Source organism: Numida meleagris, chromosome Z (genome assembly GCF_002078875.1).
Source record: "Numida meleagris isolate 19003 breed g44 Domestic line chromosome Z, NumMel1.0, whole genome shotgun sequence".
In the NCBI taxonomy this organism is placed as follows: Eukaryota; Metazoa; Chordata; class Aves; order Galliformes; family Numididae; genus Numida; species Numida meleagris.
This window is the reverse complement of record NC_034438.1, coordinates 45470157-45536742: the sequence shown is the minus strand read 5'-3', so window position 1 is coordinate 45536742 and position 66586 is coordinate 45470157. Positions and strand designations below refer to the sequence as shown.

Below are 66586 nucleotides of genomic sequence, written 5' to 3'. Positions count from 1 at the left end.
GGACAATATGCCTGTTTTCAAGGACATGAAAAAGTGTCCTTCTGTCCCATATGCTGTCTCAAGGGATAGGATGGCAATGATATCAAGAATCAAGAATAGGAAAAGCGATAGGGCCCTAGACTTTGCATTTCCTAGGGGAAAAATAGCATATTGTTTGCCCTTCAGTATTGTTTGCCTTCTTTTCTTTCTTTTAGCAAGTAGATTAGATGCCAGCACATGCACTGAAGAATGTTACAACAAAATGTGCTATTCGCCATGGATATGTAAATTACTGAACTGGCACTGGAGTTAGGCTGAATAATAGTGATGTTTATGTAAAACACTGGGAAGGCCCTTCCTTTTAGAATGAGAAAGTTGAGATATTTCAACCAACCTGTTCATTTCCTGTCCTCATGCTCAGGTCAACACGTGGAATTGACTGAAGGCCTGAGTGTTGCTGCAAAATTATACACAACTTTTTTCCTAGGAAGTCTGATATTTTGTGCTGGCGCTAAAGGAGCAGCTGGATGACACGGTGTGGGTGGACAGCTGCAATGCTGGCCTCAGATATTAAAAAAAGAAAAGAAGGAGACTAAAATAAACACAAGTAATTACTTTTGAGCTTTAGAGTATTGTATCTTGAAGTTTACCTTTCCAAGTGGGGATGTTCGATGGTAAAGGAAATTTATTTTAAAAATTTAAAACCTCAAATCAGAATTGTCATTTAGGGAGTGTAAAATTTTATGAGGGTCAGCACATACCCACTCTCTTGTCCTTGAGGACTTGGTACAGTTAATACAACTACAGTCTGAGCTAGTTTCACAAGCCCTTCTCAGGATCTCCAGGGAAAGGCAAATAAATGAAAAGTTACAAGCAAATCATGGCCTGAATTTTATTCCCTCATAAACACAAATAAATAGAGTTTTTCAAGAGAGGGAGAAATGTCTAAACTGCCCATCTGAAGAGGGTTAGCCTTGTCATGTCTCCAGGTTCCCAACACACTGTTCTGGTACTCTCCGTCAGCAGGACAGGGAAAAAACACAGTGAAAAATGATCACAGAATCATAGAAGCATAGAATGTCCTGGAAGGGACCCGCAAGGATCACAGAACCATAGAATGGCTTGGGTTGGAAGGGACCTCAAGGATCATCAAGCTCCAACTCCCCTGCTGCAGCAGGGCCGCCAACCTCCACATCTAATACTAGACCAGGCTGCCCAGGGCCCCATCCAACCCGGCCTTGAACACCTCCAGAGACAGGGCATCCACAACCTCTCTGGGCAGCCTCTTCCAGCACCTCACCACTGTCATAGTAAAGAACTTCCCCCTGATATCCAACCTAAATCTTCCCTCATTCAACTTAAAACCATTTCCCCTTGTCCTGCCATTATCTACCCTTGTAAAGAGTTGACTCTACTCCTGTTTGTAGGCTCCCTTTTAAGTACTGGAAGGCTGCAATGAGGTCACCCCACAGCCTTCTCTTCTCCAGGCTGAACAAGCCCAGCTCCCTCAGCCTGTCTTTACAGGGGAGGTGTTCCAGCCCTCTGATCATCTTAGTGGCCCTCCTCTGGACCCTCTACAACAGCTCCCTGTCTTTCTTTTATTGGGGGCCCCAGACCTGGATGCAGTACTCCAGATAGGGCCTCACAAGGACAGAGTAGAGAGAGACAATCACCTTCCTGTCCCTGCTGGCCACCCTTCTTCTGATGGAGCCCAGGATACCATTTGCTTTCAGAGCTGCAAGAGCACACTGCTGGCTCATGTTCAGTTTTTCATCCACCAGGACCCCCAGGTCCTTCTCTGCAGGGCTGCTCTCAAGGATTGCTCCTCCCAGTCTGTATGCCTGGAATTCCTCTGGCCCAGCTGCAAAACCTTGCACTTTGCTGTGTTGAACCTCATCAGATTCACCTGGGGCCACCTTTCAAGTCTGTTGAGGTCCCTCTGAATGGCATCCCTTCCTTCCATTGTGTCAACTGCACCACTCAGCTTGGTGTCATCAGCAAACTTGCTGAGGATGCACTCAATTGCATCATCAATGTCATTGATAAAGATGTTGAAGAGCATCTGTCCCAAGACAGACCCCTAGGGGACACTCCTCATTCCTGGGCTCCACCTGGACATAGAACCATTGATCACCACCCTTTGTCTGCGGTCTTTCAACCAATTCCTTATCCACTGGGTGGTCCACCCATCAAATCCACATCTCTCCAATTTGGAGATAAGGATGTGGTAGGGGACCACGTCAAAGGCCTTGCACAAGTCCAGGTAAATGACATCAGTCACCTTCCTTTGTCCACCAATGCCGTCACTCCAAGATAGAAGGCCACTAGATTGGTTAGGCATGACCTTCCCCTGGTTAAGCCGTGCTGGCTGTCTCGGTTCACACACTCATTCCTCATGTGATCTAGCATGTCATCCAGGAAGATCTGTTCCACAGTCTTCCCAGGCACAGAGGTGAGATTCACCAGCCTGTAGTTCCCCGGGTTCTCCTTGCTCCCTTTCTTACAAATGGGAGCGATGTGACCCTTTTTCCAATCACCTGGGATGTCACCTGCCAGCTACAACTTTTCAAATGATGGAGAGCAGCTTGGCAACCAGCCCAGCCAGCTCCTTCAGAACCCAGCCCCATAGAAATCTATGCATTCAGTCCCATGAGGCGGTCTTGGACTTGCTCTGCCCTTACAGTGGAGGGGGAATTTATACCCCCAATCTCCACCTAGAGGTTTAGGGATGCAGGGTTCAGGGACATGAGAAATATTAGAATCCTGGCTGCCAGTGAAGACCGAGGCAAAGAATTCATTCAGTACCTCAGCCTTCTCCACATCTGCTGAAGCCAGCTCTCCTTTTACATTTACCAAAGGAGGTACGCTTGCTTTGGCCTTTCTCTTCTGGCCAATGTACCTGTAGAATGTCTTCTTATTGTTTTTAACATCCCTCGCCAAGTTCAGATCTGCCTGTGCCTTGGCTTTCCTGATCCCACCTCTGCAAGTCCGGACAGCATCCCTGTATGCTTCCCAGGTGACACGCCCTTGTTTCCAAAGCTTGGGTGTACCTTTCTTTGCCCTCAGTTTGCTCAGCAGGTCCTTGCTAAGCCATGCTGGTTTCCTGACTCCTCTGCCCGCTTTCTTATTCAGAGGGATGGAGAGCTCTTGTGCTTTCACAAAGGCATCCCTGAAGAGTAGCCAGCTTTCCTCAACATCTTTGTCTCTAAGGACGGAGACTCCTCCTGTGGCTTTGGCCACAGGTCACTTTTGGAGCTGGCTGGAACTGACAGTGTCTCCTCACAGAGGCCGCGCCAGCACCCGTCTGCTGCCAAAACTTTGCCAGATAAGCCCAGTACTCTTTCACATGCCCATCAACATGTCTGTGTCTCTAATACCCCACAGAAAGTATTTCAACTGCTCTACAAATTCCCTACAAATGATAGATAGGAAGAGTCTTCTACTGCTGTTTTTTTTTTTCCGAACACAAAAGAGGTGTTATAACGTCATAGAATCATAGACCCATCAGCCAGTTGTTCACCCACTACATTATGATTTTGTCTTGCTTATATGCTGGACATAATGTCTAGAGGGACACTGAGAGAAAGTGTGTTGAAAGCTTGGCTGAAATTCAAAAACAACTGTCTTCCCTTGGTCAACTAGGGGGGTAACCTTGTTATAGAATGAGATTAAATTTTTTAAATAGGACTTTCTTTTCATGAATCAGGATTTTGACTGTGGTTGACTGTGACCAGTGGCTGCATTGTCTATCAAGTGTTTTTCAGTAATTCCTGGAGTAACCTCCATCATTTTGCCAGCTACTGAAGTGAGACTGGCAAGATTGTAATTATCAGTATTGTTTCTTGCTCTTCTTAAAAACCGGGACGATGTTTGACAGCTTCCAGTTGACTGAGACCTGTCCACTGAAAAATAATTGAGAGAAGTCTTGTGACGATATGAGCCAGCTTTTTGAGTGCCCTGGGATGAATCCCATTGGGCCCCATAGACTTTTGTGCATCTAGGTGAGGCAGCAAAACCCACACAGGCTCTAGGTTGGCTGGGATTTTATCATGACTGCAGTCATGATCCTCCATCTCAGGGCTCCAGGAGTCTCAGGCCCATAATCGGCGTCAACGATTTACAGGCGTTCGGCCCATGACAATCGGTTTGAACCCAGGCAAAGGAGGCCTTATATGCCTCTGCTAGGTCAGTATCCCCATTTGTGAGGTGACCCTCCTCATCAAGTAATAGACCAGTGTTATCTCTGGACTTCTATTTGCTGTCGACATACATATAGCAGACCTTTCTGTTTCCCTCTGCATTACTAGTCAATTCTAATTGAGCTTTCTCTCTACAATAGCAGATAGCATCACTGTAGTCCTCCCATGTCATCCACCCTCCCTTCCAGTGTCCATACACTTTCTTTTTTCACCTAAGCTCTAGAAGATGATCCAACCTTCTGCCCCACATGTGCTCTCAAGAAGTGGTACAGACTCAACATGATCATGTTGGCCAAGACAGCCACTGATCAACACTTCAGTCCCTCTCTGTTTACAAGCAGCAAATCTAATGAAAGAATCTATCCTAGTCAGGTCCCTTAGTACCTGTACCAGGAAGTTTTAATTCAGGTACTTGAAGAATCTCCTGGACCTGTAGTGTAGCGATCAGAACGCAATAGTGAAGCGATCAGAAGGACTAACGCGATGGAAATAACATTACAAAAAGATGGAAGGAAAATACAGCGCATACCCAGATCGGAAGATTTAGGGCTCACAGGGAAAGGCTCCCACCAAGGAGGGATCTCCAGGAAGAGATCCTTCCTTGGGGCAGTCAGCCCTTAAATGAGGCCTAAGAGCCAGGCTCCACCCCTTCTGGTTGCACAGGTGAATTGCCTTCACCTGTGCTCCCAGGGCTGACTGGGTCTTTCCTCCAGGTGCTCAATCAGTGGATCAGGCCGTGACTCAGCAGTTCCCATACATGTAGGTAACAGCTGTGTGGGATTCTCAGTTAACATCTGAGAAGTTGAAGTAACTCCTAAGGACAAGAGTGGCTGATCTAGAGGTATCTCTTAGTTAATTAAAGAATAATTCATTGCTGCCATTATCCTGGCTGAGTGGCCTACAGCAGACTCCCACAATGTTTACTTTATTTATTGTCCTTACCCAGAGGCTTCTAATGTTGTTATCACCAACTACGAGCTCTGTACAGCCCAGCACCTCCCTCAAATGTGGCCATGCGCTTGCCTCACTTGTCTAGCCTTTCCCTGCTGGAGGGCCTGAACCCATGTCCACAGTGACACAGTAGTCACAGGGCTCTTCCCACCAGGTTTCACTTACGTCAGTGTCGTAGGTCTGGGAGTGAGCTAAGGCTTCTAGCTCTTCCTGCTTGTTCCTCACACTGCGTGCACTGGTGTAGAAACATTTCAAATGTAATTCATTATACCCCACATCTTCTAGAGCAGACTAAAGGATCTCACTGGCACTCTGTCCCTCAAATTTTGGCCCGCTGTCCCATAGCTTATCACTGGTGAGTTTGATTTTGTCCCTTTTCCTCTTGAATCTATTTTAAAGCTCTTATCAATCAGCCCTGCTAACTCCTGCAAAAAATCTTTATCCCCCTCTGACAAAGGTGCAGCACATCAGCCATCAGCAGGCCTGGTACTGACCATCTTCTGAGGGAGAAACCCAACATTCTGCTGGTGATAGCAGCCTCAGTCATGTGGGCGTGCCTGTTCCTTTCAATTGTTCCTTTCATTGTTCCCTGCTACTGCAAGGAAAGAGGTAAACACTACCTGTGTCCCAATCGTATAATTAATTGCTCCAAGGCCTGGAAGTCCATTTTGATTGCTCTTGGACTTCTCTTCACTACTTCATCACTGCTGATGCAAAAACCCAATAACAGATTAAAATCAGAGGGCTGTACCAGGATAGTGAGTTTTCTAGTAATGTCTGTTATTCAGGCATATTGGGCCCTCTCTTTCCCTGAGAAGGCAGTCATCTGTGTCAACAAGCCCTCTTTTTTTCTCAATGGAGGTGACTGTGTTGCTGAGGTCAGGCTGACTAGCCCTACACGACCACTACAACCTGGATGGATCTTTGACCACATCATCATTTGTCTGTCCACCAAGTTCCAGAATCTCATACCTGTTGAATACGAGCACCCAGGAGGGTGAGGTAGGCAGGGAGGGTAAAAACCTGATGAGCTGCTCTTTGTGGTGGTTCTGGGTTTAGAACCCAACTAACTGGTTTAGTTCACATTGAAAAACAAAACAAAACAAAAAACAAAAAAAGCCCACAAAAAAACAAAAACAAAAATGTGAATTAAATTCTGAGTACAGTTAACTATTTGAAGTGTATTTTGCAAGAAAGGAGTGAATGCCTTAATGAAGACTCCTGACTAATTATGTCTTTTCATTTAGCGCAACCTGCTGAGTATGCATAGTTTTCAGACATCTACTTTCAAGTTGGTCACATGAGGCTGTGGTATAGGCAGAATGGCAGCAACTGTAGACTGTTTTCCAATTCCCTATCATTGCAGTGAAATTTAATACTTCTAGATCATAATTTTCTTTCAGTTCTAAGTAAGTGAACACCATGTGTGTATCTGAAGAAAACACCTCTCAAACATCTTTGTTAGCTGCATTTCTTTCTGCAAACTTTTGATATGTTTCCTACACTTTTAAAAATAAAGTTGTTGAAGAAATTGTCAGTTGGCAGTAAGCACTGTATACCCCAAATTAACCTCTGCAGTTTAGAGAATGGAAGGTGATTAAGTTGGCCACACAGAGTGAAGTACATGGAGGAAAGAGAATGTTTTTAACTCATTATTGTTTTTTCATGAAGACTAGCACTTACTCCTGGCTCTGTAAAATTACATGAGAAATCAGACAGATTTCTCAGCCTGTGAAATTTTTTTTTATTTAAATAGCAACAGAATAAAAACATCAAATATGAAAGTTTAAACTGTAGTCAAGATTTGTAACTGAATTCTTATCTCTGTATTAATTCAAATCAAAATCTTGGATACAAAGAGACTGTCATTTTGGAACAATCAGAACTATGTTCTAACTGTGTAACACATTTTGAAGTCCTAGTACAAGGAACCCTTCCTCTTAAACTACCTTTGCCATCTTTTTATGTAGTTTTAATGTACCTATATCCAAATGGATATCTGGATATCCATTTTATACACATATATAAAAGAGATCCAAGCTCCTGTTTCATTTGATGCCACTATGCTTACTTAGGAGCAAATGCTGCTTGCCTTCAAAGCTAAATGGCTGAAGGAAAACAAGTTGCTACAGGCATTATTTTAGTGCCTAGCTCAAGAACTCAGATGCTTAGTGGAATTCACAGGTATCACACAAAATAAGATCTCCTTTATTAAAAGTAAGGGCAGAGCTATACGCCTGTGAACAGGATAAAAAAAAACCCTCATCTCAAAAAGCATGAGCTGCCTAAATTGAGTAGTGGGGAACAGTGAGAAGAGTTTTATGTAGTAAGTCCTTCTCCTGGAAACATTTAGGAATCTAATTCTGGTTTGCTGTGTGCACAGAGATAATTGAATACTCCCCTGGAATTACACAAAAAAATACCTCTTTTTCAAATGCTTGTAATTCTACAGTTTGTCAGCAAGAAGATGGCCATATGTATTCAATCTTAGTCTCTACCCAAACATTTCACTGGAATTAAAAACTGTAAGTAAGAGAGGAAATTATTTATTGATGGTACATATAAGCTCTATAATCAGTCATACATCATTGCAGTAATGAAGCCATTTCTGTAGTAATATGAGGAAAACCACTTTTGGAATATAAGCAATGTGACTCCATTTCCATTCTGCTGGCCAAATCCAATTTTTGTGAAGAGAAGCTTACATCTACCCATATACCAGTAATCTGCCATTAACAGACTGGTTTTATTGGGAAATTCCAGTGTTTAAAACAACAGTATGACTCACCATTGTCTTGGTACATTTTAGTACTGGCACATCTCTGTTACTATAAGGAGTCCCTATGCCATCTGTCATGAATGTTCCAAGGTAGTAAGTTTTCTCCAAATATACAGGTTGTTTTAAAGACCTTCTGGTTTCCTTCTGTGCTATATTAAAATTCTTTAGAGAAATGTGTCATAAAAGGAAGCAAAATATGGTCAAAACGATAGCCTAAAATCTCTCAATGTGTTGATCTCTCTTGTAACATTAAATGAAAAAAAAACCTTCCCTAACCAAAATGTTGATCCTATGCTCTGTATTTTTCTTGAATTTCTCTTCATGATGTTCAATAAATATATTGCTATTCTTAAAGAACAAGAGACCTTGCATATGGTCATTCCACTCTGAAGTGCCACCCAAGGACTACTAGAAAAAAAGATTTCAGCTGCTGGAATTCTTAGTAACGCTGTCAATGCCATTTAGCTGAATTCACTGAAAACACAGAGGGAGTAATTTTGGCTTCATATATTCAAGTACATCATACCTTATTTATAAAATCCTGTTCATATTACTGATTTTTAGCTCTAGTTGTCAAAAGGTATTCATTTTACAACTCATAGTTGAACAAGTAGCCACACAAACTCTACTCCTAGTAGTAGAAATCCCTCCAAATAAGTTTCAGAAGAAGGAAAAGTGTGGGTTTTTTTGCTTCACGTTTTTTCATCTTTTGCCTTTCATTCAAAGCTACAGCACTAAAACCCACTTCAAGAAAATGTGTTTATACTTACTAAATGTCTCAGGCATACTTACATATTTATTTGCAAAAATGGGTCAATTGCCACTAAGTCTGCTATTATAAATATAGTCTATTAATTGTGCAGTTTCTGTCAGACCCAGAGTGACTATAAGACTACGCATTCTGTTCTCTGAAAGATACTGACAATAGATTATATCTAAAAATATCTCTGCGCTGGACGTCTTTTTTTCACCTATATTCTGTTTCTCCATTAAAAAGTCAATTTTACAGAAAAAGGAAGCAAGGGTTAATTCTTTATTTAACGTAAAAACCCATGGATTAAGGATTCTTGGAACCTAAGAATCTCCCGAGGAATGAAACCACATTTCATTCAATGGCTGCAAATGCAGAAGCTTATTAGGCAGATGTTCCAAATGACAGTAATCAAGTTAGAAAGCTTCTGAAAGAGCTCTTCAGTTAGTATATTGCATCTGCAAAATAAATATTTAGAACTGGGAAACTGAGGGCTATGGTGATTTTAAAATGTATACAATAAGATGAATGCAGATATTGAAAGAGCAGACAGAAGGTGCTTGTCTTCTTAAAAACCTCTGTCAGTTTCCTCTGTGTTTAGTTTTCTGATATATCTTTTAAGGAGGAACTGCACCTACCACTGTAGGTCTGAAAGCTTGCCAAAAATAAAAGCATATCCAAAGAAAATGCAAGGGCAAAATCTGACAGCAAAACCTTCTTTGTTCAGGTAGTCATTTACATGGAGAAAGGAGCAAAGAGAGCCAGAATTTCGTTGTATTTAAACAAACACTGCAGAGTTTAGCTCAGAACGACCTATTAATACTTTCCAAAGCTGGAGGTTAACCTGCACGTGTCCCTCTATCTGCCTACTTCGTGGTGCAAGACTACAAGCCTTGTGTTGAGATCCTGCGTGCACCAACAGGATCAGCCAGCTCTTGTACCTCAGGGACTGGTGGGCCAAGATGAAGTAATCACCAGGCCCTGGGCTGCTGTTGAGCTGCTTAGCTTGTCGGCTCTGACCAGTGCAGGATTCCATCCTTGCTGGTGTTGTCAGTGTTGTCTTGCTTTTCCTAGTGAATCAGCCTTCTTCTAAAGAGCAAACCTTTTCCACACATTCAGTTATTTCTAGGGTTGCAAGACAGACAGCTCAGAGGGTTTTGCAGCCCATAAAGGCAGATGCATTAGAGAAAAGCAATACAAGTTACTACTGTTCCTTAAGGCTTCTTTTAATTCACTAGGCTTAGTGTCGTCAAGTAGTTAAGATGTATATAAAACTGGAGAGAAAAGTGACAGTTCCTGCAAGCTCAGTTTGGTCGTCAGAATATAACCACAGGAATGACTTTGACTTATCTCTCATAGTTGAAGTGTTCCCTTGTCCTGACTACTGAAATGCATCAAACCCTTTCCTTTTTTATCAGTAAATGTAACCTACTGCTGTAGTTACTATAAAAAGGTCATGCAGAAAATAAAACCAAATGAATTGGCTTCTGAACACATGACAGCAGAGGAAGAGTTTGGCTGAACTAGAAATTACACAATCCAGTGAAGGATTTGCATAGAGAATCATTTCAAGAGTAACTTCCAAGTAATGCTCATTTGATCAAGAAATGTGCAAGCCACCAAGAAAATGAAAATAAGCAAAGCAAAAGACACAGTACAGACAATACTCAAAACCATTTTCATTATGTCAAATGGTGTTCCATACTGTCAAGGTTTTATGATTTTTGTTGTCAGTATTCCACATCACTGCATCATGTAGTACACTGGGAGTTAAAGAGTTAATAGCCAGTTCCATGGATTATTGATAGTTACAGGTACCTGGTTCTCAGAAGGGAAGAAGAACTAACTACATCTCCCAGAAGACTTTCACTGCTCTGTTTGCGTTTTCCATTTAGTGGAAAAGATAAAACTGTTTGCAAGTCATGAGATGTCCCTTTTTCTTTTACTGCTCATCTCTGCATGTGTGCTCCTTCGCTGTCTTGCCTTCAGCATTAGAGTAAGGCCTTCAGTTTTGGACACTCTCTCTCTCATTTTATTTGATTTACTAGCTTCATTCCCAATTATATTGTATTATATTGTGTTATCTTGCATTCCAATATCTTATCTATCTTTTTTAGTAAATTAACTTTCCCCCTCAGATCGTTGCTGCTGTTTTGTTTTTAGGCCCATCTCCCTACCCTTTCCTCTTTTCCCTCTTTCCCCTTTCCCAGGGTGTGGGTCCATGGGTCCCCCCACCCCATTAGTCATGGAGCGGGGCCAAACTGGCCCATGAATCATTGACAGTATGACCAAAGATCATTAACTCAAAGTAAAAATTAAGTGGAACTCAAAACTCCAGACCACAAAAACTAAAGCATATAGGGTTCATAAAGGAAATGTTCAGTCAGCAAAATTCATCCTATCAAGTATAACTTTATATCTCTGCATCTGGCATTAGCCAGCTTGAATGTAGGGATAAATAAAGTCCTCTCCCATTTGGTGAGATGAAATCTGTCTGACCGGCAATGCATATAAGGATTGTACACTTACTTCTTTCTTTCTTTATTTTTTTTTTTTGACAATTAACAAATCTCAGAATGAAAGTTAGTTGAAATTTTGGACCAGCAGCTGATGTAATTCTCTGACCTTAAAATAAATGGCCTCAATAATTTATCTTGAAGAAACAATTCCTAAACGTTGACAACTTTTTCTCTTGAATTTGTAGTTCAGAGGAAGAGAAAAGATAATCAGAACATTAGGAATGTGCTGTGGCATATTTAACAGCAGTGATAAAGACAGATATAATTATTCATGCAGACAGAAATGTGAGGGCTATTATTACCATATCTGAAAAAGGTCTAGTGTTTTTTTATATAACGCAGTGAAAACCATAAAACTATTTTGTGAATAAATGCTTTAAAAAATTATATTTATGTATTTTACCAACATGGTTACTATTGTCACATTTACTATCCTGTTCCAACTGCCATTATGCATGAAATTTAGAATATGAAAACATAGCCTAAATGACACGGTATTGAAGTAACAGAGCTTTAAAACACCTATGAAGCTGCAAAACAGGTGAACAGTTCTTTACTCTTCTGGGAAGATCTGGGAGCTCTGTGCCAGTCACAACTCTTTCCATCTAAAAGCCACTTGAACAACACAGTTACAAGCCGGTTAGGTCACTTATTAGCAAACAAAGTTTACCTCTATTCTACACCTGAGCTATCTGATTTTGGCACCCAGGATGCACAATGATGCAATGACTCCAGACAAAAATTACCTTTATAGGTAATTGCAGCAGCAATATAGACATCTCTTAGAAAGGATTTTGCTTGATATTAATACAGTGTTCCTTCTGTGGCTGTGCTGGGTATGGGCTGCTGAGGCAAGTCCACATTGCAGTTGGTACAACTTTGCAGTGCAAAGTACACACCTACACCATCCCCCCTCCAGCAGTATCAGCAGAATTGCCACACAGCCAATGCAAGGGACACTATCTCAGGTAAGCAGCACGGACAGCAACTAAATCTGGCTGTAAGCCTAGCTTCAAGGGTACTTTTAAAATACAGTACAGATCTAGCCAGACAACTGAAGTCAGCAGAGAGTTCAGTTGGGACTGCAAGGACAGGACTGCAGTACTTTGACATTGCTTCATTCCATGTAAGATGAACATATAATACACTTTCAAGAAGAGTTAAATAAAATAAATAAATAAAATACTTCTGAAACTTCACATTGAGAAAGAGATAAACCCACATCCAACAGTTAGAATTCCATATTTGTTCTGTCCTATAAAAACATGGATGTTTTTACTTACTAAGAAGGTTATACTTTAATGCCCTGAACTCCAACCTTCATTCTGAAAACAAACATGCAGTTGCATTTTGAAAATGAACACAGTGTGAGCTACCATCTTTCTCACCATCCCCATCCTGGCTTCTGATGGAAATGCTCCTTCACTGCCGAAAGTGAAACAAAAAAATGCCTTCCAGATCCTCAGATCAGATGATCTTGTGCGGTCCTGCTGCAGGAAAGGAAAGTCCTCTGTGGTGGCCATGGTCTGAATCTGAGCGGAATGCCAACACAACTGTCAGCAGGAAGACTGGAAATTATAGACATTAATGTTTCAGAATCAAGCTAAGAAAACTTGGCCTTCAATTAAAATTCTTCACAGCATCTAGGTACTCCCAAGGAGGAACACTTAGAATCACAGAATCATTCAGGCTGGAAGAGACACTCAGGATCATCAGTCCAACTGCTACCCCGACCTGCTGAGTCCCATCACTGAACCATGTCTCTTGCTGCCACTGAGCGGTCCTGCCTTAGCTCCTCTTTGCAAATGTTGGCAAACAAGGGCCAAGGCTTGGTGTCCCTTGGTAGTGATGTAGGTTGTGTGGCAAGGAAGGCAGCTGCCAGCTTTTCCCTCCACACGTGCAGGAAGGGATCTGTCAGCTGTGCTCCTTCACCTGCCATACCCAGAGCAGGTAGGGATGCAGGGAGGCACTGGTGAGGCCACACCTCAAGCACAGTGCTCAGTTTTGGGCCCCTCACTGCAAGAAAGACATTGAAGCCCTGGAGCATGTCCAGAGAAGCACAATGAAGCTGGTGAGGGGTCTGGAGCACAGGCCTTATGAGGAGCAGCTGAGGGAACTGGGGTTGTTCAGTCTGGAGAAGACGAGGATCAGGGGAGACTTATTGCTCTCTACAACTGCCTGAAGGGAGGTTGTGGTGAGATGGGGGTTGGCCTCTTTGCTCGTGTGACTAGCGATAGGACTAGAGCGAATGGCATTAGATTGTGTGAGGAGAGGTTCGGGTTGGATGTTAGGAAAATCTCTGAAAGAGTGGTCAGGAACTGGAATGGGCTGCCCAGGGAGGTGGTAGAGTCACCATCCTTGGAGGTGTTCCAGAAATGTATAGATGTGGCACTGAGGGACATGATTTAGTGGGCATGGTGGGGATGGGTTGGTGGTTGGACCACATGATCTTAGTGGTCTTCTCCAACCTGAATGATTCTGTGAGTCTATGAGGAGCAGCCCTGCAGCTCCCTGCCTACTCCTGGGCTGCAGAGAGCTGCAGCAGAGCCCCTCCTCAGGCAGATTTCAGGTGAGTCTGAGCACTCTTTCCTCACTTTTACATAAACCCAACTCTGTCAGTAGAAAGTTTTCTGCTATTTAAATACGCTTGAATCTTGCCAACATAGCAATATATCAGTTATGTATTCTGCATAATAACTGAGTAATTTCTATTCAAATATATTCCTTGCAGACAGCAACTGTAACAAGGTAAGAATTTGCTATGGCAATTTTTCTTAATACAGGGAGTCCCATTCTGCTATAATGGAAAAAGGAAGCAGGTTTAAGACATCGTTAATCAAGAAAGCCACTGCCTATGCTACATTTCAAAAATATATTGGATTTTAGAAATGCACTCAATTAAAACAAAGTATGAATTAAGAACTGGAAACCAAGTTAAGTCACATAAAATAAAGAGAATTCACTGAGTATGGAATTTGTCACCTCTTCATTTGGAAAACTGGAACTTATTCAAGTTTCCTAACAATGGGGCCATAAAATTACTCACCCTGTATGCCTTGACGATAATAGCATTAAGTGCCCGGCTGTACCACTAATGGGCAGAGCAGTTAGCATGGACCAATAATTAAAGTAAGTCCTAAACCCTGGCTGATGGATATTCTTACAGCCAGCAGATGGAGCATAAAATACTCCGAGCTGTACGCAGACTTCTGGCAGCATATACATCACAGAAGGCTCTAATATGTATATTTCCAAAGCTGAAAACTGCTCTTTTTCAGCTAAATATTATCACGCACTGGATCAAATGTTTAAACAGAGCCCAGACATACTGGCTTTCCTGCATCCCCATCATATAAAAACATGATTTATTAAAGAGATGTATTAAGTTTGACTGAATGCACCTAGAACAACACTTTCTACTTTGAAATAAGATGTAGACTCTGTAAAAATCTTCTGAATTCACTGTCTGTAAAAGAAGAAAAATCAATGTACATTTTAGATTTGCTATGGAATCCTCTTAAAGTCTTACTTTGTACAATTTCTGCCCAAACACAGTATGGTTTGCATGTTTTCCCTGTGAAGTGCATAAGCCATTGCACATTTGCTTTTTGGACAGTGTGTGAAATAACCACCCAGGCTGCTTCAGAGCCTGCTCAGGTTAGGAACGCTCAGGCATGTGAACATAGTTCTGAAAGCCTCCTGATGCTCGCAATCTTGTAATCATATAATCAATGTATTTTCTAAAAAATTAAAACAATCTAGTGAACGCAGAATTGGCATTTGGTGCAACAGCTCCAGGTTTCTGACACCGGCACTATGTAAGAGCAATGCTGAGGTTAAGACAGTCAGTATTTGGCTGGGCAGACAGTCATTAAATTGATGGAGGTGCCACTGCATTGGGTGTTGCATATAAAGCATCCACTTCGTGCTAACAGAGTGTTTTCTTTCTGTGAGGTAACACATACGCTACTCAGATACCTCTCCTCCAGGGCACCGAGTGCAACAGGTCTGTAGCTGTGGCAAAACGATGGGAAACGTCTACCGTGGCTGAGCATCGCTCGCAAAAGTGAGAGAGGAAAATAAGGTGAATTCATTCGAGATTGGAGAAGGCAACATGTGACGAAGTGCTCCGTTCCCCTCAAACCGCCCTGCCGGTGGCTCTAACTGCACACACAGATCCTTGGGCACTCAGAACCAGCGCATGTGGTGGAAACCCCGCTTTCTGCCCCGTGCGGGCTGCTGCCACAGGAGCCACGCGCGCTGCGGCCGCACCGACACGTTTTCCACCCGCTTCCGCGCTGCGGGCCGCGCCGGCAGCACGCCCCGCCTGGGGACGAGGCAGCTGGCCCAGTCCCACCTCGGGCCCACGGTGCCGAGCTCACCCCCTCCGGGGGGGGGGGGGGCAGTGCAGGGCCACCCGTTCCCTCCCGGTCCGCCCAAAGCGAAGCACCCTACCGTCCACAATGCCCCCTACGTCCCGAGGCCGCCGGGGCAGGTCCGGCCCCACGGTGAGGAGGGCGGAGCCGCCGCCCGGATTGGGGGCCACGGGCACCGCCCGCCCTGCCGAGGGGAGGAGGCGGCAGGAGGAGGAGCGGCGGTGCGGACCGCATTGAGCTGGCTTGGCAGCCCCTGAAGATGGCGGCGGCAGCCGCGCCTCCGGGCGGTGGCTGTTCGTCTGCGGGTGGCTGCTCCGTGCCCGTCCTCTTTTGCTTCTCCGTCTTCGCGCGGCCATCGTCTGTGCCCCACGGCGCTGGCTACGAGCTGCTAATCCAGAAGTTCCTCAGCCTCTACGGGGATCAGATAGATATGCACCGCAAGTTCGTGGTGCAGCTGTTCGCCGAGGAGTGGAGCCAATACATCGACCTGCCCAAGGGGTTCGTGGTCAGCGAGCGCTGTAAGGTGCGCCTGGTGCCGCTGCAGATCCAGGTGAGAGCCTCGCCCGCCCCGACGGCTGCCACAGGTGTGGGCGGGCGGCACCGTCCCGTCCCGTCGCCTCCCTCCCCGGACGCGCGTAGCTTCCGCCGGGTCCGACCCCAGCCGCTCGGGCGCTGGTAACTGGTGCTGGTAGCCGCCGGCGAAGCGGGGATGGGGCAGCAAAACCGGGACCGCGCCGAGCAGTGGCTAAAAGCGGGGCGAGTGCTGCCGCGGTGCTGCCGGAGCCGTCCGACAGCCGCAGCCCCCGGGCCACGGTGGGGCCGAGAGCCGCGCCCCGGGGGTAGCGCAGCGGGCGCTGCTGGCGTTCCTCTCTGCAGAAAGTTTTGTTACTGAGCAGTGGGGCGGGCGCACTGTGCCACGAGCGTTGATAGCCCGGTTTTGTATTCCGTGAGTGAAAACTTGTTTTACACAGTGATTGGCAGAGCTGTACGGTGGCTGAAATAATAAATGCTTCTCCTTTAAAAGAGACATCTGGTGTGCCCAGCTTCGGGTAGTGGCAACGCTATTAGGTGGAAACTCAAAGGTTGTTCTGTTAGAGCTCGGGTTCATGGCTTGCAGGTCCATGGGATTTCCTGTATTCCTTCTTGCTGAAAAATCCCTTTACAGGTTCATAACTCACTAGTTCTGCAGTCACGAACCAGGCATGCCAGAGACATCCCATAAGTGTGTTTTATACTGAGTATTTCATACTATGTGTGCATTGGAGATTCATGCCAGTCATGCTGTAATAGTTGTGCTGAGAGCAACATTTCTTTTTTCCTTCAACATTAAAAAAATTGACTTTTTAAAAAGTAACATAGTTTTAATTCAGACCGTGCTTCTTCATTTGTAGTTCGGAACTTCTATCTTTGACAAGCCCAAATTACTAATAAGTTGAAAAAAAAATGATGTCATAAACCCTGAGCCATGGCTTGTCTTCTCCCTGCTTCCAGAAACAATCCATCTCACAGTGCTTGCAAACTCTGCTTAATCATAGTGTCTTGAGCTTGTAAACTTCCACGGTGGCCTACTCGCTTAGGCTGTGTCAAGGATGCCCTTGAAGTCATTTTTCCTTTCTTTAACCCTGTGTATGGAAATACAAGTAAGAACTGAACTCATTTAAAAACTTATTTTGTTATTTATTATTCACTTTTTTGCTTGTCGTTCATTGTATTTAGCTTAAAACCTTTCTTCTTCATGTGTTGGAGACAGAATGAGGAGGTGCTCCAGGCAAAGAAACAGCTGCAGATTGTCTCCCCAACTTGCACAAAGAATTGGTAGAGGTAGTGTTAAGTCAATCGGGGATTTTAAAAACAGAACGTGTGTAATCTCAGGCTGTAACAGCAGTGCAGGGTCAGAGTTCTTTTTCTTACTTCTGTGTACAGATTGTCACTTTGCAGAGACCTTCTTGCAGACGTCTGGCTGTATTGAAGCTGTAAATGCAGCCAGGCATTCATAGCTGTATGTAGAAGGTCGTTGTAAAAATCTCAGTGTAAAAAGTCAGTACCAGGACATGTTGGAGTACATCATTGCCAGAGTGCAGCAGCAAGGTAGCTTTAACTGAATGCAGGGATCCAAGATGAACCACAGTGTAAACACTGTCTAATTGATTAACTGCTTTCACTGATGCTGTTAGAATTCTGTGACAGTAGCAACTGTTGATATGAGAAGAGTGTTACTAGAATGTTGTTTCCTTGATGTGCTTCAGCAGCTGGGAATGAGATGGAGACATTAGCAATGTCAGTCAGCTCATGCTAAGCCCCCAGCAGGTGCTTGGAGATGATGGCTCTTTTCAGGGAGCACTCGGTCTGATGCACAGAGCTGTGCTTTTTTCAGACCTTCAGGTTCTGCATGATGTATAAGATGGAGAGATGAGAAAGTTATACTGTATTTCCTTACACTGTTTATACGTTGCTGCTATTATTTGCTTTTTTTTTTTCTGATGTTTTTTCAGCAGTTACATGTGACATAGGTTTGTCAACATGCATGTTACACAGCGGGTCAAAGTACCATTTTGAGCGTGTCTTCTGAGAGGGACATTCTTTGATTACTGATGTGCTGTGACTTGCACTGTTAGAAATATATTTGTTTTAAAATTATATTCATAGATCCATATTTCTAGATGTTAATTTCCTTATTTTTACAAGAACGTTTATAAATACATGCATGCGCTCAGTTGTGAAAGCAGGTATTTTCATTAACCCCTAGGGTGGTTGTGTTCCTGTTTGGAATGCTTATTTTCTGTTGTGGAAAGATACCTTTGTGCAATTATCTCAAGAAATACCAGCACTGAATGATGCCTGACTGGCCTATTCCAATTTCCTGCCTCTGCGGATGAGGGAGGGAGTAATCTTGCTGAGAAATTACCATATGCTCTTCTCTGAGAGCCACTCTATGCAGTTCAGTTTGAGGCTTGATCCGTATGGGGATGTTTTTTTACTGATGTTTTTTTCTCCAGTCTCATTTGTGCCTTTGTACTGTGCTCATATTATTGATACGTTTGTTCTATTTAGTTGTACTGGCACAGAACATGCACTTGAACTTCCAATTTCCATCCAGTGTTGTGGAGGAGGTTACAATAAAGCTGGCTGTTCAGCTTGGTTATTTGTCTTGAAGCTTCTCAGCTGTATGCGTGCAGCATTGAGGAATTTTGACTTGTTCCAGCTGGTAGGGAGGGTATTTGCTTAGAACTTGAGAGACCAATGAAAGGGAATTTACATGTTTTAAAGCATTGAATGGAGTGATATTTGTGCGCAGGGTGGAGGAGCCTTGCTGTAAAAGTTGTAACCTTCTTTGGAGAAGTGGAGCAGCAAAGAGAAACTAGAGATACCAGAAGAGAAAAGAGGGATGCTCATTATGGCCAGGTGATAGAAGAGTTTGGGCAGTGTTCAGATATATTCCCGAGAGTTCATTGTTGCTGTCAGAACTTCAGGGTGACTTCTTGTCAGTAATACTTGTGTACAATGCTTACAACCCTGTAAAAGGGTAAGATTATTGAAATAATTGTGTAAAGCACCTCCACTTCAGGCTCTTTTGAAAGATATGCTGGTGACTCGTGTATCTTTCTTGTCTGGAAAGGCTGCTAGGAGAATGGTATTTCACTGTTACTGAAACATAAAGTAAATACATTTGGATATAAATAGTTGTATGCTTTTTTTTTTTTTGGTACACAACTACTATTCAGATACATTGGAATTAACCTTAAATCTGGAGCCTGAGTCCATTTTTTCAATGCCAGGAAGAGCCTGGTGAGAGCACAAGAGTGCAGTATGCGAGTCTGATGAGAGAAATTGTGGTTTTTTCCAATTTTTTTTAAAGGTGCAGTTTTAAATTTTGATACTGCTGCAGTTAAATAGAGTGTTTCTAAATTGGAGAAGGGGATGGAGGAAGAGAGAAGGAGCACTTGGAAACTTAGGAGAAAAGTAGTAAGATAGGTTTCTTCCAATCTAGACTGTTTGTGTATTCTTAATCCATGGCAAGCATTTTGATCATTTCAGATTTTGTTGAAGAATTTCATGCTGCCTTAATTATATGAATGTGATGTGCTGATGTAACTTAATCTGTACTTTTAGGTGCTGTATTGCACATATAATGCTGCAGTTCAGCTTAACATAAAATAAATAAATGTCTTCCTAACATGAGATACGTACAGCCAATTTTTCCATTGAACTACATGAAACTGAATTTCTTCAGTTTGTTTTCACTTTGAAAGATAAACAGCAAAGTAAATCTGATTTTTTTTTTCTGTTTAAAATAAGTGAAATTCTTTTCATTGTTGTCTTTTAATGTAATTTTTGAAACGCTGTGGCTGCGGGGTCCTCCATTCTGCCCTACTAGTGGGCAACCATGGCAAGAGATTTGCAAGTGATGCCATGTGGGACTCTCTGCTTCAGTTCTCATTCATTACATGTGCTGGGGTAAAATTGCATTTTTTTTTACGTGTAACTGTTCCCTTAATTTCAAATAGGGAAAGTACATATAAAGAGCCAGTATATGTTAACATTTTTGTGGTTTGTTCTGTAATTACAATCCTTCATCATAGTCTCACTTCATACGATTAATAATTATCTGTAGAGATAAATAGATGTGTAAAAACACCTGTCCTTTCCCACCTGGCCCTTTTCTAGAGTAGGATTTAAAGCTGTGTGTAACCCCTGGCAGCATATCTTTAAATCCTGGTCTGGATATGGTCCTAGGGATGACTTCTCTAGCTGGGTAAAAGAACTGCATCAGGTTATGTTGCCATCTGACGTAGTAATTCTTATTTTGTGGAGGATAACTTCAGGTGGAAGGAAGAAGGCCCTGTTAACTAAGAGAGGTGTATTGAAACAAATACAAGAGCTTCCATACAGCTTGTGGGAACTTCAGGTGATAACCATTACCTCTCTCTATGCCCCCTTTCCTTCTTCCCTTCCACCCCCCCCCCCCCCCAAAAAAAAAACAAAAAAAAAACCACTTAGTGGCATTGTGTTTGAGCAGATATTTTGCTTGGGGTGGATTTTGATAGTGTGTGGCTGCAGTGGAGCATTATCCCTGCTTGCTAGCCTAATTTTTGCTGTACTCTTGTCTTTTCAAATCTCGTGTTCTGAGGAAAACCAGCAGGTACTGATTCTGAGCTCATCATCTATTTCTGGCTGCTTTTTCTGCCACATGTTGCATGGCTCATTGCAGACTCCAAGTTAGTAAGTAAATGTGAGAACTAATATAAGAATTATTTGTTAGAGTTTGTAGAAGTTTTCATGTAGCAAACATATACAATCAATGCAACTTTATTTTAAAATATTCCTGATATTAAACTGAAGAACAGAAATTGTTGCATTAAACCAACTTGATAATAAAAGAAAGCAGATACAAGACTTGAGCTCCTGTTCCTTGTGATATTTGCTGTAAAAACATAGGATTCAATGGAAGTCTAAAGAGAATACTCCCTGTCTGGAAAGGGACTAGGTTGTTTTCAGTGCTTCACCATCAAATGGGACAAATAATGAACTGAGTGCTCTAAGGTCTGTTCTGAGTCCAATGTTTGCAAATATTCAGTTGTATTTTGGACAAATGCTATTCTTATAGTAGGTTCCAAGCCGGGAAGAGCTGCAGTCATCTGAGAAAATACAGATTGGGATTTATCTGTAGAGTTGGATAGGCAAAGTATAGCATGGTGCAGCTGAAAATGGATGCAAGAAAGCTTTGCACTGAAGTAAAAACAATCAGCTACACAAAAGATGAAGGAGAGTTCAAGTAATGATTTTGAGGTTAAAATGGATCTCTGGAGTCTTAAATATTGTCAATCATGAAAAGAGCAAATAGAATATTGGAAAATATAAGTTGAATGGAGCCTGCAAGGCCTGTGAATTGACCAGTCTTCTCCGAAGCTTTCCTAGTGCTGAGTAGCAGTATGACAAAGAAATACTACTTTTAAAGCAGTGTTGGCTGGCTGAAATGAGGTATGGTAGTAGAGGTTCTGCATAGTTGTATGTATGAAAGAGGAAGGTAATATTCTTGTTTTTTCAAAACCACTGTGGACAGAACTTGAAATAATGCTCTTAAGTTGTAACAAAGGAGCTGTGGGTGAGGAAAATGTTGCAAAGTAAAAATAGCAGAGCTGTGGGATGGAATGTATAGGAGCTCTGTAAATTGTGTATCAGTGTTTTTAAAAATGCATCAAATGGAATAGGTATTTATGAAGAATATTTTGGTGTGCTTGATCCCACCATCTATAGTAACGTATTTATGCGCTGCTTTTCTCTCCTTGTATTAGGGGTGTTTGATGCTTTGAGAGCAGATAGCACACAAACTGGGAGGTGTGGGAATTTGCTTTTTATATTTTTAGAGTGGAAATAATTTTCACAGCAGTTTAAACATGCCAGTTCATGTGGGTGAGCATGACTACTGTTGTAGTTTTTTAGCTTTTGAAATTGAGATCAAATTTATTTACTTAAGAAACATAAGATGAATCAGTGAAAGATTAGGGGCTAGTATTGAAGGATTCCTGCTTCTATGTTGTTTCAAAATACTGTGTTTTACTGGTTTTGTAACTTTATTTTAGTTTAAATGTCTGAATCTTAATTTGCAGAAAATGAAATGTATAAAATTAATGGGTACTTGCCAGGAGCACTCATTCAATTTGATTTAAGTCTACTGAAAAGCTCCTGAATGGATGTAATTTCTCTTGGGTTGTCTTGTAATTAAGAATAGTGTGTAGTTGTTTTTTTTTTTTCCTGCAGTCTTTCGCTGGAGCCTTATCTCTTTCTTCTGCAGGCAATGCAAGTCATTTTATACAAATAAAAAGCACTCTTTCAAACTGTGTGAGAAAGTAATCTTTGACTCTGTGATTTATTTATTTATTTTTAATCTCACTTCTGTTGGACTCTGTTGCCTGCTTAAGGGAAAGTCTAGAAGATTATTTTTATCATTAATATTTATTCAGTGCATTTTCTGACAGTAATACTGACAAGCTTCTCCACTTTCGTTTTAGCCTTTGGACTTTCATATTCTTTGTGCTAGAAGATCTCAGACAAAAGAAATTGACTATGGGATGTGACTGTGTATATGCGCTATTTAAAGCACATATAAAGTGGAAGTCTTTTTTTAATCTTTAATTTATCCTGATTTTGTGTCAGCTGTAAGAGATGGAGAGATGACAATGAATTTTAGGAATGTTCTTCTGTTGATAGGTCTTTTTTTTCCCCTATACTTTAAGCAATGTGTTCCTTCATCCCTTTTCAGAGCTTAGAATTTTCTATGTACATTTAGACTGACTTGTCACCCATGTAATAAAATCCTGATTATCTATTTGTACCTATACTGTACTGCTCAGTATAACTTACATTAATTTTAGAAGTATATCAAAATCAGACTGGAACAACTTTTCTCCTTCTGTTTTCATCATAGAATCATAGAATGGCCTGGGTTGAAAAGGACCTCGATGATCATCTAGTTTCAACCCCCCTGCCATGGGCAGGGTTGCCAACCGCTAGACCAGGCTGCCCAGAGCCGCATTCAGCCTGGCCTTGAATGCCTCCAGGGACACGGCATCCTCAACCTCTCTGGGCAACGTGTTCCAGTGTGTCACCACCCTCTGAGTGAAAAGCTTCCTCGTAATATCTGTCTTAGTTTAAAACCATTCCCCCTTGTCCTATTGCTATCAACCCACATAAACAGTTGCTCCCCCTCCTGTTTATACACTCCCTTCAAGGACTGGAAGGCCACAATGAGGTCTCCCCGGAGCCTTCTCTTTTCCAAGCTAAACAAGCCCAGTTCCCTAACCTTTCTTCATAGGAGAGGTGTTCCAGCCCTCTGATCATCTTAGTCGCCCTCCTCTGGACCTGTTCCAAGAGCTCTGCATCTTTCTTGTGCTGGGGGCCCCAGGCCTGGATGCGGCACTCCAGATAGGGCCTCACTAGAGCTGAGTAGCGGGGGACAATCCCTTCCCTCTCCCTGCTGGCCACCCCTTTTTTAATGCAAAAATTTCTCAAAGTATCATAGAATGATTTGTTTTGGAAGGGACCCCAGGGATCATCAAATTCAAAACCCACTGCAGGTTTGGCAACCGCTAGATCAAGTACTTGATCAGATTACTCAGGGCCCCATCCAGCCTGACTTTAAATACCTCTAGGGACAGGGGACCCACAACCTCTGAGTGCAACCCGTTCCAGCACCTCACCACTCTTCAGTAAAAAACTTCCCCCGACATGTAATCTGTATCTCTGCTCCTTTAGTACAGAATCACTCAGATTGGAAAAGACCTTAATACCATGGGCCTTCTGGGGTGCAAGTCCTTGTTAAGTGCTTATGTTTTTTGTCAGCTGGCACCCCTAAATCCTTCTCAGCAGTACTACTCTCAAGGACTTCTCCCAGTTTGTATACATATCTGAGAGTACCTCAACCCAAGTGCAAAACCTTGTGCTTTGCTTTATTTAACCTCTTGAGTTTCATAAGGGCCCACCTTTCAAGTTTATCTAAAGATCTCTCTGGATGGCATCCCTTCCTTCTATTGTATCAACCTCACCACTCAGCTCGGTATCATCAGCAAACTTGCTGAGGGTGCACTCAATCTCATCATCTGTCTCAGTGATCAAGATGTTAAGGAGTACAGGTTCCAAGACGGGACACTGCTTGTTACCAGCCTCCACCTGGACATACATAGAGCCATTGAAAACAACCCTCTGGCTGCAGCCTTTCGACCAGTTCCATATCTCTCTCTAATTTGGACATAAGGATGTGGTGGGGAACCATGTCAAAGGCCTTGCAAAAGTCCAAGTAGTTGACACCAGTTGCCTTCCCTTTGTCCACCAATGCCGTCACTCTGTCATAGAAGGCCACCAGATTGGTTAGGCATGACCTTCCCCTGGTGAAGCCACGCTGGCTGTCTCAGATCACCTGCTCATCCCTCATTGCCTTAACATGTCTTCCAGGAAGATCTGTTCCATGATCTTCCCAGGCACGGAGGTGAGGCTCACTGGCCTGTAGTTCCCTGGAGCCTCCTTCCTCCCTTTCTTGTAAATGGGAGTGATGTTTTCCTTTTTCCAGTCCCCAGGGACTTCACCTGACTGCCATGTCTTTTCAAATATGATGGAGAACAGCTCAGCAACTACATCAGCCAGATCCTTTAGGAACTTGGGGTACATGTCATCTGGTCCAGTGGACTCATGAATCAGTCAGACTTGTTCCACCCTTATTGTGGAGGTGAGTTTACTCCCCCAGTTTCCAACTAGAATTTCAGGTTTGGGGATGTGAGAATCGTGGCTGGCAGTGAAAATTGAGGCAAAGAACCTACTGAGTTCCTCATCCTTCTCCATATCTGTTGTAACCAGTTCTCCTTTCTCATTTAGCAGAGGAGGTACGCTCTCTTTGGCCTGTCTCTTCTGACCTATGTACCTGTAGAATCCATTCTTGTTGTTTTTAACATTCCTCACCAAGTTCAGTTCCATCTGTGCCATGGCTTTCCTAATCCCACCTCTGCAAGCCCAGACAGCATTCCTGTATTCTTCCCAGGAGACACATCCTTGCTTCTGCTGCTTGTACTTGCCCTTCTTGTGCCTCAATTTGCCCAGCAGGTCCTTGCCAAGTCATGGCAATTTCCTGCCTCCCCTGCCTGCTTTCTTATTCTGAGGGATGGAGAGCTATTGCACTCTCAGAAAGGCATCCTTAAAGAGTAGCCAGCTTTGTTCCACTCCTTTGTTTCTAAGGACTTCTTCCCAGGAGATCTTGTCCAACAATTCCTTAAACAGCCTGAAGTTTGCTCTTCTGAAGCTCAGGGTCCTGACTCCACCCTTTGCCAGGCCCATGTTTCTCAAGGTCATGAACTCAACCAGGGCATGGTCACTGCAGCCCAGGCTGCCTCCAATCTTAATATCTTTAACTATCTCCTCCACATTGGTGAGCACCAGATCCAGCAGAGCTTCACCTCTGGTTTGTTGGTCCAATAGCTGAACTAGAAAATTATAGTCAGTGGACTCCAGGAGTCTCCTGGATCGCTTACAGCTTGCTATGTTATCTTGCTGGCAGATACCTGAGTGGCTGAAATCTCCCATCAGGGAGTGAAACTTCTTGTAGCTGAAGCAGGAAGGCCTCATCAACAGAATCCTCTTGATCAGGTGGCCTGTAATAGTCACCGACCACCAGCTTACTTTCATTGGTCCCATCCATAATTTTAATCCACAGGCTCTCAACCTGTTCCTGACTGACTGCTTCTCAGTGGGAGCTCCTCACAGTCTCTCCACTCCTTAATGTGGAGGGCAACTCCCCTGCCCCTCCTGCACATTATCAAAGAAAAATCATAGATTTGGGTTGGAAGATCTCTAAGATTATCTACCTCCACTCCCCTCCCCCCCCGCTATAGGCAGAGACACTTCCCACTAACATAAATTTAATATGAAGTAGCATTAATTTTACCCCTGAAAAGCAGAGAGCCAAGACCTAGGATACTCTAATCAAGGCAGAGAGGCTGTGCAAGAGCAGAGAGATAGGCCTGGTGGTAACTGAGCCAGCAGGAGAAGGAGATTTTGCAAGAATGGAGGCAAAGACCCATACTGCTCAGAGCAAGGCTTGAAGATCCTGCAGATCAGGTCCATTATCTGACTGAACTCCTGAGGCTCTTAGAGGCTGGCCACCAAGCTGACCATTCTCAGTGCCAGCCTCTTTGCTCTGCCCACTCCCCAGTGCTCTGGGCAAGGCCAGTCATTAATGGAGATCTTTTTCTGGGAGAGTAGGGGAAACCTGATGGCCTTGCAGTTTGTCACCTGCATCACAGAATAGTTGAGGTGATGACACTCCCCAGTGTCTCTGTTGGTCCTCACTAAGTGCACAGTGGAGCTCACCCTCCTTTGCAGAGGGAGCACTTGGGCTTTCTCTTAGCCCGCTGCTGAATGCATTGAAAGCAGTTCCACTTCATAAAAGGCCTTTTGAGCATTTATGAAGATGGTGACTCTGCCACCCATCTGGGCAACTTCCCAGTGGAAGAGTGCTTCTTAATATTAAAAGGGAACCCCCTATGTTTCAATTTGGGCCTTGTCTCTTGTTTTGTTGCTGGGCACCACTAAGAAGAGCCTGGCTCTGTCCTCTGCGCATTCCCTTCAGGTATTTGTTATGAGATCCCCTTAAAAAACCTCCAGGCTCAGCAACCCCAGCTTTCTCCTCACAGGAGAGATGCTCAGGTTCCTTCTTCTTCTTTGTGACCCTTTGAATTTTTTCAGGGATGGGGATAGCAATGACAAATGAATTGCTAGTAATACTGTGGCTTTTTCTGCAACCAGCTTCAAACTGCTGTGAACCTTCTCATGCGCCTGGCTGCTGCTGTGTGCCCCATCTGCTGGTCAAGCCGTTGTTTTGTCAGCTTGTGGGGTGAAGTCCTAGTGTTCCTGGTGGGGTGGCCTCTTGGAGGTCAGCAAAGAGTTCTGGGGGGCTCAGGACCTCCTGTGTCTCCAAGACCCTCCATGTGTGCAGTCCTTGCCCTGGCCAGCAATGGAGAAATCTTCCACAATCTGCTCTGGTTCCTCTTGGGGGCACTTCTGGATCCCCAGGGACAGGAACAGGAATGCATGGGTTGCAGCTGGGATCCCCATGGAGGTCAGCAGTTGAGATGCTGGGGATCTTTTCTCTGTTGGATCCCTTGGAGCTGCTGGAGAGTTCTAGCTGTGGGCAGGAGTTCCCACTGGGGAGGCAACAGGGACTGGGGCTCCTGTGAGGCTGCTGTCCTGTCCTATGGCATCACAGGAGGCCTCCCTGTTGCACTGCTGCACAGCTGTGGCAAAGAGCTTTTGCACAAAGTCAGCTATTTGTCCTCTCAGACAGGTATGCATCAGCACAGTCAGAACTGTCTCATCCAGGCTACAGAAGCACAGTCTGGAGGTGATGAGGCACTGCTCTTCAGAGGCTGAACACACCTCAGCTCCCAGGATCTGCTCCAGCTCCTGGTGCTGGCTGAAGAGATATGCCCAAGTGTGGGGTTGGAGGCCACCCACAGAAGCCCTGGACCCACAGCCTGTGATCGAGAGGCTAAGTGTCCAGGAGCACTCCCTGACTGGTGGACTGATATCCCTTCAGATGTTTTGACAGTGAGCTCCCCAGTGTCTCTGTTGGTCCTCACTAAGTGCACAATGGAGCTCACCCTCCTTTGCAGAGGGAGCACTTGGGCTTTCTCTTAGCCCGCTGCTGAATGCATGGAAAGTAGAAATGATGAAGGCATGGTATCATGTAGCTGCTGTTGCCACAGGTGTCCAGACGTACAGGGCAGTGATTCTCTAGTACTGTGGCCATGATGTCCACCTGCAGTCGTTGGCTGGGGAAAGTGGTCAATGACCAGCCACTGCCTCTCACTAATGTTGCTGCAGCAGGTGTCACACTGGAAAAGGTGGAGAGGCCATGTCATTTCCTGACCTGGGGAGGGGTGGGAGTCCTTCAAGGAGGAAACCCTCCCAGCTACCCATGTTGAGTGCCACACATAGCTTCCCTCTGCTGCTGTGTGACTCCTGAGTGCCCCAGCTGCCAGGGCACAACACCCGCACCAAAGCAACCAATACTCCTGACTCCAGACCTTGCTCATCTGGACTGTGGGCAGGAGCTGGCTGGGTAGCAGTCTGCCTGGATATGAGCAGTGAGGGCCATGTGTCTTGGGAGCAGTGATGCAGTATGGCTGGAGCACCTGAGTGGGATGTGTTTGATGAGGACTGCATGGTGCCAGTGGGGAAGGGATTGTGGGGAGTGGGATGGGGTCTTCACAACAGTACCAAATGGGAGAAGCAGAGGAGGTGGCATCAGCTGCCACTGGAGAGGTTTAGGCTGGAGGAAAGGAAGAATGAAGAAGCAGCAGAGTGGGTTGTTCAGCAAGGTGGTGCTGTCCCTGAGTGTGGAGGTTTTCAAGACCTGTGTGGGCCAACCCAGAACACAAATCTCACAAGCCTAAGGGATGGATGCACAGTGAAGTCCAGGAAGATGAAGCATTGCCAGTGTGAAGGGTAACAGAGTTTTTCAAATGTGTAAGGTCTTCCAGAAGCTGCCATGTCAGAAACCTTACCAAGCTCAGATTTTCCCTATTCCCACTTTTTTTTTTCTTTTCTTGCAGGGCCAGGTGTGGCTCTGGCAATTGATGCATGTACCTTTATGTAGGATCCAGCAGCAGCTCTTGGTGCCAAAGCCAGCAGCTGCCTACCATCCTGCTCCTCACTTTGTGTGGCTGGCTTCCTTCCCCCTGCTTGATCACCGTGAGGCCTGGCCCTTTGCTCTCTCCATGCCTCAATTGTCAGAGCTGAGCCTCATGGGGCCTGACCTGTGGCTCTTGTGCCGATTCAGGTGCCTTGTGAATGCAGGATCCAGACCCCATGGCAGCCGAAGGTCAACACAGAGGCTTTGCATGAGTAGAGCATCCAGCTCCATGGGGTTCTTTCTCCTCAGGACACGGAGGTGCTGCAGGACCACACATTCCTTCTCCATGGCACAGGGGTCAGGCCCCATGGCTCACAGAAAAGGTGCCTTGCCAGGCCTTCATGCTCCAGCTGTGACAAGAGGTGCTGCCTGGGCAGTGGGCAAGGCACTATGGTGTTCTAGGGCACCTGAGTCAGGGCCTAGATGACCTGCAAGAGCACACATTCCCTTTCTGTGGCTTCTAGACCAAAGTGCAGGCCTTGCACTGTCTGAGGGACAGGTACTACAGCCCTTGAAGCAGAGGAAGGACGTTCCCATGGCCAGGCTGTGTGGCTCAAGTTGAAGGGAAGGAAGCCCTCCAAGGACAGGGCTGGCCCCATGGGGCTTGGGTCAGGGCTTAGCAGCACTTCAGGAGCGAAGGGCCAAGTGCCATGACGCTTGAGTCAAGGAAAGGAGGCTCTGCAAAGTCATCATGCGAGGAGTGATAGTGTTTGAAACAAAATTTCCCTTCAGGACCAAAGGTGCAGGCACAGTGGCACTCTGATCTGGGGAAAGAGGCTCTGTAAGAGCAGAGGACCAAGTCCCATAGCGCTTGAGTAATGGAAAGCTCCACTAAGGCCAGTCAGCTAGTCTCAGCAGTGTTCAAGTCAATGCACAGAAGCTTCGCAAGAGCATGAGGCCAGGTCTTATGGCTCCCAGCTCAGGGCAAATGGTCCTTCTAAGGCCATAATGTTTCAGTTTCAGCAAACAAAACTACTTTAGAGTGGGGGACGCTTCATGGTGCTCCAAGGCCCATTGGCTCTCCAGGACACCTTGGAGGTGCCATGAAAGAAGATTTCCAGACTTCTGCTGCTGCTGCTTCTTCAAAAAGGGTCTCACTAACATTAAAAACATTGTTTTCTTTTTCAGATGACTACCTTAGGCAACCTGACACCATCAAGCACTGTGTTTTTTTGTTGTGATATGCAAGAGAGATTCCGTCCTGCCATCAAATACTTTGGTGATATCATCAGTGTAGGTCAACGGCTGGTATGTTGGTTGTTTTTCATTGTAGTAAGTTTTGATCACATATTTAAATTGCTATGTATAGCTAGCTTACAGATTATTCAGTTTCAAATAATAACTGTTTCTTTGCTATTATCATTCTTTAACAATTTCTTTTTGTCCCTTTCCTCCCCATCTCCCTTACAGCTCCAAGGTGCGCGGCTCTTAGGAATTCCAGTCATTGTAACTGAACAGTATCCCAAAGGCCTTGGAAGCACTGTACAAGAAATTGATTTAACAGGAGCTAAACTTGTGCTTCCCAAAACAAAATTTTCAATGGTATTGCCAGAAGTTGAAGCAGCATTAGCAGAGATTCCTGGAGTCCGCAGTGTTGTCCTGTTTGGAGTAGAAGTATGTGCCTTGCCGTTCTTGTACTGTTCTGTGCCATATCTGTTGGCCTACAGTAGTCGTAGCATTGGTTTCTGTAATTAAAAAAAGTCCATTTATTTTGCTTAGACATTAGAACTCATATATGTTCTATGAAATAAATTGTCCTTGTGCTCTATGATATTATCTCATAAAATTTGAAAACAAATGTTTTGAAGCTGCAGGCTCCTGACCAAAACTTAGTTGGCATTTTAAAACCCACATTGAGTTCTCTAGTAATGTAATGCATTGAAAAATACTTATTTAACCCTAATTAATTATGTAATTTAATTTGGCACTGTACTATACAGGTAGTATAGTACATGATGTAATAATGATTTATTTGTGTCTTTTTTTTGGCCTTTGTTTTCTCTCCTATAGACTCATGTCTGCATCCAGCAAACAGCATTGGAATTAATTGGCAGAGGTCTTGAAGTTCATATTGTAGCTGATGCCACCTCATCAAGAAGTATGATGGACAGAATGTTTGCTCTTGAGGTAATGTTTCTTAATTAAGGATTTTTACCCCTTGGGCTTGTATGTTAATTTCCGTATTTGTTATATGCTAACAAGGAATTTCTCAGGACACTTACCTGTAGTTAGATGTAGACTCTTAAGAAGAGGAAGGATTTTTAAAAATTTTCCTCCCTAAATTTTGATGTAATACTTAGAACTCATTTTAGTGTATTGGGGTTAGAAAAGTGATTGTTTCATGCAGTCTTGGCTACTCTGTATAACCATTTGCATTTCTTGACATTTTATTAAGGAGTGTTATCTTTACAGATGAATAAAAGTACTACAGAGCTTTTGTTTTTGTTGTTCCAAACAGTATTTGTTCTGCTGTTGACAGTCCTTGAAATGCAGTGGAATATAATAAGTGTTTCTGTTCAAAACCCATTCTTGTCTGTCCCTCCCTCTGTTCTTCTTCATCAGTGCAAATTAAAGCTTAATCTCAAGACTGTGATTATAGTAAAGACTTTCTTTTCCCCTTCATGGGGCTTAGTGAAAGATTTAGTAGTTTAGCATACATGTTGAGAAAGTGGAGATAAATGTAACAAGATAGTTTAAAGGCAGGTACAACTATGTTGTAGTAAATTTGTGCAAATGGTACTTCTATGGTGTGCTCTAACTTCCCTACAGGCATCATTGCTGAAGGTCAAAAACTCATATGTATGTTCAGCATTGCAGGTTTTGCCCTAGGCCCTAGTGTTTATTAGGAAATTGAAGCTAGCAATAACTACTATTTTATACTTGTTTTCATAGAGCTGAAGAAGAGTTGTAATTTCTCCTGTTTCTCATGAACAGGAGAATTAGGGGCTAGAGGGGAACCAGCAGCCTATAACATCTCATGAATTCCATGACTTGAATTAAGTGGAACCTTAAATGTCATCTGTCAAATACTTCATAATGACGTACAGAGTGTAAGAGTGACTGAAATCATGGAGTTCCTAAGTGAATTTGGTATTGTGATGGTACCAGTAGTGGATGAAACAAACAAAACTGACATTGGAATCTGTTTGCATGCTGTTTGTATGTCTTTGTACATTTGATTAGCACTTACACTGTGTCTGCAAGCATAGAAATTAGTTCAGTGCAACCAAGATTGAATTACTGAGTAGTTAGCTTTGCTTTTCTTTCCAGTGAAAAAGGCATTGATTTGCTCAAAAGCAAGACTGCAAAACTTGCAAAAACTGTAATTCAAGAAAATGAATTTTAGGTAGATTTTTAGTATGTTTGTTCAAAATTTTCTCACAGAGAAAAATGTTTTGCTGTGGACCATGAAGCAGTCAGAACAACAGTATGATCTGGAGAATCCTTCTCTGTGTCTGTCCCTGCCAACTCTGTCTTCTCTTTGTACTGTAGAACTAGGGGCTGTGGGCTAGAATGGACAAAATCTGGACACACTGAGGAGCAGGGGACCAAGAGAAAGGGACACAGACAGGGGGAATGTCAGTGATCCTGACTGATCATGGCTTTGTGCTTCTTCAGAAAGTTGGTAAAATACCAAAGCATTGAATAATCCTGCTTTAGTCTTAATGTACAGCTGACAGTTGCTAGTCACAGTCTTTTAATTAGTGAGTCTTGTGTTGTCTTTTCATGAGAACTTGCTAAAATAATTCATCCCAGCTGGTCAAGGTTGTGGCTGTTCATGATCTCTGCCCTGTCTGCTGCTAAAGCCTTGTGTCACCAGTTGGTTTTGGATTAAGCCAGCTGAGTCTGTTCCTGCTGAATTTATTCTTCCTCATCTGTTCTAATTTATTCTTGTGGTGTAGATCAATGTATGCTTGTTTCTTTTTTTCTGGAAGGCAATGATCTAAGACAGCATTTTCTTTCCATGAAGATCAGCCACACTTTAGTGGTCCGCTAAACTAGTAATTTTTCTCACCAATTACTTCATATTGTAAACAACTAAACAGCGATGGTCTGTGTCTTCTCTAGAAAGTTTGGAGCACCTCTTTCATAATCACAGTAGAAACCAGGCTGAAGACATTTTCTGCCTTTTACTCTCCCTTGGTTAATTCAGGACCTTGTAGGTGCATTGGATTTGATGGAGCATACAGCTGGGCACAGTATGTTTGAGGGAAAGATGGATCCAGTAAGAGTTTTACTGCTAAAGCATATGTTCTATTGCTGGGAGACTTAAGGCGGGTGGGTAGGTGGGCAGCCTTTACTTAAGGATAACTCTGCTATATAGGCAACCAGCACAGTCTTAGAAGTGTAAAAACTTTGCAGTATGTCACATGGCTTGGACTGCACAAAGAATTGCCCTGTTTAGCACACATAAAAGATCTAGTAGACCTTTTTCAGTTTTGCTTTTTATGCAGCTATGCTGTTTATTCTGTAGTCTTTCAGAATTAACTTGGGAGTTACTAAGCTGTAATAAGATGTCAGTTAAAACCAACTACTATTGTACTCATATGATATGTATGTTCTGTTGAAAAGCTTTTCTGTCTGTCTCCAGGGATCATTAGTATGAGTGTGCTGTGTAGCCCAAAGACCAAAATACTAGCATATAACAAGCCCTGAAAGAAAAATTGTTACAATTATGTTTCTTGCTTAATTCTTTTTGCTTGGATTTAGGTATGTTCTTTTCCCCTAAGTCTTCCAAGTCTATATGAGAGTTAAGGAAGCTATCTGCTCAAGTACACAAGCGGAAGGGGGAGTTAATAGAAGGAGTTGGTCTTCTACATTTTAAATCTTGGGAAAAATATCCAGTCCAACTTGGAAGCCTTATCTGTAACCCAGTACAGCATTTTTCCCAAGTCTAACAACAGTCACTTTCCATTCCAATGTTATAAATGGCATTGTTAGGAAGTACTGGAATTCAGCAAGTTATACCTTTGTTAATAGTAGATAGTTTTAAAAAAAACATCCATCTCTTTCACGCAGTATATACTTGTTCACACTTCCAAGATCTTAAATTTTTTTTCCTCTGTTCTTTTCTGTTTCAGCGTCTTGCTCGTACTGGAATCATAGTTACTACTAGTGAAGCTATTTTGCTGCAGCTGGTAGCTGATAAAGAGCACCCAAAATTCAAAGAAATCCAAAATCTCATTAAGGCAAGTGCCCCTGAGTCAGGCCTCCTTTCCAAAGTTTAAAGAGCATGTGGAGGAAGTAAATGTCATTGTTGTCTTTAAGGATTGTGGAAAGCTCAAGCACACATTTACACCTTCTTTCACACTACGTTTGGCAGAAGTGTAAAATTAAAAATTGAAATACTTGTGCTTGCCTTATCAAAAATTGTCTGGTTATATTTCTGGGTGCCAGTATGTTCTGTTTAGTCACAGCTGTCAGAGGCTTAGGGTACCATAGGACCCTTTTGTTGTCAGATATCAATACTTATTTAAAAAAAAGAAAAATTAAGAGAGGTGCCTGTTGTCTTATATACTGATTGTAACAGCTCAAAAAAAAAAGTGCATATTTCTGTGAAACTTCTAGTTTGTGCATTTTGTAGAAATATTCTGTGATACTGTTTTACTTTTGTATTAATAGAAGATAAATACATGTTGGATAAATGTGATGTTATATGCTTTAATGTTCTATGTAAATGAAATATTTTAATAGGACATAAGTTAGAAAGGACTAAGATGCCCAGAATACATGTACACATTTGTTTGTTAGGATAAAATTTAAATGCTTTACTTAGTAAACAAGATGCTTAGATCAAGCAACTTCTGATATTTGATTGCTTTAGGTTGCTGAAGCTTGCATAATAATTTGTGATTGCTCTGCAATTGAATGCCCAGCCCTGTACTTCATTTACATATATAGAAGTCTGCCATTTAATGAGATCTTTACAAACAACTGACATAAAATCATTCAGAACTAGCAGATTATCAAAAATTTAAGTATTTTGGCAGCGCTAAGGATTTAAAGCAAAAGCTTTTCAATGTTGAGTGTTGAATCTACTATTATATATAGAGGGTTTTTTTGTTTTTGTTTTTTGTTTTACCCAGTTTTGGTTAGATTTAATAATTCCATCTGATCCATTTGACAAAGCAAGCTTTGAAACAAACCTCAGCTTCTCTAAGTTTGTGCTTATTTTTGTAGACTGCAGTTGGGTGGAGATTTAACGGAATTTGGTCTGAAAGCATACTTCAGCGAAATAGTGTCTGTAACTTATTGATATAAAATACATTTTCTATCTCAAACCATTTAACACTTGATTGCTCCTAAAGGCACTTCTTTCCTGCTCCAATGGTTTAAACAATGTTATAAAAAGTTTACATTGTGACTGAGACATTTATTTTTTTTAAAGAAAAAGGGGATGTCATACTGAGCACTGATCTTTTTGGTAGAAAACTAATTACCGTACATTTATGGCTTTAGATTGCATATTTTCCCCACAAGATGGCTCTAAAAGAATTGTTTGAGAGTTATAACCTTTATATGTTCAAAACAAATAAAATATTTGTTGTCTCTTTTATGCTTGTGATATTTACTGAAGAGCAAATCCCAAAAGCTTTGTTTGCCGTAGACCTTGTTCTATTTTGTGCAGCTGTGGAATCTCTATAGATGCCATGGGAATTTTGTGTAAAGATCAAGGATTGATAATGTCTAATAATTCTTGCCTTCTGTGTCTTGTTACACTGTTATTTAGTGCTCCAAAACTTGAGGAATGAATGTTATGCTTCAAGTTGGAGGCAGGGAGGGGAGTTAAGATGAAGAACCATTGTCCTACATCACTGACCTACTTTTTACTTTCTTTTCTGGTATATTAATCATCTTGCCTAGCAGGGTGAAGTCCACTTATATAAATCAGCAGCTGTGCACAAAAATACTATACATTTCTTATGGATATGATTTTATTGCTTTGATACACTTATGTGGTGATCATACCTAGAGTAACTAACGTAAGTAAAAATGACCATTTTTAGAACAATATAGATTTCCTCAATGCCAGATTTATATTTCTTTTGAAGAAGTAATAGCATTTGTTTCTAAAAAAACTACCATTTTTATGCAAACATAAATTGGAGGCCAGATGTCCATTCATTAGATGGTTACATTAATCAACACCACATGCATCATTCAAATGAGATTTTAAGATCATCTATTTAAAAAGATCAGAAAAAGTGTTGCCATGTTTCTTTTTTGTACAGTATGTTTATTCAACAGAGAGAATTTCCTTCTTCATGCTTTATTCAGCTCTATTTCCTGTTCTCTGACAAGTAGGAGTTTCCATGGATTAAAACATCAAAACTGAGTTGTGTAAGAAGAGGTCTGTGGGCCTGTCTTTAACAGAGCTTCTGATACACATCATCTTTGAAGATGGAACAGTGAGCTTTTGCTGTGAATCCTGGATGTGAATGGCATTTGATTTGTGTTGGCATGGAAACCTTGAAAATGAATGTTCAGCTGATTTTATTTTCTACTCTTCTCAGCACAACACTTTCATGATTTCTTCCCTTGATATGAAAGGATGAGTTGATTTGTTCATCGTAATAAAATCTTCGAACAAGCTGTATACTGTTCACAAAATGGTGGTTGCATTACCTAGTGTAAGTACTGTTTTGTCCAGCAAGGATGAAATAAATTTATAAAGTAACCACAAAGAGAATTGCTTAGGAAGTACACTGATGTGGTTTTGAAGAAGCCTAATTCCTCATTGCCTAAGTGCCCAGCTGTCCTTTATTTGAAGCCTTCACTGCCACTACAGCTAAGCAATAGACAGGTTTCCTGCTGTAGTTGGCTTCACCAACTCTACTCTCATGGAAAAAAGAATATAATCTTCAATGCAGAAGACTGGTTTATTTTCCTCAGGAAGAGGTCTGCATGTGTGCAAAGCTGCTATGTTGTTAGCCTTACATGAATAAGTGGTGTATAAATTTTATATGGAATGTAATTATCTGAGTATGTGGGATAATTTTTCTCTGCTAAACCCTTATCATAGAATCACTTGAGTTGAAAGGGACCCCTAAAGGTCACCTTGTCCAACTCCCCTGCAATGAACAGGGAAACCTACAGCTAGATCAGGGTGCTCAGAGCCTGGTCCAGCCTGACCCTGAATATCTCCAGGGATGGGGCATCCACCACATCTCTGGGCAACCTGTTCCAGTGCTTCATACAAAGATGAGTGGTGAGTTTTTAAATTCTTTATGGGGCAATTTGTTTTTGAGTACATAATACAATGCTGTCTGCTCATAGATTGTGGTCCTTTTTTTTTTTTTTTTTTTTTTTTTTTTTTTTTTTTATGATTTTTGTTACTACGATCATCACAAATGTCTGGAGAAGTGATGCAATGAAACTGCTCTACCATCATTTCTGCACTTTCCTGAGAGTACCTCTCAGGTAAATGTGCACTTCTGTAAGTCATGCTGCTTTTTAATTATATTTTCTATTAGACATTAAGGTTCCTCTTCCCACCACAGTATTTACCACATTAACTAAACAATGACATTAATCTTTCAGCAGGCAAGAATCAAGACCATTCTTTCCTTTTTGGAAAGAACCACTTTTTTTAGAAACCTCATAGATTTTTTTTTCCCAAGACTTTTATCCAACCAGTGAAACTCCTACTGCAACAGTTTTGTTTGCTTATGTAGGATATGAATGTTTAATGCTTTGTTGCATTAAAAGCTTTATGTGAGTTAAGTGTGAAGTAATAACTGGAGTTGTAGAGCCCTGAAGAAAGGCAAATCCAAGTAGGGGAGATAAAAAATTTTACTTGGATAAGTGGTGATGCTGACTAGTACTCTTATGTAATTCACTTATGAATATCATTCTTTAGGGTATCTTCTACCATATTAATTAAATACTATGACAATAACGGCAAATGTCAGTGATTTGTAGAATCTGTTTTTTCCCTCTGGATAAACTTGAGATAAACTATAATAAATGGGCATAAAAGATGTCTTTCAGATAGGTTTAGAACATCTGTTTTGCAAAATGGCTATAGCAGGAAATCCTTAAAGAAAAGTTGGTTTCTTTTAATAATCTGTAATGGAGAATTGTCACGAAGTGACTTTAGATCTTGAGATTACATCTCAAGAGCTGCTTCTCATATAACAGATGTAACAGCTGACAATATACTGGTGCTTCTCTTAGGACAGAACTGTATATAAACATCTACTAAAGGTAGACTTTTTATTATTACCTGAATTATGCAATTTAGGGTTTTTTTTGTTGTTTTTTGGGTTTTTTTTTTGGTAAGAGAGAAATGTATATTTGCAAAGAACTGCTGTGAATAGGTGTGATTTAGTAAGTTTTAGCATGCTTAGGTCACCTTAATAGACTTGCTGAAGACCGCGAGTTGTCACTGCCAATGACAGCATTAGGCTTTGCTTTTAATGAAACCTTACCAAATTAAGGGGGCACTTAGTAGAATCATAGAATCGTAGAATTGCTCAGGTTGGAAAGGACCTTCAAGATCATCAAGTCCAACCACAACCTAACCATACTGCTTTAACAACCCACCGCTAAATAATGTCCCTGAGCACCACATCCAAACGGTTTTTAAACACATTCAGGGATGGTGACTCAACCACCTCCCTGCAGAGCCTCTTCCAGTGCTTAACAACCCTTTCCGTAAAGAAATTTTTCCTGATATCCAACCTAAACTTCCCCTGGCTCAACTTGAGGCCATTTCCCCTTGTCCTGTCACCTGTCACCAGTGAGAAGAGACCAACCCCTCTTCCGCTGCAATCACCTTTCAGGTATTTGAAGAGAGCAATAAGGTCTCCCCTCAGCCTCCTCTTCCCCAGACTAAACAGCCCCAGTTCCTTCAGTTGCTCCTCATAGGGCATACTCTCCAAGCCCTTCATAAGCCTTGTTGCCCTTCTTTGGACCTGCTCCAGCACCTCCATGTCCTTTCTGTACTGAGGCGTCCAAAACTGAACCCAGTACTCGAGGTGGGGCCTCACCAATGCCGAGTAAAGGGCAGGATGACTTCCCTAGTCCTACTTACCACCCCATTTCTGATCCAAGCCAGGATGCCATTGGCCTTCTTGGCCACCTGGGCACACTGCTGGCTCATATTCATCCGACTGTCCATCAGCACACCAAGGTCCCTTTCCCTCAGGCAGCTTTCCAGCCACTCCTCCCCAAGCCTGTATGTTTGCCTGGAGTTGTTGTGACCAAAGTGCAGGACCTGGCACTTGGCCCTGTTGAAACTCGTATGATTTACCTTGGCCATCGATGCAGTCTATCCAGGTCCCTCTGTAGTGCCTTTCCACCCTCTGGCAGATCAACACACCCTCCCACCTTGGTGTCGTCTGCAAACTTACTAAGGGTGCACTCAATCCCCTCATCAAGGTCACTGACAAAGATGTTGAATAGAAGAGGCCCCAGCACTGAGCCCTGCGGGACACCACTCATGACTGGCCGCTAACTGGATTTAACTCCATTGACCACAACTCTCTGGGGCTGGCCATCCAGCCAGTGTTTCACCCAGCGGAGCATATGCCCATCCAAACCATGGGCAGCCAGCTTCTCCACAAGGATGCCAGGGGGACAGTGTCAAAGGCCTTAGTGAAGTCCAGGTAGACTACATCAACAGCCTTACCTTCATCCACTAAGCGGGTCACCTTGTCATTGAACGAAATCAGGTTTGTCAAACAGGATCTACCATTCATAAACCCATGCTGACTGGGCCTGATCCCCTGGTTGACCTTTAACTGATCCACAATGTATCCTGAGATTATCCATTCCATAACCTTCCCTGGCACTGAGGTGAGACTGATAGGTCTATAGCTATCAGGATCATCTCTCCAGCCCTTTTTGAAGATGGGAGTCACATTTGCTAGTCGCCTGTCAACCAGGACATTCCCTGTTAGCCAGGATTGATGAAAGATGATGGAGAGTGGCCTGGCAACCACATCCGCCAAATCCCTCAGCACTCTGGGATGCAATCCATCTGGCCCCATGGACTTGTGAGTGTCCAGCTTTCAGAGCAGGACCAAAACCATATCATCGTGGATTGTGAATGGCCTATTCTGTTCCCCATCCCCATCTGCCAGCTCAAGCGGCTGTGTGCCCAGGGCACAACTAGTCTTACTGTTAAAGACTGAAGCGAAGAAGGCATTAAGTACCTCAGCCTTATCCTGATCCTTGGTCACTGTATTCCCTTCAGCATCCAACAAGTGATGGAGATTCTCCCTAGGCTTCCTTTTACTGTTGATGTATTTATAGAAATATTTATTGTTGTTCTTCACCTTAGTGGCCAAGTTCAGTTCTAGCTGGGCTTTGGCTTTTCTAATTTTCTCCCTGCACAGCTTCACTATGTACTTGTAATCCTTATAAGTCGCTTGCCCCCTCTTCCAAAGACCATAAACTTTCCTTTTGTTCCTGAGTTCCAGTTTAAGGTCTCTGTTCAGCCAGACCAGTCTTCTACCCTGATGGCTTGTCTTCCATGACTTGGGGATGGTCAGCTCCTGCACCATTAAAATAACTTCCTTTAAGTATTCCCAGCCGTCCTGGGCTCCCATGCCCTCCAGAACTACCTCCCAAGGGACTCTCTCAACCCCACTCCGAAAGAAGCCAAAGTCTGCCCTTTGGAAGTCCAAGGCTGCAGTTTTGCTGACTCTCCTCTGAGGTTCAGCAAGGATTGAGAAGTCTATTATTTCATGATTACTTTGCCCCAGACAGCCTCCAACCTTTACATCCCCCTTCTCTGTTAACAAACAGCAGGTCCAGGATTTTTCTTCCCCTTGTTGGCTCCTTCACCAGCTGTGTCAGGAAGTTGTCTCCCACACACTCTAGGAACCTCCGGGACTGTTCCCTTTCTGCTGTGTTATAATTCCAGCAGATGTCTGGGAAGTTGAAGTCCCCCAGGAGAACAAGGGGTAGAGACCTCGAGACCTCACCCAACTTCCTGTGAAGTATCTTATCCACCACTTCATCCTGGTTGGGTGGCCTGTAGCAGACTCCCAAGATTATGTCAGTCTTATTGGCCTTCACTTTTATCCTAACCCATAAGCTCTCGACCCTATCATCACCGTCATTAATTTCCATACATTCATATTCTTTCTTAACATAGAGGGCTACACCACCACCTTTCCTGTCTTGCCTATCTCTTGAAAAGTCGGTAGCCATCAATCATAGTATTCCAGCTGTGTGTGTCATTCCACCGTGTTTCTGTGATGGCGACTATATCCTAGTTTTCCGACTGCACAATGGCCTCTAACTCCTCCTGTTTGTTACCCATGCTGCATGCATTGGTGTACAGGCACCTGAGCTGGGCCACCTTATGAGTGGGAGAAGCCCTAGTACCCTCTTGACCATGCTCACGTGTTTCCATAGCCACCAACCTCACACCAACCCTTGTGTTCTTCCTACAAAATGGTGTTTCATCCTACTTCACCAGGACATAAGGCTGTGGGATTTTACTAGCACAAGCCCCTCCCACAAGCACTGGCTCATTACATACAGGGTCCTTACTAGTGAACCTGGTTTCACCCCTCCCCCCCCCCCATACCTAATTTAAAGCCCTATGAATGAACCTTCCCAATTCCCATTGTAAAACCCCTTTCCACTGATGCGATAAGCTATTCCTATCTGTTGCCAGAAGGCCCAGTCTCGTGTAAATCGAGCCGAGGTCAAAAAACCCAAACCCCTGCTGGGCACACCAGGCTTGGAGCCAGATATTAATCTGTTGACCCATCATGTTTAGTCCCTCATTATTCCCTATAATTGGAGGGATAGAGGAGAACACAACTTGTGCTCCCGAACCCTTGACCAGACGCCCTAAGGCTCTGAAGTCCTTTTTCATAGTTCTAAGGGAAGTTCTTCCTATTTCATCACTGCCTACCTGAAACAATAACAGAAGATAATAACCTGAGAGTTGTACTAGGGAAGGAAGTTTCTTACCTGGGCTCCTGGGAGGCAGCAGACCTCCCTGTGTAGAGGGTCGGGTCTAGACAGTGGATAGATAGTGATAGTGGAATGGCAAAATGTGAAAAAGGTGCTTTTTTTTCCTATTTAGCAATGATTATTTTTTTCATGGCGTCTCGCTCCAGTTTACATATATACATTAATATATGCGTACCTGACAGCGAGATTAAGGCAGAACAGGTCAAATGTTAGCCTGACCAGTTTATTACGAATCCTAGTCACTTAGAGAGATGGAGAAAGGAAGGCGAATGATAGAAAAGGCAGGAAATAAAAGCAAGGAGTCTTTGCAGAAAGCAAGAGAGAGATAGTCACCACCAGAATTACAGCGTTGCTCGTGGTTCAAATGTTGATCTTCATTAGTGATGGGTCACCAGAGGTTGTGTTGTTCAGCTGACGATGATTACTACCAACAACAGTACAAACTTATTTATAAGTCCAAAGTGGTAGAGTCAGCTGTCTTTGGAGTGGCAGCTTCTGGCTTTAGGATATCAACAGAAATTCCTTTGTTCCCTTCTTCTGGGCCTTGCCATCAGATAAGAGGGAGCAGGAAGGTGCTCACTTGCATCCTGGTTTTACAGGATACGATGGTGTCATTCCCCAGTTTCCCATACCAAGCAGGAGTTATGTGGTCATAGGCCAGATCTTCCACCAGTAAACACTCCTGAGCACTCTCTTCCGAAAGCAAACAGCATGGAAGAAAATGCTTTCAAATGTCCACAGAGTGATGTTGATTGCCACATGGCAACACCCACCACTCACCTCCTCGATAAGTCAGTTAGAGTTTTACCACAAAAAATACTTCAGAATGCAAGCTTTGAGCCAAGAGAAAAAAGAAGCGTTCAGACACATGCCAATGTTGAGAATCTGCATCCGTTAATAACATGGAAATATATCTGAAGTTTTCAAAAACAGAAGTTCACTGTATCGTATTTTCTTTACCTTATAACTGTTCAAAAAGAAGACTCTCTAGCTTTCTTTTGCTGAGAATCAGCAAGATAAAATTTTCTGACTAGGACTAGACTGTCAAAATCAAAAAGAAAGAACAAGTGTTGGAGCAAAGACAGAAGACCACTGCATACTCAGCATTAACATCTGTCAGGCAAGTGTAAAATGTTACTTGTATTGTGGATTCAGGAGCAGGGATATACACAAATGAGACTTAGAGAAAATATAGCTAATCAAAATAGGAATTATTTTGCCTATTTAGGACATGGATTTTTACAACTAGAAGATATTTGTACATCTAGAACGAAGTGAGTTAGAGCTAACTTGGTGTCCACACATCTTGCACACTATGGAGGGGTCTGGATTGTTAGGCTGGCCAAAATCCATTAGAGAAGGAGTGTCACCATGCTGCCTCAGGGAGGGAGACTGTTAATCCTACTGAGATTATTTAGACAATTTATTGCAAATGATTTTTAGAATCAGATTCACAAACATTATCATAAATCCTCAGCTTAGTTGCACTATCGAAGCTGAACTTTTAAAAAATAGTTCAGGCACCTAGAAAGGCAGACAACTGGCTTCTAGATTGTTTTCACAGTTTTTAGGAGCTTAATAAAATTAACTGTAATTATACAATAATTGTGAAATTCCAGTATGTACTTGATTGTGTTATTAATGCCCAAGTAAAGCACATTAGACGTTCTGGTCTCTAGATTTTGACCCAACCTCTTAAGATATCACTGGGTATCTTGCTGATGTCAATGAGGTTTATATCAAGGTGTTACAGACAGGGAAGACAAACCAGATTTCCTTCCAGGTCATGATGGAGGAACACATTGCTGATTGGAAGTATCAGGGCATAAACTGTCTAAATGTTCACGAGTATGTTTAGCCAACTTATCATATCAGCATTTCCAAATTATGTTTCCGGCTAAACTAAAAAAAAAATAAATAATTCAGTCCTTTCAGACATTTTGTGTGAGGTAGGGCAGGGAGGGAAGTTATTGGGGAACTTGTTATCTGCTGCCAGCTTTTAAGCAACTTTAACTCATACTAGGAAAAAAGATAACCTAAAACTGGGTGTACGTACAAAGTATGTGCACAGTTCTATTACTGGTTAGTAGTGATTTTTAGGGTACTAAAAACAATTGATTACAATTGTACAATTGATAACAATTAGTAGTTTCACTAAAATTACTTGAAGTCACTAGAAATTACATATCACAGGAGATGTGCTGCTCCATCTAATAAAATACTGCTAACTAGATGGACTAGGTTATCATGTTATAGTGTAAACATTTCTTACACCGAAAAGAACATATGGTTTTAAAGATTTTGACTCTTATGTCTGCAATTTCTAGTTCCAGGATTAACGTACTGAAATTTCCAAGGTATATAAATAGTTGTATGGGCAAAACCTTACACCAGTGAGGGACATTCACTTTGAACTCATTGTGCCAAGCTGTCAGTCCCTGTTCTGATTGAAAGCAACCAATGTATGGAATGTTGGCTTAGCTGAGTGGAACTGAAGCTCAGTATGTGGTTATGTGCTTTGCTGGGGCCAATATGGTTGGTTCTGATGGTGCTTCTAAATCCTCATTGGCTTGGTTCCTCTGCCAAATCGTGACATCTGGCCAAGCCTCAAGGTAAGATGCTCTGTCCAGAGAGCCCATTAATGCTGGTCCTATGGCTAACGTCTTAGTTATTGGCTGTTTTTTTCAAATGGAGAAGATGATGCCTAACTGGCCAAATACACAGTGAGAACATAATTTTCAAATGGTTGGCTTATTTAAACTAGTGGAATGTTGCTTTATATGAGCACCAGGAGATAAACACTAGGGAAGAAAAAACCCCAAACTATTAGAGCTTAAGAGAGCTGTAATCACAATAGAAAAGTAGATCAGCCAGGATTGGCTTCAGGCTTAAAATGAAAGACAATTGGAAATTATCAGAGGAATGTGTTTCTGAAGTACTTTTGCAGCAAGAACAGTGACAGAAAACCCAGATAGTTTAACATGGAATCTGCATGTGTAACCTGTACAACAATTCCTGTTAATAAACAGGAGTATAAGATATAGTAGTTTCCACAGTAGGGAGTTGGTAAAAATGTCAGTGGTGAGCTGAACTCTAATCATTAGCCACTTCATGTAAACAAGTACTGTGTGTATGCACAGAACAGCTGAGTCTGGTGGCCCTCCTCAAAGCTGCACTGAAATAACTGGTGTGTCAAGATCACAGAGCTAAGCCCACATTGCTTCAAACAAAGCTGCCAACAAACTAAGTTTTCTTTGAGAAAAAAATCAGTCTGGGAGCTGAATCCACGTCCCCCAGTAGGCTCAAGGTTTATAAATAAGTATTAAAGTTATAAATGAACATTTGTTTTTGTACGTATAGCTAATTGATTGACCAGTTTGCATAGAAATAATTCTAATATCACTTCTTAAAAATTTAGGTTACAGAAAAATACATGATGCCAGCTCCAAGAGTGCAGGCAAGGCACCGCTGCTGCTCCCAATCTCTAGCCCCAGCCAGTGGTGAGGATGCAGGTGTGCTCCCAGTTATGCAGGCTGTGGGGCACACGTGGGCACCACAGATACACCTGTGTACGTGATGGTCATACAGGCACAGACACTCAGAGCTCTCACAAATGTGGCAGCACAGACTGCCTTGTCATACTGTCCTTCTGGGCTAAGCAGGAGGCGGTCAGGAATACGAATAAATTGTAGCTGTCCTGGATATGACTTTGTCACAGCAATCAGTATAAAGTGTATTTTTAATGACATCTCCAAGCATCAAGTTATGGAGCCAAACACCTCAAGATCAGACTTTTTTTCCCAGATGGTTATTCTAACTTCAGAATGGTGTTCAGAACAGACTGAGCACACCATGAAACTAAACAAGACTGCACTGAAGTCTCAAAAATGACATTTGTACCTGGAATGCTTTTACAAAAAATCTTACTATGTATTTATTTGTAGGTTGAAAACTAACCTTGTATTTCAGGAACGTGGAACCAGTGGAGTGACAGTTGAGAGAAAGGCCTGGTGAACAGGGTGGGCTTTTGTACACCATTCTCAGAATCATTTGAAAAAAAAAGGTAACACGCCTTAAAATTTTTGCTTACAAAAATGAATGTTTTGTAGAGTTTTTAAAATATTTTCTGAAATCTCTAAAAGTTTTTTGCTTCATTTCATGCTGGAACTAAATAGTTGTTTAGGGAACTTTCTCCTCTCCCTTCATTTATTTTTCTGTCACTCTTTGGACTTTTGCACACTGAATAAACTCAGATAGGCTTTAATCACATACCCCAACAAAACCAGTTCTGTAACCAGACACAACAAACCACACAAAAAGGAAGCAAGTACCAAACAAGGAAGTTGATGAGAAATTGTCTTTCTCTTGTCATCCAACTCACATATGCACGAGCATGAGTAAGGTAGCACTGGCAAACAACAAGATTGTGATCTCTGTGTTTTGCTAGAAAGAGAGTAATGAATGTGAAAGGAGATGCAGTGCTGTCATTTTTTTTTCCTAGAAAAACTCATGACAAGTATGGTTTACCACATAGGGAAATGTAAATGTAACTTAATCTTTCCATTCATTCTTAGCTTGCTTGGATACTTGCCATATGTAAAGACCGATTCAATTCTCAAACTATTTGCTGTGAAGCCCCTTCAGAACTTGTAAGGTTATGCCACACACAAACATGCATAGATGCATACACACATGCCTTAGATGTAGGCTTTTCCTCTCATTTTCTAACATTCTATTACCTCTAGAATATGTCAACAGCAGAAGTCAATGTCTCTTCAACAGCATGCTGATAGTATATAGATTACTCATTTAACTTCGTAAGGCTTTTTTTTTTTTCTTGCACAAAGCACTCAATGCTGCTAATCGCTGGTGTAGTTTGCTCTTAATTTGCATGACTTATGGTCTCATTACCAATGCTCTACTTTCAATTGCAGCATCTTGAGAGTAGTAACAATCTTCTTAGCAATCTTCTTATCTTCTTTTGGTCATTGGTACTTAAAAAAAAAATCTCAATTCCTATTATAAAACTTTATAAATACATGCACCTTCTGTTTTTCCCATCTTCTTCAAGTTCATAGTGTCATTGTCCTGCTTTAATATGTCATTTTAGTGCATGTGTCATTACCACCACAAACAATCTAGGGAAAATTTACAGTTTAGTAGTTCACAGTGCTTCACCCACTATGCACACTTGTAGCATACAGGCTCCGCACATCTTTTGTAGTGTTGCAGAGGATGACAGTATTTTCCACTGACTGCGGAGGCACAACTAATTGGAAAATGTGGCAGCAAGGAAAATGTGAGTCCACACAGTCTCACGTTTGTTATAAATTAGACTATATCAAATTGATCCGCAAAAAGGTTTTATTAATTTGAGTAAGCAAAAAAAAAACAACCACAAGCAAAACGCAGCGCTGGGCGGCCAAGGAGTCTCGGCTCCGCAAAATGGCGTGCGCCCTCTGTCCGCGATTCCCAGTTTTTATAGTCTCAGGTCGGCGAGGATTCTCATATGTTCGTTCACCTTCTGCGGCTGCGCCTCCCTGTTGCTAGGTGTCGTCACAGTCTTCCTCATCCTGGGATTCACTTGATCCGAGGTGGGGAGGCGAAGCAACGAAGAAGGGGGTTTGCATTTTTGCAAGAGTTGTCACCAGATTAGGACACTTAACCACAGCCTGCAATACCAACTGCCAGACCAGCAGAACTTCCCTTTTTAATGACACATAATTATGCAGTCTCACCCGCAAGACCAGCAGAACTTCCCTTTCAATGAACAGTTATACAGTCCTAACCGCAAGACCAGCAGAACTTCCCTTTCAATGAACAAACAATTATAACTTTATTACAACGTTAACAAAAGTTCATTCTGATTCTCTTCACTAGGGAACAATATAGAGGAGATACTTGTGACTCAGATGCATACCATCTGGAAGACCTAGAAATGCACTGGGCTACATGAGGTTTGCTTTGGGGTTTACCCTGAACAAAACATGATCTTTTAAGGGCATTGTATAGCAGAAACAAACCAAGAAATGCACAGTTGCCCCTATTGCCTACTTCCTGAGCACACTGCCCTGGAAAATAAGCAGCTAGCCAAAGGGAGCATGTGAGGAATTAACATGGAAGAGGCGGAAGCTCTGCTAATTCACAGTCTAGCAATGTAGTAGCTGTGGAGTTACCACTACAGAAAACACAGATAAATATGATGAAGTGCAGAGTAATAATCACAATTTTGTTTCTGTGCTCATTACACAATCGCTTGAAGTTGCTGCCAAAAACTGTATTAATTGTCTAGTTGGTCATCACAACTCACTTATAACTTCTTGAAAATTCAAGTTTCTTTTTATCAATCTATTTGGCAGTGCTTGTAGGATTTCCAAAAAAACATTAACTAACAGATGCTCAACCAGACATGTAGTAATATTATTTAGATGGAGTGGTCATAGAAAACAATTTTAAGAATGCTCAGTATGTACAGGAATTGCACTTGCTGAGTCTGTAACGCATAGGGTTTTACATTAAGACTTAATGAACACCTGCTGGTAACTTCATCAAGAAAATTTAGGCTGCCCTTATATCTGCACTTAAAAATAAAATGACAGAAGTTGCTTCAGCAAACATTTGCTGTGATACAGTAAAATCTATGTGTATATACATATATATATACTGAACAATCAGAAAGCAACTTCTCACACTTTGAAGTTAAAAAAAAAAAGCTGAAAACTGTGTAATTAACTGTAGTTGGATTGTGATACTTCATGGAAGGTTGCAGTCACTTAAAAAACACCCAAGTGCCTTGAAAGTTTCTTGTCTCTGCATAAACCTTTAACTCCATTAAGAAATTAATCTGGAACCATATGAATGCTGGTGCAATTGTTGCACTAGATACATGCAATAGTTTGAAAAGTGTTAAATGCAGAAAAGGTGAGAAGATGGAGCCAAGCATGAGATAGTTAGATCTGTCAGTAAGTACATTCTGTTTTTACAAGATATATTTAACCCTCAAAGGTAGCACTGGCTTAGACTTAGAAAGCATGCGTATTTATCTATGAACTGGTGTGATTTCTGGATATTCTTATTAGAAGCTTAATTCAAGCATCTTTATAGGTGATCCAAAGAGGCCACATTTGGAGCTCTAATACATAACTGTGAGCTACGGTAATAAAAATGTGAAAAGTTTTGATTTAGTATGATTTATGATAGTCTATGACTAAGAACCTGTTGATCCACAATCATAGAGTGACTACATATACAGAAGACCAGTCTTTAAATTCTAATCTGTAATGTTGGTGAGGTTTTTTTTTTTTTCTTGGTTTGTTTATTTTATTTTATTTTATTTTATTTTATTTTATTTTATTTTATTTTATTTTATTTTATTTTATTTTATTTTTTTCCCTGAGAAGAGTCTCAGGTGAAGAATCTCTCAGTGCTTAGAATAGAAGATACAGGATTAATTTCATCTTTGGAGAAGTTGATCCTTCAACTGTTTTTAAGAGCCCTAACTATCTACAAACTTGAGCTGGCAGATTTCTGTGATTTCTTTGTCATTTTTTTTTTTTTGTCCTTAAAGTTAGAAAGACAAATAAACAACAAAATGGATAGTCTTTTTCCCATTGTATGATGGAAATAGAGCCAGAAAAAGATTTTTGTTGCTACAATGCTTGACCTTCACAGAAAATTGCTGTGGTTCTCTCTGGGAAATTTTTTACAGGGAAATATAGCCAAGAAGCATTTAGCTTTTAACCTGGAGACAAAATGCTGGTAGAAAACAACACGCCCATGTCTAAGATGAAGTCAGTCTACGATGTGTTGGTAAACACTGTAGGTTGGTAAACTACTGTAGAAATATGAATCACCTTTACTTCTCTCTGCATTTGTATTTAGTTCTCTCCATATAAAACCATAAAACCGTAACAATTTAAAATAATTGTTCTACTTACATACTATGGATTACCATCCCTATCTCCCTATATCCCCTAAAGGCAAAGCTAGTATATAAAAATAAGCTTCTCTTATAAAACTGTCTTGATGATTACTTTCTCAATGTTTTCAGTGTAAGGTTGAAAGGTCTCTTAAGTAAACAAGTTGTTTCTCTTCAGTGCCTGAATTTGTGTGCTGGTGCCAGCTATGATAATAATAAAGATATACAGGAAGCAATCACATGTTGCAAATCCTTCAAGGTATGACAATATTAATGCATGCTGTGCAATTTACTATCTGTGTATCTGGTCTTTCATTGAATGGAAGACCTGACTAGGAGTGTACCTTGTACAGTCATTCCCCACCTTCCTTGGCTTTTCTTCTGGGCATTAGGTCCCACAGCAGCTGTTTCCTTTGGAGTCACTGACAAGTGCAGATCACCTGCACTGTGGTAACAATTCCTCTTTGATTGCTGTCTTGAATCAAAAGAAAAAAGCCACAAATTTATGGTGACTAGATGAGACTGAGAGAGATGTAAGAAAGTTTTCTAACAGAGGAAAAGAGAAATGCTACAAAGAGGTCTGTGAGGAATGTTTTAGAATCATGGAATCATTGAATATCCCAAGTCAGAAGGGACCCACAGGAAAAATTGAGTACAACCCCAACACAAGAATGCCCAAAATTCAAACCCTGTGTCTGAGAGTATTGTCCAAATGTTCCCTGAACTCTGGCAGCTCAGGGCTCTGCCCAGTGCCCCGGAGAGCCTGTTCCATGCTCAGTGCCCTCTGATGAAGAACCGTTCTCTAATCCCCCGCTGCCCCTCCTCTGACACAGCTCCATGCCGTTCCCTCGGGCCCTATCGCTGTCACCAGAGAACAGAGCTCAGCGCTGCCCCTCCGCTCCCTGCGAGGAACTGCAGCCGCCATGAGGCCTCCCTTCAGCCGTGTATAAGCTGAAGGGTTGTTCAAAAGTGAGTTTTCAAATCTTTACCAGTTTTAGTAAAATTTGTGGGTTAAAGTAAAATTTTGTCTGCAAATTTTGGTGGAAAAATTACTTTTAAATTTGTAAGAAGTTTTATTTAAAAGACACAATATGTAGATATTTAATTATATTTATTTCTCTCCAAATTTATCAGTCTAAGACTTTTGTGGTTTAACCCAGCAGCAGCTCAGCACCACACAGCCATTCGCTCACTTGTCTAAAAAAATTCGATATTAAGCTAGAGATTACCATAAGGGAAACATAAAAGTGTAACTGTAACGTGTACCAAAATGCTGAGAGGAAGAAATCCTAAATGGATTCCTCCAATCCAATGAAAAATTATCAGAAAATCAACAAAATTTAGTAATGTCTTAAAGTATGTCTCATTTCATTATACTGTGGTACTGCACATAACAGAATGCTGTTTAATTTCTCAACATTTGCTAAGATCTTTCACTTTTGCTGGTTTATCAGTGAAAGTGAATCATCGGAAGAGATATGGAAGGCTGCTTTGTCTGTATGCTTCATATACTCTATCAAAGGTTTGGTGATTTAGTATCCTGAGCATGAATTACAACTCTCATTTTTTCCCATGAGAAGATTCTCCCTACGTATTTTAAATATATTAAATTTTCAAAACCACAAAAAATGTTAGCAGACCTATCTACTTGATAAGTGTGTGAAATAAATTACCCTTCTTTTTTTCTAATCTTAATACATGCCTCAGTATGTTTTTGCTTATCATACGTATATATATATACATATTATGTATATATATAGTATACTTACTATATATATCTACTTCTGCTAGGTTTAAGAAACATCATTAGTGCATGCTCCCTAACTATGTGATGGAACTCATTTTTCAGCTTCTAAAACGTTATTTTAATCTCAAATTCAAAAATGGACAAATATAAAGTTCCGGTAGGAAATTATCTCCTGAATTATGAGAAGGAAATATTTGGTTTTACCTGTTTTTTTGACATGTATGTTCTCAAGGCAAGGGAAAGTGGTAGCTTTTTGGTTGTTGCCTCTACTGCCCCATGGACAGAATATACGAATATCCCGTATAAAGCCGGAAAAGGGATTTCCAGCCAGTAGTGATTTCTTCTTCTCAACACTTTGGTAGATAGTCCTTGGTTTATCTGGTCAGGTATCCAGTCTCCAATAGTGGCCATAAATGGATGCTTACTAGGCTCTGGAATGGCTGAAAACAAGGCAAATGACCCAGACAGCATCCTTATCTCAATGGATTTGAAGGGTGGGCTTTTTCATGGATAAGGAATTGACTGGAAGACCACAGTCAGAGAGTTGTGATCAGTGGTTCTTTGTCCTGATGGAGGCTGGTGATGAGTGGTATTCCTCAGGGGTGCATCTTGAAACTGGCATCCTTTAAAATCTTAATCAATGGCATGGACAGACGTATTGAGTGCACTTTCAGCAAGTTTGCAGATGACGCCAAGCTGTATTGTGCACTTACAGCCCTGAAGGCCATCAATATCTTGGGCTGCATCAAAAGAGGGGTGGCCAGCAGGGCAAAAGAGGTGGTTGTCCCTCTCTGCTCTGCCCTTGTAGGGCCCCATATGGAGTACCACATCCAGGTCTGGTCCTCCAGTACAAGAAAAACATAGACCTGCTGGAGTGGGTCCAGGGGAGGGCCAAATGACCAGAAGGCTGGAGCACCTCTCCTACTAAGAAGGGTGCAAGTAGTGGTGGCTTGTTGTACTCACAGAAGGCTCTAAGGAAACCTCATTGTGACCACCTAGTACTTAAAGTGAGCTTATAAACACTGGGGAGACTGACTTCTCCAAGATCTGTCAATGATAGGCCAAGGGAGAATGACTTTAAACTAAAAGAGGGGAGATTCAGTTTAGGTGTTAGGAAGAAATTCTTTGCTCAGAGTGGTGAAGCACAGGAAGAGGCTGCCCAGAGAAGCTGTCGATGTCCCATTCCTGGAGGTGTTCAAGGCCAGGTTAGATGGGAACCTGGGCAGCCTGATCTTGGGGGTGGCAACCCTGCCCACAGCAGGGGATTGGAAATAGTTGGTTGTTAAGGTCCCTTCTAATCCAAGCCATTCTATGATGTTATGATTCTGTGATTCAATAATTTTTGTACTGTCATAAAGTATATCCCCAGTCTTATCTGTCCTCAGCCTAACTGATTTCTTAAAGTGTATGTGATTTTCTGTCTTTATTAAAGTTTTAGTAGATATTCTCTTCCGTTTTCCCTTTTATCCTGTGCAAATGTTGACATCCAAAATGTCCTCCTCCTCTTTTATTATTGTGTTTGGGACCTAACGGTCCCTGATTGAAGAATGATCCTGGGATGGCACAAAGTATTCTGTCAGCTTTAAGGTAAGTGATATTTGCAGCTGTGGCCACACGTCTTGTTTTATATCTTGTATTTTGTTTTGTAGAGAGAGCTGACCTTGGTAGTTTATTTTGTTTTACAAGAACTTGTTTTGCAAGGACGTGTTCCACCTGGGCTCTGTATCGTGCATTGGCCACGTGGGTGCAGTGTGCAAGTGGAAAAACCCCTAAAGACATTGAGAATTAAAGCAGGAGAGAGACTGTGGTGGAGAAAGAGGAAAAGTGCACTTTGAAGCCCTGCTGATACTTCCTATCAAATCTGCTGCCAGCATGTTCCTGCTCCCTCTCCTTTTCACCATTTTGCCATCTCTCAAGGGTCAGAAAGTAATAGTGCGCTTGCTTAGGGAGTTTCTGTTTGCCGCTTACTGGGATTATCTAAAGTGGATGCTTGTGTGTGGGAGTGTGGGTATGTTGAATAAAACCCATGACCGTTTGTGCTGCTCTGAGTGCATAGTTTGCTTGCCTCTGCTCCTCAGACAACCTATCTCTTGGATCCAAGCATATCCCGAAACAATTACATAGCAGGAGTAACCACCTCCTTGTATGGTTTTGAACTGTCCTACATTTTTCTTGTCTGCCTACCATATCTTGTATCAGAAAAGACAGTAAACAGCTGCTCCCTAAGCTCCTTGATTTTTTAATACATTTGTAATATTCTCTTATCCTCAGATATCCCTTCCTATTTGAAGTCTCCTAACCTACTCCAGAATTCCTCATTCAGAAGTTACTCCATATTTTTTATCACCATTTCAGTCTTAGGATCATTTTCAGTGTTAATATGTTCTTTTCGGAAAGAGGGGAACAGAACTACAAACAGCATTCAAAGGGAACCACAGATTTATACCATAGCATGGTAATTTATTTCTGTTTTATTTGCTTGTTTTGACCCATGCTGAGCAGAAGATAATGCCTTCATTGAATGACATGTTTTTAACCCAGGATCCTCTTCCAGGATTGTTAAGGGTCACTTCTGAGCCTTCCTTTTTATACGTGAGTTTTTGCCTCTAAGGATCTGTCAGTGTTTATTGACACTGACTTCCATCTCATGTTTTGTTACACACACAATGGATGTAGTCAGGTGTTTTTACAATTCTTCAGTTGTTCCTTGGCCTTACAGATTTGTTAAGTTCAATCAGCAAACTATCACTCTGGTGCTTATGCACACTTCCAGGTCATTTTACTTACACATCACATCACATATTTCTTGCTTTTTCTCCTAACTTTACTGTAGCATTATATATAAGGACTTTTTTTTTTTAAACTTAAAATAAACCTACTTTTACTATAAAAAGATCCTATGAAGAAACACATTTTGGTGTCCACCCCTATTACTCCTATTCTGCTGTTCTCCTTATTACTGAAAACACAGAGATGAACGTGTTTTAAAACTTAGAGGAATATATGATCTCTGATCTGAACTGGTAGTTTGTATTTCAGACATGTTTAAAAAAACAGCAGCAACAATTTCCAAATAAGCAAATATTATTTGGGAAAATCAACTTTTGAAATAAAGTATCTTCTGCAATGACTAATAAAACATGTCTTCCTACAGTGTCTGATTGAAAAGACATCTCTGTGTTGCGCTTGTAGAAGAAAAATAACCCTAAACCTACAGTGTGGAAGCTGTTGATGGGGTAATGATAGTAGTAAGAAAAACACACATTTAAAACTGGATTTTCAGAGAGATGTCCAGAAGCTGGAACAAAAAGCGTGAAAGCTTGTAAATGCTGATGAAAATGTTCAGAAATGAATTTGTGTAAAAGAAAAACTGTATTAGAGTTAGAAAAAATGGAATGGAAGATGATTTGCTCGTAAAAATGCGTACATTTTTTCCCCCACCAGATTATGCTTTTTTTTTTTTAACAGATGTGTTTTCCTCAAGATGTGCACTTACTGAGCTGGATTAATATAAGCTGCTTTTCTGTTTCTTGCATTGATGAGGAACTGCTTACTAATTATCACGGACAGACAGCCTGCTCAGCAACGTTTAAGAAGCTCATCGCTTCATTTTTTACCAATTCTTGAGAAAGACTGAAAATTATTTCCAGTATAAACTGTTCTGCCAGTGGAGTAAAAATCCCATGTAGTCAGAAGAGCATGGAACATCAAATACCCTCTCACGAATAACAGGCAGGAATGGCCATTTCTATTGCCTTTCTTCCCCAACATGTGTCAGTCTTCTCAGAGGTCTGTGGCTGGTGAGATTTACGTTGTGGAGAAAAAAACTGAAAAACTGTGTGCTGGTGTGAATAACCTGTTTTCCAAGAGGGATAGAATTGATATCAGCTATAAACAGCTCCACATCTCATCTAAATATCTGTGGTGTGTGTATGTTCCATGAAGTGGCAAAAGTTAAAATGCTTTTATAGCAAATCCTACCCTGTTTGGCACAATTCCCTTTAATGCATTCTGAATCCATATTTTGAATCCCAGTTCTTTTCACATTATTTACTGTGCTTTCTAAAGGCTACACTGAATCGTCTGTGGGAGGTCTTTCGTTACCCTATGCCTAATGTTTTCAACCTTCTCTCTCTTCTTAAAAGGTCTTAGGATGTTCTGTGATGCTCGCATTAACCGTGGTATAAAGGAAGATTCAGGAGTTGGACAAAAATGTAAAAATAAAGAAATTACAATGCATCAATGAGGATTTTTTCATCTATATCGAATATTATGAAATATTTTAATAAATATTAACACAACATATAATTAATTAACATTATTATTATTATTATTATTATTATTATTATTATTATTATTATTATTATTATTATTATTATTTTGTATCTTGTTTTTGTAAAGCAGCTGAATAAGATTTTCTGGAGAAGAAAACTGCAGCAAACTTGGCATGCCAGCCGGCATGCAATTTGGAGAAAAAAGATAATATAATTTCAATTTTGTGAGTCAGAGCTTGAATTACATCTGTGCAACCACGTCCTGGCAACAGGTGGTGCTGCAACACCAATGTTGGAATTGTTTCCCTTGCAGTCACTTTCCGTTTTGCTCTTCGGGCATAGACAAGTTATGGTCAGCTGCCTGAACCTCTGCAGTACTCTTTCCTCATGTGAGTTATTTAAAATAAGTTAGTAGAACTTACATTGTTACTGATTTTTTCTCTTTCCATAATAAGGTAATAAAAATACATTGAGAGGTACTTTTTTTTCCTGTAGAAATGGGATTTGTTTTACAACTTTCAAACTTTTGCTAGAGATAACCTCAGAAATAACTTAAATAGGACTTCATTCAAATGGGCTGTGATGAATTCACAAGGAAAAAGTGTTAAATGCTAGTATGGACTACCTGGTTACAAAAATACTTTCACTTTTCTATACTATGGAGGTTATTATTCTGAAAATGTCTTCTAGGAAGTGGAAAATTCTAATTCTTAAGTGAGGTCGAGGCAAAAGAACTCTAAGTGGGCTAGGAAAGGCTTAGATACAAACATCTATTTTTTTCTCCATGGCTTCAGTGCTTCTGAAGGTGAGGAACTAATAGCAATGGCTTGGATCAGATGTTGCACAAGCAACCACTGTGAAATCCTCCCCATGTAACTCTTTCAGTGCACCTCAGCATGGCTTGTGATATCCTTCTTAGTTTCAGCTCTCGGCCACTCTTAACAAGAGGTGCAAACTATACCACATTGTGCCAAATTGTGTGGTGGTTTTCGGACATATGCAAATTATACCAGATAGAGATTTATTTAAAGAAACAAAGTGTTGAGATGTTGGTATAAATAAAACAGCATCATTTATATGCTGAGCTGATTTCTAAAGGCTCTTTTCATAAGCGAACCTAAACAATCCAACTTTTGTTAAAGTGTTTTTTTTTTTCATTTATAAAATAAGAAAACCATTCTGACCAGCTCAGCTGAGAAACAGTTGGCTAGTTAGCATGTGTACATGGTAGTAACCTCAGGAATTAAGCTGAGAAGAGCCAAGAGTGGAACAACAGATTCCGTGGAACAAGGTCTTCTAAAGTTTTAAGGATTCCTTTCTAGGATCTTGTTCTGTTCTGCTCACAAAGTAGTGGAGTGTTCCCACATGGCCCAGGAACTGCTGGATCCCTTAGCTGTGCAGATGTGTGTATGTAGGACAGGAAATTTCTAGTTTTAGATTCAGATGCTGCCAGACAGAAAGAAGCTACAAAGTATAAAATCGTAACAAGTTTTTTTTTTAAAGTAGTAACTACATAGCCTTACTTGTTTCTTGATTCTATTGTTTTGAAATTAACACAGATAAAAGAGGAAACAAAAGGCCTGGTTACTGTGTTAAAAAAGTATTTGAACCCCAAGGGTAGGGTTTGCAAAAGTGTTTAGCACTGGTTTTACTTTGCCTCCTCTGACACCAGCTGGAGCGGAAATAAGTAAATTCTGACAATGCTATTCTTAATGTTTTCTGTACTATGTTTTCTACCTCCCGTGACCCGACATTATTCCTCTTTTCTCCCATGCTCTATTTTAATTCGCTTGCTCCTCAGATTAGTTGGCCAGAAATATTCAATGGATGCAGTCTTTTTATTTGATAATTCATTCTTAAATATGATTGCTGTTTTTTAGAAAAGGAAATGTAGGACACATGTATGCAATCTCAGTAACTATCCAAGTGTCATGGCAACACTGAATAATGAAACAAAAATCTGGGAGTCCTGTTAAGATGAACATACAAAATAAATGATTGGTCAGAGCTCTCTTGTCTGCAAGATGGTTTATCAGTGTTACAAATTCAGTGAGGCATTTCTGTGTGGTTGTCATAGTCTCTTGATTTTAGTCTAACTGGAATGACCACAGCAACAAGCTCTATTTTTTTTTTCTTTTTGCTTTGTTAGTTATTTCTCTCCTTACCAAAACTAAAAGTTAAAGAGGTAGAATAAAGCATGTATTTAAATGCTTCAAAAATGTATGTGCACATTTGTATGCATCTTTGGATGCACCTATGGAGTATGGAGTTTATCAACTCAATACTGGTCTTTTTTTTCTGGGGAGATAAGGAATACAGAAAAAAATGAAATGTCACAATTTTCCTATTTAAATTTCATCTAAAATTAAAGGCTTAAATTCTGTACTTGGTTATAGCACATTAAAACTGGGCTAGTACTAATCAGTGAATTTTCACTAGTGTTTTACATAAATCATAGAATTATAGAATTGTTTGAGTATGAAGGAACTCCTGAAGGTCACCTTGTCCAATCCTCCTGCAATGAACAGGGACACCTACAGCTTGATCAGATTGCTCAGAGCCTGTCCATCCTGACCTTGACAATCTCCATGGATGGGGCACCCACCACATCTCAGAGCAACCTGTTCCAGTGCCTCACCACCCTTATTGTAAAACACTTCTTCCTTATATCCAATCTCAATCTCCACTCTTTTAGTTTGAACTATTTCCCCTTGTTCTAACACCACAGACCCTGCCAAAGAGTCTGTTTCCTTCTTCTTTATAGCCCCCCTTTAGATACTGAAAGGCTGCTCTCAGGTCACCTTCAGCCTTCTCCAGAATGAACAGCCCCAGCTCTCTCAGCCTGTCCTCTTAGGAGAGCTGTTCCATCCCTTGGATAATTTTTGTGGCCCTTCTCTGGACACACTCCAACAGCTCTATGACTCTGCTGTACTGAGGACACCACATTTGGATTCAGTACTCCAGGTGAGGCCTCACCAGCGCAGAGCAGAAGGGCAGGATCACCTCCCTCACCCTGCTGGCAACACTTCTTTTGATGCAGCCCAGGACACGGCTGGCTTTCTGGGCTATGAGGTCACATTGCTGGCTCATGTGCAGCTTGCCATCCACAAGTACCCCTAAGCCCTTTTTGGCAGGGCTGTGCTCTATTCTTTCATCCTCCAGCTTGTATTGACAGTGGATGTTGCCACAACCCAGGTGCAAGACCTTGCACAAAACAGTTAATAAGCTAGAATTAATTGAGAATTTGGCACATAGAATATTTTTAGACAGTTTTAGATAAAGTTCAGAAGAATTCATATTATCAGTGAATTACTATATGCAGTGATCCAGTTCTTCAGTGCTGAAGAACAAGACAAATATGCATCACTACCTTTGTTCATTACTTTTGTAGTTGACCAACTACTTAATTTAGTAGAGTCTGGAATCAACAAAGAGCACCTGAAGTTCAGAGGCATCCTGATGTGAACCTGAAATCTAGATTGGGCCATAATCCTAGATTTGGAAACAGAAGAAACATGAAGGATGATTTCTTCCAAATAACTTGGTTTAGATTCATCATCATTTTTTTGCCTGTGGATTTCACTGTCAGACACTTCTGGCTGACTGTTTTCCAAGCTGACAATTTGACACGGAATTCTGTTACTTTTGTGTAGATATTTAATGGAACTGCTCAATATCACAGCTTTGTTAGAAAGATTTTTAGGAAAAGTATTTTTTTATTTTCCTCAGTTTTCAATTCAAACAGTATACTTTTCAGTGATGACAGTGTCCTCCTTTATTTTTGAAATGTTCATTGCTAAGGTAAATACTCTCAGTTTTTAAACATGAAATTAGAAAACTGACATTAGTTTTAAGCAACATTAAAGAGTAAGAATTTTTCCTATCAAAATCCTGCAAGCTTCAATTGTCATAGCAACTGCTGTATGTGTAACTTTTTAATGTAGAGCAATTTTTGCTGCCACTTAATGCAACTTTCCAAGAGATTTCTTTTTTTTTTTTCTGTTTCTTTTTTTCTTTTCTTCCTGAATCTCAGACACCATAAAAGTGAATTCAACACTAACTTGGCTGCTAAAGCACTAATATGCAGCACTGGCATATTTTCCTCTTTCAGCATGGAAGAGTCTACACAGCAGACAACGGTGACCTAGTTACAAGAAGTACTATAGGAAATAAAAATGAAAATGGAGGAAAGTAATATCGCAGGCCACTTTTTCTTACACTTTTCTTTCTTCCTCCTACGTACAATTCAGAAAGAAAGGCATTTTTCATCTTATGACACTGATTGTTCACCTACAAAAATAGAAGTGAGCTGAATTAGAATAAATTATGTGAATATCAAAACTAAGTTATTTGTGTAAAGTATATGCTTTTCCTCCCTTTTCCCCTTTTCTTTCTTTCATGGCGAGGTATTATATCCAAGCATAAATTAACCAGTAGATGGTAGCAGTGCTTAAGATTTCTAGCACTAGCATATAAATCATGCAAGTTACTAATAAATAGACATATAATATTTCAGAGTATAAACCACACAGTCTTGACAAGTTTACCTTTATTGCCAGGTTCTTCCATCCTCACTGATGATGGATGGATGTTTACTTGACACCTTCATGACATTTCGAAGATAATTTGGTGTTCAGGGTAATGGTAAAATGAGACTAATAGAGCTTTATTTTGGCAGCAGGTAAATTATTGGCCTAATACATTATCTGCACTGTGGTTCTCATTTCACCACTGCTTCCTCTTCATCTGCAAAATATAGAAATGTTTTCAAAGACTTTATATTAGTGTTTTTTTTTTTTTTTCATATCAACTTCAGTGTTAATACATTTTTGTTCTCTCTATTTATTCTACTTGGTGTCCATTATTGTCATTAGAGTCAAAGAAAAAATGTACTCTGTACAATCATCTCCTTGAAATTACTTTTGGTACTAGAGAGAAATAATTTCAAACTATATAAAAGCTCTGAATTCTGTGCCCCTCCCAAAATTCTGAGATCAAGAGACCTTCTGTGTTAATAAGATAGTTCAGAGATGTGACACATGCAATCTGTTAACAGTTAGTTCATTTCTGAAAGATGCCCAAGATTTCTGTTAATGAAAATGTGCAAGCGTGACATCAACACTGTAGCAAAATAGCTGTGCTTCAATAGGTGACTCTGTCTAAAGAAGAAATTTTCATCCATACTAGATAATAACTATGAAAAATATAATTATGTTGAAATTACTAATACATATAGGCACAGATTTTTCCAGCTGATAACCAGAAGAAATCCCCAGATTTCATGGTTTTAAAAGGTTAAGATTAATATATTCAAATTTTATTTATCATCCTTTCTATGACTGCCTACATTCATTGAAATGTTAGGAAGAAGACTCTGGCAATACAGTATATTGGGCATTGCACAGCATTCAACTTTGTGGTAAGACCTGAGACCTGAGTCTTCTACATTTGAATCATATTAGTGATTTCTTTCTCTTCTCTAAATTGGTCAATCCAAAATCTCACAAAATGGGAAGAAAAGCAAGACTGCTAGAGTGCAGCTGCGATGGAAACAGAACAACTTACATTATACTGCAAAATAGTATTGGTAACTTATCTGTATGGCTATATCCTTTCAATTTTAGGAGAAAAAAAAAAAACACACAAAAAAGAAAGATAAGTAGTGAAATGCAAGAAAAAACAGCAGATCTGAGTCATAACTCAAAATGGAGAATGATCTGATAATAACACAATACCGCCAAAATATTTCCACTATAAGCTAATGCAGATTATCAACAGACAGATAAAAGGGTCTCCAAATAACATATTTGACTCTGATAATGTTTTCTGCTGTGATGTTTCTAGTGCTTTCACTTCTCAGTTAATAAGGTCAAGCTGTACGGCAAGACGTATTCACTTATTTATAGAAAATGGCTTTTCTTCAGCTTAAGTGATACAGCTGTCCTGCACAGGCATTGCATCCAATGAAAGGATTCTCCAAGAGCTATTTCTACAGTTATGCTGGCATTAAAATCAGTTCACAACATGATTTTAGGGTGCTTCTTCATACAGGCCAGAACAGAATACATATATAAGGTACATTTAGCATAATAGCTGTTAGAAATCTATGGTGGTATAGCTTAGTTTTGCAATTCCTAGCCAGAGATGCATAGTTTCACTCAGTGCTTTAACAGAATACATCTTTTAAGAAACAGAGATTTAGTGTCCTTCTTGGTAATTCAGAGGTAGTTACGATCTACAAAACTCATTCAGCTGCCAAGAGCTGTTCCTTTTGGCAAGGTCAACCACATTTTTGGGAACCCAACTTCCTCTATCCCATTTATCACAAAGAATTTATAGAAATTATTTTATTTCTTCTCATTGTTTCCTTATGTAGTTCTCTTTCATGAATGCTTAGTAATCAATTGATCTTTGACTCAAGGAGTCCCTAGATACTGTCCATAACATATTCTCTTTCTTGCATAAATTTGATTGTGAGTAGTATCAATGAAACATTATTTACTGCCTTGGATTTATTAACTGTATGATAAATAGATTATTGTGGGTGTCAGTACTTCATGTCTGAGGTTAAATGGGTTGAACAGTACAATCGTACACCTTCCAGACCAGATCTGGCTTCTTTGGGCCTGCATGGGCTACAGGAAATGAGTTCACATTTGTCTGAACTGTCCATACAGTTTTGCCTTGGGAATTAAGGTACTTTGTTACAATATGAAGTTCACTTTCTTTCTTTTCCCTGTATTAGTTACAAATCTTTTGCACTGATAATCTCTACAGCAAAAGGTTGCCAAGGTAGCATAAAATGGGTATCTCAGACGGTGATCCTATTGCATCAGACCTCTTTGTGCTTGTTTGGCATTTCTGACTTCCTATTACATGTTATATTTTCAAAAATAAGTACAATGGCTGCTCTGGAAGAAATGTCTCTTATTATGTTGTCCCATGAAGTCAGAGGTAGATTTTGGAGATATGGCAGTAGAGGTTGAACCTTTCTGCCAGTATTCCATTACATTTTGTTGTTCTGTGACAGATGGAAGCAAAGGGGCAGTCTGACAAAATGGTGTCTGATATGGAAGTGTGCGTGAAGCAAAGGAGTACAGTTGAATTCCTCCATGTGGAAAAATGGCATCCACTGACATTCATTGATGATTGCTGAATATTTATGGGAACCGAACAGTGGATGTGAGCACAGTGAGGTGGTGGGTGTTACATTTCAGCAAAGATTCCATCATAGCAGCTGTGAAACTGTGGGTCACCTCCACTAGTGCAGATTTTTACAAGCACGGCATGCAGGCTTTTGTTCATTGCTGACAGAAATGTGTAGCTAATTGTGGTGACTATGTTGAAAAACAGCTGAGAATTTGCTCTATCAAATATCATTATTGTGCTCTTTGTATCTGTTGTAATTTCAGTGGTAATAAACAGGAGTCATTACTTTTGGATCTATGTAATATTTGAAATAAAGTGTATATGCTCCATCCCTGTTCCTTTTTTAGTTTTAGGGTTAAGCTTGAAAGACAGATAAAACCTTGTGATCTCATTGGTGTGGAGCTGCAAAGAGACTGCCAAAGGAAGATGCAGTCTGCAAGTTCTCCTGCCTAAGGACTTTTTCCTCTGGCCCTTGGGATGTGCCAACGCTGGCTGGGTTGTGTCTGAACTCATCCTGTCCTAATCCCTGTGAAGAGGTGTATGGTATATCTTACAAATGCATTACTTGTCTCGCATCCATGAGAGCAAAACTCAGCGTGGATAAAGTTGGGTGGGTAGTAGATAATACATAAGCTATTTTTAAAGATAGGTTGAGTACAAACTGTCAGCAGTAATTATGGTGAAATTAATAGCTATTTCTATTCCTTTCACTTCTGCACATGCCTACCTGTTCATTCATGATGAACCTAAGGTCTGATCTGAATCCCTTTCAACACATGGAAAGACTTTTGTCTTTAAACAGATTTGTATGAGGGCCTGAAATATTACTTCTGTATACCAGCTTCAAGAGTATAAGAAATCTGGTTTTTTTTTTTTTTTTTAATCAACATCAACTTCCTTTCCTTTTTAGGAGGGCATAACCTCATTCTCTGGATTGCTGATGCAAAAAGTAACAATAATTTTATCCTGCTGTATGATTAGTAACACTTGTTGCTGGTCAGTTTCTGAAGGCCATCAGCTTTTCCATACCACTTTACAGTGAAGCATACCTTAAATTTGTTTATGGACAGTTCCAGGGCTGACCTTTCCTTGTTTATTACTTGAAAGGTTTAGTCATCTGACATTTTTTTTATAGTGAGTTTGTGAATTTCTGGAATGACATGCAGGCTTTAACAGGTGTTCTACCATTTGCTTGTATTAGATCTAACATTCAGGTATTTATAAATGCCTTTCATACGAGCACTTTCTTCACCTTATATTGTCTTTTAATAAATCTTTTTTATGTTTACTATGAAAACAATAATTGTCATAATTAAAGTCTGCACTGTTTAAATATGATGGTTTATGATCTGTTTCGTTTTTACCTTATCTGTACTCATAAATACATTACATTGACAATTAGTAAACATTTTCAAGGATTCTCTTTTTCATTCAAGAATATTCACATGCTTAAAGTAGTATTTTAAAGTATATGCTGCAGAGAAAATGTATTCTTGAAGGACAGACATCTGTATCAGCTGGGTTCTTAAGAATTTGGCTAATTCACAATATATATATTCTGAAGTTTCCGTGAAAAAATTAATCCCCCCAACACTTTTTACTCTCATTGTCAGCATTATTCTCAGCAGTGTATTCTGCTGTGACTATATAAAAATGAGTAATACCATACTGCCATTCCCTATCAATCATAATAAGACCATCTTGTTCACGCTTTTCTTTTAATTTCCTGCCATAGTCTCTTACTCTTGAAAAATACAGTGAACTTTTATGCAGAAGGCATGCCAGGTATTTGTAATCCATTTAGTCTATATGATAGCTGTCTTAGTAAGGTAAGAGTTGGGATTTAACTGTGGTTTTGAACATCTGAAAATACTCTTCCAAGTTTTTTCAAATCAACTATGTAGTAGTTGATTAACCTCCTGTGTGAAAGAGATATTGAGATCCTAAGAAGCGAGGAAAATAATGTGAATTGCTTGTTCTGCTGATTCATGGGAAGGGAATCTGAGGGCATACAGTAACATGAAGAAGTCTCAGGATTTGTCCATCTCACCTGATTATTGGTGTAGTCCTAAGCAATATGCTGTGAATAATCATTTGTCTTCCTTGTGTGCTGTAGAACCTGGACTTGTTTAAGTAAGGGATGTCATGTTCTCAGACAGCCTAAGGAAGCATATCAGATGCTGCAGGTGGTGTAGTCAGCCTTTGTGTGTCATTTTGCTCTTATGGAATTGACTAGTGGATGAATCAGATATGAAAGATTGATTTACTATATTTCATAAGTTACAGCATGAGAAGTTACTGAGGAAAAATGCCACAAGTTGAAATGCATTTAAAATTAATCTCACAAGCTGTTAATTTTTCAGAGTATCAACTGAGAATTCTGGAGAAGGATCAGTCTCCTCTTCAGTTACAACCCACACTGCCTTCAAGCTCTGTGCTATCAATTTTTGTTACTTCATTTCCCTTTGCAAATGTTACCTTCATTTAAATGTGGAAATTGGTAAAATTTTATTTCATAACATAACTGCTGTTTTGGGCTATCTCTCTGACTTCCTGGTTAGATTACTTACAGTGATTGTAATGTGAAAAGCTAATCAGTTGTAATCAGGTAACAAGCTTCTTCCACTGTAGTTGCATGTCTGCTGCTGTTTATTATTGACTTTCAAAAATACATGAAGTTTTTTTCTCCAACAAAGAATTAAGCTGATAATCACAAGGCAATGAATATCAATGATTAGCAAAATTCTACAAACTAGAAACAAGAACCAAGGAAAACAGACTAGATTTTTAATATCTAAATTCATATTTAACATATCATTATATATTATCATTTATTATTTTATATTATTATATTGTTTTACTGCATAGGCTACTCCTAAAGTAAAATATCCTATTGATTTTAACGGAAACTACAACAGATACATAGAATACAATAATACTATTTGATAGATCAATTTCTCAGTTATAAAACAAATTTTCAGCATAGTCACCACCATTTGCTATGCATTTTCACAAGTGATGAACAAGAGCCTGCATGCCATACTCGTAAACATTTATATCAGCGGAGGTGACCCACTGTTGCTGTCACTACTGCTGAAACATGTCACCCCTGCCTCACTGTGCTCATGTCCACAGTTTGGTCTCCATAAACGTTCAGCAGGTGTGGATGAATGTCAGTGAGTGCCATTTTTTTTCTGCATGGAGGAATTTAAAGACATACCTTTGCTCCATACGCACTTCCATGACTTGTTAGACTGCCCCTCTGCTGCCATCAGTCACAGAGCAACAAAATGTAATGGATATTGGTGGGAAAGTTCAGTCTCTACTGCCATATCATCAGCATCCACCTCTGACACTGTGGGTGAACATCCCCACTGCCTTATCTAATGGGTGACTAACTGATTGAAGGGGGGATAACTTCCATATTTTCCTTCTCTTTTAGTTAGAAAATAAACATTAAAATATATGCTCAGGAAAGGTGTTCTGATTATTATGCTATAGTTTGTTTTGAATTAGGCTGTTTTGTGTCTAATTCAATCTTTAGTAGAGAGAGCAACTCTAGATATCCCATCCTGAATGAATGCACAATCCATACTCCATTCTGAGCTCCTCACTCAGGTAATAATACTTATATTAAACATTTAAGAAAATATTCTGTGTCATCAAACTAACTGAAAGATTGCCAGAATATTTTATAGACTGTGAGTGAAACTCTCTGGGCAGAAAGGCATCCCAGGGTGCTTTTCCTATCTCTGCTACAGAGCACAGGTTTGTGCATTAGGCTCCCTGACCCTGATGAAGATCCTCACAGTGATCAGGGGGTGTGTG

The 66586-nt window shown here is 40.9% G+C and overlaps 1 protein-coding gene and 1 long non-coding RNA gene across 3 annotated transcripts; one reads left to right on the top strand and one right to left on the bottom strand.

The window, feature by feature from the left end:
• Positions 11171-15751, bottom strand: LOC110389811. Its single transcript, XR_002433395.1, has 2 exons — positions 15634-15751; positions 11171-12746 (listed from the first exon to the last, which is right to left on the bottom strand). It is a non-coding gene; the product is annotated as an uncharacterized LOC110389811 (long non-coding RNA).
• ISOC1 (isochorismatase domain containing 1) lies at positions 15720-55647 on the top strand. 2 transcript variants are annotated; one of them, XM_021380764.1, is made up of 6 exons: positions 15720-16104; positions 29860-29979; positions 30142-30345; positions 30742-30858; positions 45640-45733; positions 54804-55647. In XM_021380764.1, exons 1-5 carry the CDS (start codon positions 15814-15816, stop codon positions 45682-45684), a joined length of 777 nt encoding a protein of 258 aa, XP_021236439.1. In that variant the 5' UTR covers positions 15720-15813; the 3' UTR covers positions 45685-45733; positions 54804-55647. The 2 variants fall into 2 exon arrangements, with proteins under 2 accessions (XP_021236439.1, XP_021236438.1); XM_021380763.1 differs by lacking the exons at positions 45640-45733; positions 54804-55647 and adding an exon at positions 33813-36337 and having other exon boundaries at positions 15724-16104.

What these genes read in the sequence shown, in the direction of transcription:
- ISOC1 (XM_021380763.1), top strand. Translation starts at nt 15,814, where the DNA reads ATGGCGGCGGCAGCCGCGCCTCCGGGCGGTGGCTGTTCGTCTGCGGGT. An exon ending in TGGTGCCGCTGCAGATCCAG is followed by an intron (nt 16,105 to 29,859) that starts GTGAGAGCCTCG and finishes TTTCTTTTTCAG; the next exon opens with ATGACTACCTTAGGCAACCT. An exon ending in ACAGAATGTTTGCTCTTGAG is followed by an intron (nt 30,859 to 33,812) that starts GTAATGTTTCTT and finishes TTTCTGTTTCAG; the next exon opens with CGTCTTGCTCGTACTGGAAT.